Below are 72,089 nucleotides of genomic sequence, written 5' to 3' on the forward strand. Positions count from 1 at the left end.
TTAAAGACTTCATTGGGATTGTGAAGCCAGACCGATACTACTTTTATCGTAGTTGTGTAATATGATCTTGCATCTTCTATCGTACGAGTACAATCAGATTGATTGGCTTGAGATTGATATCTCCGATAGGCAAGATATAAAAAGTAATCACAAACATCTTCGTCTCATTGTTTGTGATTCCGCAACATCTTGTTTCGTTACCATACGATTAAGATTGTTGTGAGGTGATTGATAACTCTAGGCTGTTCTTAGGGAATATAAGACCGTATTATCAATTGGTTCCTGTTCACCTTGATTGTTATCAAAAGACGGAACAAAACCTTTAGGGTTTATCTGCGGAAGACAGATTGATCCTTTGATAGACTTGTCTGTGGGAGACAGATTTGTTTATTGTCAAAGCCTGCGATTTTGGGTCGTAGCAACTCTTAGTTGTGGGTGAGATCATCTAAGGGAATCAAGTGCGCGGTATCCTGCTGGGATCAGAGGCGTAGGGAGTACAACTGTACCTTGGATCAGTGGGAGATTGATTGGGGTTCAACTACAATCCAGTCCGAAGTTAGCTTGGAGTAGGCTAGTATCTGTAGCGGCTTAATACAGTGTGTGTTCAATCTGGACTAGGTCCCGAGGTTTTTCTTCATTTGTGGTTTCCTCGTTAACAAAATTTTCGGTGTCTGTGTTATTTCTATTTCCGCATTATATTGTTTTATCTTTATAATTGAAATAATGCAGGTTGTGCGTTAGATCATCAATTAGAGTAATCCAACCTTTGGTTGTTGATTGTCATTGGTACCATCCAAGTTATTCCTTGTGTTTAATTAAAGACTCGCTGATTTCTATTAGCTCGAGTAAATCAAAACAAGAGAGAGATATTAACTCCTTGAGATACTTTTACCTAGTTTGAGTCTGACTGTCTAGTTGATTATCTAGAAAGTATTTCAGAGTTAGTCCATACAGATTGCTAAGCGAAATATTGGGTGGTGTTGTTAGACCCCCGCTTTTTCAAGTTTATTATGGTCTTTTTGATGAAACCTTTCTTGGTTTCATCACCATTTGTTAGATTTGGTTCCACCAGAACTGTTGATGGTGTTCGTTTATTTTGGGCATTTTGATGAAACCAAATATGGATTCATCAATTTCCCTTTATTAGATTTGGTACCACCAGAACTGTTGTTAGTTTTTTCTGGTCTTTTTGATGAAACCATTTTTGGTTTCATTATATTTCCTCTGTTAAGTTGTTCCATCAAAACTTTGGTGGTTTTAGTTTATTCTGGTTTTTTCGATGAAACAATCTTTTAATTTCACAACAATAATTTTCTTTTACGAGTCTAAACATTGAGACATTTGTTTTGTAATTTCAGGAAAGATTGTGGACTTCATGTTTGCTATTACATGAAGAAGTACTTGAAGGGAAACACGAAATCTCATGAAAAGAATATATCAGAAAAGGTGGAAAACATGAGAGAAAAACCGTCCTATAAGATATTGACGGACAAACTACCAAAGAATTAGAAAAGAAGACACTACTGTCACTGCACACATAAAAAGTAGTGTATTATCAACTAGTTGTAATACTTGTAATAGCCTTTTACAACATTGTCTGTTTTCTTTAAAAATGCTTATAATAGTAAAAGATTTAAATGGTTTATGAATGGTTTCAATTATGATTACCACATTTGTGTGTTATTCGCACCCTGTAACTTAACCCAAACCATATTGATATACTGGATATGCAATGAAATGTTATGTTTTTAACATTTTTATGATGAAACCAAAAAGGGTTCCAGCATATTGCAGGTGAAACCAAAAGGAAGAGGGTCATATCACGGGTTACTCTCGTAAGATATAGGAAAATGAATCTTCTATTTCCTAGAGTTTTGGACCATGAAGTGTTACTGGTCCTGATTTTAAAGTCTTAATTACAACCTGTATTCTTAACTTAGACGATGCATATAACAATGATATGATCGCTTATACATGGTTCGTTCCTGGTCATAAGACACACATACACCAGAATTAAGGATGTTAATATGAAAAGTAAAAATTAGAATATATTTCAAGGCACGAAACATTTTCTTGTTCGAAGGCACAAGTGTAATACACCAAGTATTAAACTACAATAGAAGACAGACCAAACATAGTTTGATATATTGTATTGAACTACTATAACATGCTCTAACAAATAATTTCAAATAATCACTAGTTATTCTAACATTAATGATACAGTTAGAAAAGTTCTCCATTCACAATTCATATAGGGGCACTCAGAAATCCTATCTATATATGTTTAGGTAACAACAAGCAGTGTGTTTAAGTGATTTTTTATTTTTACATAGTAGTAAAAATGATGAAACCAGAAAAGGTTCCAACATATTTTGGCTCCAAATATAGCAGTAAAAATGATGAAACCAAAAAAGGTTCCAACATATTGCAGGTGAAACCAAAAGGAAATGCTAAATCTAAATGAAACACCAGCAGAAAATATTAATTGAACAAAATAGGAGAATCTTCATCACGACCACACTTCGTTTTCATAAGCTGCAATTGTGTTTGATGGAGATTCGATTAATACAATTAGATCAATATGAAGATGATCCATTTAAGATGATAACCCGAAGGATTAAACAATAACGTCTCTTCTTCTCTTGGAATTAAGCTGAATGAAGACGAGATCTGAAAACATATGTTCTTCAATTTCTTCAACACTAAAAATCAATCTTAAGATACAATTTGAAGGGTTGAAATCTACAATCTCTTCGCTTCTTCAACTAAACTGAAATGAAAACGAGATCTCAAAATTGTTTTCTAAGATGATTAGGTATGAAAATATTGATGAAATGGGGAGAATCAGATTTATTTGAACCCTAAAATCGAATTAAATACATGAATTTCGGTAGAGAAGATCTCCAATTCTCTGTAAATATGATCTTCATAGTTTCTGCATATGTTTCTCCCAAAATCTCCATTATAGATATCGTGTATATACAGTGAAGGGCGAGACCGGAATTCGGAGATTTAATAAAAACTGAATTTAACTTTTTTGAATTGAAATAGGGTTTTTATTCCATTTTATTAGATATGATTTTCATTTAGCCCAAATAATATGGATGTTGTTTTTGTAACCCAAAGAGTATCACCTTGGTTTTTTAGAGCTTAATATGAAAAACAAATACCAATCATACGTTGCTAAGTGTCTTCACCAAAACATCGTTTCACAAAATTCAGGAAAGGCCTATTTTGACCAATAAGAAACTAAGGTTTCCTCACCGTTCAACACGTGGGCTTTATTTGTGTACGTAAGTCTTTAAATTTATAAAAGAAGCAAATATATTAATTAAAAATAAAATAAATATACAGCCGTGGGGTTGAAATAGAGAAATATCCCACCCCTTCCCATCGAATATAAATTCCCCAGTTTCTTCTGCAGCGTAAATCTTCTTCTTCCTCAAAATATCTTTTGCTCTGGTTTCTTCTAAATATCGAATTTTCACAGGTTCTTACACACAGAAATTAAAGAAGAAGAAGAATGGATTCAGATGGAAATATGCAGATCATAATATCATCACCAGACCTACAAATCCCATCTCGATCCATTATCATGAACCCTAACCAAACAATCCAACATCTCAAACAAAAATTCCTCCCAAAAACGATCCCATCACAAACCCTAGATTCTCTGTACTTTACTTACCATGGAAAACCCCTTACAGACACCTCAACAATATCCTCAAATTGCAACCTAAACTCACCAATTTCTAACCTAACTCTTCGAATTAGGGTTTGTGGCGGTGGTGGTGATGGAGGAGCAACTGGTGCTGAATCAAGAGATTGTTATCTTAATATGTACGCAGTTAAGAAACCAGATAAAGTTGATCCAAATGAAACAAGATTATCTAAATGGACAACTTGTGCTTTATCATTTGAGCCATTGAAACCTCCTTGTGTGATTGATCAGAATGGGAATGTGTTCAATAAAGAATCACTGGTTGAGGCATTGTTAGGGAAGAAATTGCCTAAAGGGTTTGGGCATATTAAGGGTTTGAAAGATATGATTCCAATTCATCTTTCTCAGATTCCGAAGAAGAAGAATGATACCGATGATGTTGATAACATTAGTTTCGATACGAAGTTTCAGTGTCCAGTTGCTGGTGTGGAGTTAAATGGTAAGTATAAGTTTTTTGCTTTGAGGAGTTGTGGTCATGTTTTGAGTGCAAAAGCATTGAAAGAAGTTAAATCGTCGTCTACTTGTATTGTTTGTCATAAAGAGTATACGGAATTTGATAAAATTGTGATTAATGGGAGTGAGGAAGAAGTAGCTGAATTGAAAGAAAGGATGGAATTGGAGAAGGCGAAGTTAAGAGAAAAGGTAAAGGAGAAGAAGAAGATGAAGGTGAAGAGTAATGTGGGGTTAAAGGAGGAGGAGGAGATGAATAATGTGAGTTCGGAGTCTTCAAAATTGAGTGGGATGAAACATGGGATTGAGGAGAAGGATGTGGAGTTGGTTAAAAATGTAGGGAATGGAAAGATCGGTGGTAACAAGGCAGGGTCTTCTCTTGTTAAAGAGGAGAGTAATGGCGTGCCTAAGAAAAAGTTTAAAGCAACTGATATAGCTCCACCCAATGCTACAAAGGTTTACGCTTCGATTTTCACTTCGTCAAGGAAATCAGACTTCAAGGAAACTTATAGTTGCAGATCTCTTCCACTTGGTAGAAATTGATTCTGTTGGCAATCGGCACAATCATGTAACACCTCTCATTTCTAAGTTAATTTTATTTTCTTCTTGTCTAATGTTTTAGCTCTTCTATTGTGAATTTCTTTCCATTGTAATTTGCAAGCGGTTGCTTATAACTTTGTGCAATCATATCAGCTTTTTATTGGGTTCTGGGTATGATACTTTGTTTTACTATAAACATATTTGTCAGTAGACTTGTGCTTGGTTTAATCTATATTTTGTTCTGTCTTATGTTATTGATTTGTCTATATTGGATTTATCACAAAAACTGAGGGTAATTTGCACTGGACTGGAACAAAGTCTGGCTTATTTACTACTAATTCTGCTTATTCTCTTAATACTGGAAATCATAGCAGACCCGACTCTTGGTTTTAAAAAATTTGGGAAATCCAAGTCATACCCAGAGCTAATTTGTTGTCTGATGTTTTGTGAATGCTAATTCTGGAGTGCCTGAAACTAGTGGTCTCTTGTTTATAGAATGTCCATTAGTGAGAGCTGTTTGGTTTACTCTAGGAATTCCTTGCCTCCTTATAGCAACAATTTTCTTGAATGGGGCCAAAAATGGTTTACTCATCCTGGTCAATATGGAAGCAAATCTATTTTATCCCTGGGTAACTTAGCTTTTCATATTTGTGTGTTTGATTTGATTTGATTTTCTCACCTTGCCCAGTGCTAGTTCGGTAATCACTTGGAAGAAGTAAAGTAAAAGACTAGTTTTACTAATTGATCTTTTGCACCTGGCCTCTTATGATGCAGAAGTGCATTGTACCCAACAAAACAACATGAATGCAGATGTGCATTGTAGTCGCAATGATGCTACCCACATGAATGCACCCAACAAAACAACACAACACAATCATGTAACACCTCTTCGATTTCGAAGTAGACTTCATCCTTACTTTTATTGTGGTTTCTATGGTAATTTGCAAGCTATGGATTACAACTTTGTGCAATTGTGTCAGCTTTCTATTGGGTTCTGAATATGATACTTGTCTTATTATAAACTTACTTGAACTTGTGCTTGGGGTAATGTATTTCATTGTTCGTCTTATGTTATTGATATGTCTGTATTGGATTTACTAAACTGCATTATGATGGAATGGTGTAGTTAAATTTTTTCATCAGCAAGTAGTGAAGTTTATGTTCCGCATGCCTCAAAAGTCATAACTTATCAAGATTGGTTGTTGTAGAAGTTAGTGGTGAATTGGATACTGAAATTGGGGAGAGGCGTGACTTCTTTTACAGGGAAAATGAAATTGATTTTGGAAATTGGAAATTGAATATTTGATTTGGGAAACATATCCACTCTGTGTTGTTACACTTTCTGTTAAGTTGAAATTTTGATGTTCTCCTGGGGAAAGTAGAGGCAGAGCATTTTTTATTGATGCGGATTCTTGCCTAGAGAAAGCATGCATCAAGGTATGTATTGTTGTATTCTGGTTTTAAACTCTTCTATATTATTTGCATAAGTATAATCTATTCAATTGACTTGTCAAATTTTATGGTTTTGCTTATGGAAAACTAGGATACCAAATTCTTAAAATAATGGATAGTAGCAAAACTATTTGAACAAAATTCTCTTCGTGATCCTTACTTTTCTCTTCCATTATATTCTTGCTCTATAATGACATGTAATATAAGATCCCTGTTTGCCCTCCTATTTCAGACTTCATGATTGTTGCTGTGCGCCTGTAGTTCAGATTATTAGGTAACTTTTCTCGAAATTGTACCTTGTGGGACGAAACTGGGTTTTTTGAAAGATAAATAGTTGGTTTTGCTTTGTCCATTTGATAGGAATCTGATAGAGCTCACGTGATCTCGTCACTAAAATAATATATCCTTCAATTTGTATAATTGTACAGTTAGATCTTTCTTAACATTTTTTATTTCTCGAAAGGATAGAATCAAATTATCTGATGTTTTCGACTCTAGAGTTGCCTAGAGTATTTGGATGGTTACATGGTGGAGCTGATCTAAGAGCTGGATGCTGTGAAGTTCCTCACCTGTCCATGTTGAATTAAGACTTTTAACCCTTTACGGGCGATACTTGTCAAAAGTCTGTTGGAACACTGAGCTTGTTTTTTAGGAAATCAATAGCTTTGAGGTGTATTGATAGCAGGTGTCTTGTAGAGACTAAGTCATGACTGATCATGGGTTGGTTATTTGGTGAGGAGATCATTCTTACCAGTAATCAGATTTCAGATATTCTCTTTGGTGGTTTGGAATGCTAGATTTGGTTTATTTTTTACAATAAGCGACCTAATGTTGAAGAAAATACACCCACCCCCTCAGCGTCCTATTGAAGGTTCTTAAAGCTTCAAAATTATCATACTAAGCATGCTATCTTTCATAAGCAGACTCGGCTGTTACTTTGGATTAGTAACAGCCGGCATTAGAGATCAGTGCTAGACTAATCTCTATATTTCATATAGGCATTAGGATTAGTACACATAATTCTGCTAGATGAATCTCTCTATTTCGTAGTTGTTATTTTAAATAAGCATGCTACTTTTAATTGGCAGAGTCGTACTCAGTTGATGCCTTCGTTTGTCCTTCTCATTCGAAAGTTAGTATTGGAACTTTTCTTGATGAATCTACTAGCTAGTGTGCCACATTTACGGGACAGTTCAAAGCTCTGATGCAACCACTGACGATTTTCTTTGGATCAAGTAATTAGAATAATTGCTTTTACACTGGAGTTACAAAGATGGCTGCTAGAGACAAGCCCACGTGCGTGATAGTCGAGTGAACTGGCAGGGATTGAAGAAAAGGGGGCATGTGTGGTGTTCTGAATCATCTGATGATACATCTGCAAGTTAATGTTTTGAATTCAAATTAAGCCTATTTGAGGTGGGGTTCTTGCTTTTATGCAAGCGAAGTAAAACGTGGAGTCACCCTTTACAGAGACAAGCAACAACAGGAACAAGAAAGAACAGCAAGATGCTTTAACAGCAGTAGTAAAAGTAATGAGTCGATGGATTTGGTGTTTTAGTACAAAGATTTCTCTGGGCTGTGACTTGGAGAACCCATACAGGAGACTCAGTGATGCAGATATAGCTGTCTGGCAGACTCAGTGATATAAGGTCTACCCGAGTAACACTATTATATTTATTAAGCTGCATTGGCATTCTATACACCCATTTGAGAAATGCAACAATATCAATATTATTGAGTAGGGTTGGCCTCTTTTTCTCAACATAGTCACCAATATATTAAACACACAGAAGAGTACTTGCAGTCGGTGTAAGCTAATATATATATATATATATATATATATATATATACACTGAACAAACAGTCAAACTTCTATAGAGTATCAATATAATCGAGTACAGGATCTCCTCATTTTCTTTAGTCACCCATATTATAACATACAGATGCACACTTGCAGTCGGTATAGCTACTATATATAGCGAACGAACAACCAAATTTCAAATGAGTCATTCTTGTCTGTCTCTGCCAAGAAACCAAATAGAATACAACTCGATCCATTGAGTTTTGCTGTTCTAATGAGGTACGCAATATTTATCTTCCTAATTTACGCTTTCTTTTCTCTACTGATAAATGTTATTCTTCATGCCATAAGTTTTTTTGAATTTGGAGTTCTCAATGAATTCATGCATTACTGATTATGAGTGAGCTGGTTAAATCCATGGACATGCTTGATTGTCGTTTTACAACTATCCAAACAAAAGACTGAAATAAACTTGCCTCGGCCCTTCCGAGATGAAGTCAAACGGGGCACCTAGCCCTATTTGATGCTAAGAATATATGTAATATCCTTTGACTCTCTGTCCTTATGAATTATTTATTGTGAATTTAAGGCGGGTGTTACAATTTGCCCCTATATCCAATCGTTAAGTCAATGTACTTGGTTTCGTGCCATCAATAAACCCCTAGACTGATCGAAATGCACCCAAATGTACCCTATTTAAGCAAGTTGTGAAGTGTGCATAACTATTAAGTTCTCATTTTCGTTTTACTTTACGTACTGTTCCTAAAACTCTTTTTCTAATCATGGTTCCCACCAGAACCATTGCAGCTTCATCGACATTCTCTCCTGCTAATTATACACCAACAAAGATTAGTGTACGGTCAGACAATGTGATTCCTCTTTGCATGAAATCGAACACCAAACCGGCTTTTAGAGGGTTACGGGTAAAAGTGAAGGTCGAAGCACCTGTAAAGAATATCAATGACTACATATATCGACAAAACTTCACAATTAGATCGTTTGAGATTGGCCCTGATCGGATGGCAACTATAGCAACATTGCTGAATCATTTACAGGCAAGAATAGATAACGTGCACATGCATATATGTCTCGTGTCTTTATATTTAACTACTATGTTAATGACTCGTTATGCAAGTTAAGATGTTAAATGTCTTGGGCTCGATCATTCATTCGGATGCAGGATTCAATTGCTAACAATATTAGCGCTGCTGGGCTGCTAGGCGATGGATTTGGTGCAACACCGGAAATGACAAAAAGAAACCTTATATGGGTTGTTGCTAAAATGCAGGTTCTCGTGGATCGGTATCCTGCTTGGTAAGCTAGTTTTGGCTTGTTTTTCCTTGTTCATTAATGCCTGCTTCCGAATGCATGTTTTATTTTACTCGTTGCGATTTAAGTTAATGGTATTTGGTTGCAGGGGTGATGTAGTTCAAATAGATAACTGGTTTTCGGATGCATCCGTAAAGAATGGAACCGCTAACCATTGGCTCCTTCGAGATGCCAATACTGGAGAAACTCTCGCTCAAGCTAACAGGCAAGTCACGAAAATAATTTTATTTTTATTGCTGGTTATCCCATTGTTCTTGGCCTGTTTTAATATTAACCTCAATGCAGTGTGTGGATTATGATGAATAAAAAAACAAGAAAAGTGTCTAAATTTCCAGAAGAAGTTCGAGCTGAAATGGCACCAATTACAATGGATTATTGTGTCTCGGATGACATTAAAATATCAAAGCTTCATGACAACACAGCTGATTTTGTCCAAACTGGTTTAACTGTAAGTTCACTCAATTTTGGCAGATAAATAATGACTTATCTTGCTAATTTTTCTCTGCTATCACCTTTCGTGACTTCGCTTACCTCACCACCCATTTATATAGATGACTAATAATTACCGGTACAAAATATGCAGGCACGTTGGAGTGACTTAGATATTAACCACCATGTGAATTTTGCCAAATACATTGGATGGATTCTCGAGGTAGCTGCAAACCTATGTGTTAAGAAACTATATATCTTGTTCTTGTTTTCTTATTGCATGTTATATTGTTTAGTAGAGTTTGTTCTGTCAGTTATATCATATGGTCCATAATTTACTTATACGTCAAATGCATTTTGCAGAATGTTCCCATCTTGAAAACCCACGAGCTTTTTGATTTGGTTCTGGAGTTTAAGAGGGAATGTAGAGAAGGGGATGGGCTAAAGTCTTTTACAACATTTATTGAACACGGTGGTAATGCCGAATGTCAGCACATGCTTCAACTTGAAAATGGAAGTGAGGTTATGAGGGGAAGAACCAAATGGAGGCCAAGCATTTGATCAGAACACAGTAATGTTATTTGTGTCAATTATGAATATCAGTTTATGATTTTGTCTGTGATTTACGCTAAAACTGTACATGTGTGTCACAGTTGTCCTAGTCTTGTAGTCTCCAGTTGTGATGATAACTTACCTGTATCAAGTAAAGCTATTCAATCCTATCTTTGGTATATGTTCCAAGATATCATTTGGTATTCGAAGAAAGGAGATGGATTATAGTGAATCATATGTTACTAATATGCTACACCAATAATTATGATGGATGTGCAACAGATTTTTCAGACAACATAGCTTCCAATCCAAAAATCATTCGGATCCCACGGATTATATTCGCATCCGGTACATTAACATAACTGCAGGACACCCACACGCATAAAACCGAATGGACCAGATTGAATCGACTGCTTCGGCCCAAAAAACTCACTCCTAGTAGAAATTGGAAAGAGTATCTTGAGCGTGTGATAATCCGAGAAGCTCTGGCTCCGCCCTCCCTAAAAGCTCTAAAACACCTTTTTTCACAGATAAAAGTTAACATTTAATCCCATTTTTAGTGGGCTTTGGAAGCTCTAGTCCATCCCCCAAAGCCCATGACGCTCTAGTCCAAATATCACCCGGGTTTTACAGCCTCGTCCAAATCTTGACGAGTTAGTCCAAATTCTTCACGATCCGATGATTTCCGATTTTTAAATATTCCAGAACTGACCTTCCACCGGTTTAATATTTAAACAGAGCTTTTTGAATTGGGATTTTTTTTGGGATCAGAGATTGATAGAGAGAGCGAGACAGAGGTATGTTGTAGGCGATTAGTCAGATTTCAGTCGTTTCTCCAACAGAATTCATCTTCATGTTAGTTTGAAAATGTTTTGAAATCGGTTTTTCTGGGTCGGAGTTTTGAATTCACGAAAGATTGAGAGATAGATCGATCCAGATATAAATTTCGGAGGTGATTTAACATATTCATAGAGGTTAGGGTGGATTTGATCGTTTCTGCAACAAAATTCAACTTCAGGTTAGTTAGGAATCTTTTATTTTCAGTTTTCTTTTGGTTCATCGTTCAAATTTGTTTCTGATTTTTAGTTTTTTTTTTTGTAAGTTTATGAGTTTATGGTATGAATATGATATGTTACATCTTATTGTTTGTATGATCTTGATTTGATTTTTGTTATATCTTAGCTTTTGATTATCCTGAAACGATTTTTTTATTACTATTTTTCGATGATGATTTTTGTTTTATGATTTTTATGAAATCGAACTGATATTTGAATCGTATGCTTCTGGATTTACTCATCTTTTTGCTTTAATAAGACTTTGAATCTGATATCTTCAATTAATCTGATTTAGGTTTACTGTTATTTGAGATGTTTTGGCTTCGACTAATGTGTACTTTCCTGTACACTGTTCACATTTTAAGTTATTCAAAACTGAAAATGTGATTTGAAGCTTCTTATTATTATTCTGTTGTAATATGAAGGGGTATCAACCATGTACGAGAAGGTTGTTTATGCTATTTTGAATCATGGTGAGCATTCTGCGCCTTTTCGTATAAGTACTAAGAGCACTGTAGATGGGTTGAAGCGTTTTTCATGTAAGCAGTGGAGGTCTTTGTCTCTTGAGACTATACATTTGAGTTATATGGATAGTAATGATCAGTTAGTTGTTGTACAAGGTGATATACAACTGCAAGGTCTAGTTGCTCTTACTATTGTTCTTACCAATGAAGGATTTAGAGATTTGTTTTTCTATTTTTTTTTTCCTCATTCTGCTGTTACTTCTAAGTACCCTAAAAAGATTTATCACTAGGTTAAGAAATTGCGGCTAGACAAGAACTCCACCTAGTTTCACATTCTCATACAGTTCATTTGAAGTCATTTGAACTAGTTGTGATTAAGATGAATTAGGTTGTTTTGGGGTAAAAAATGTTTCTGCCGGTTTTGGCAAATTTGGGTGTGTTTGATGAGAAACGAATTTAGACCTAAACAAATGCACTGCACGGGAGTACTTTAGATTCGAGAGATCAATCTGTACAATCCTGGCCTAAACCAAGAAATGGTCTTCCAGTCTTGCTTCGGTCACAAAATAAAGGAGAAGGATTGGTCTTAGGGAGGGAAGCGAAGAAGGTGTGGAGACCAGAATAGTTAATTCTGAAGGTGTGGCTATTTTATGAATTGTATCAAAATATGGAACCGGCTTGCAGAATGTAAGTTATCAGTTCTTTTGTGTTTTTCTGGATACTTGTGTTGTTTTTAACCAAAACTGTTGTTGCGGTCGAAATAGGTAGAAACCTATTTATACAAGTCATAATTGAACGGACTCTGATCTCGTAGGAAGTGGGAGTAATTGAGTGATGGAGAAGTTGGGTAATGTGTAAGTGCCAGAAACCATGTCCCAATTATGGGGGAAAATGGGTTGGTTTACACCCACTATTCCTTTTCGCCACTAACTGCCCGCTTTCCTGACACTTTCTTATAATGGGCGTGTTGCACGCCGCACGCTGTAAACCGCCAGACCAATACCCTGATGAGCATCCCCCAGTTTGTGACATGTTTGATGTCTCGAGTATTTTCGTGGAAAATGTGCAGCAGATTGCTGAGTGGGCCTTGTATGCAAGACCTAATTATTCTGATTAATTGTACGCTAACTAGGTGGCGGATAGCCAAGTGTGGCAAGTCAAGTCAGGAGACTTTCCACAGGAGAATGGCGTGTGACGTTAGTCTTGGTTTGGTGACCTAAGACTTTCCATAGGCCGGTCAATTCTGTGGTGAATTCGGACGGCTGAGATTGTAATTCATGAGAGAAGGTGGCCGTTGATTATGGACACATTCTGTTGGCACCTCATAATAACATAGTGGTGTAATTGACACATGTCAGTGCCATAGTGGCACGATTAGAGCGTGCCAGTGGCACAATGACATGGTTTCCATATGCCAGTGGCATAGTGGCACAAATAGCGCTTGGCGTAGCCACATCCGTTATATCTTGGCATATTGGTGTTAGATCCAAATATGGTTTGGCAATATTGGCTCTAGTTGCCGTATCAAAATTAATGCCCTAGTTAGCATTATTTGGCATGGTTGGCGTAGCAACATTATCTAAATTAGGGTTTGGCATACCAAAATCCTAATTAGCGCGTGTGGCATGTGGCCGCGACACGATGTCATTTTTTGTGCAAATAGTGCTATGGTCGTATCAAGGAATTATGGCAGGGACATAATGTGGGAATGACCACAGGCGCAAGGATAGCCATGGGTGGTCATAGCATGGCGCTCTTTTTAGGGTTTTATGGGTCCCGCATGGCTCGTGGCATGTTGTGGGGCCAAAGTGGCGTAATTTGAGCCACGACCAAAAATTAGGGTTTCAACTAATGCTACTAAATCAAAATCGTGCTCTGGTTGGAATACCCTGACTGGAATATGTTATGGCGTTGGCTACGAACAAAAAGTGAATTAGCACATAAGTGCGCTATTTGTGGCACGTTGGCACGTTTGGCATGCTGCTGCGGCGGAGTGGCATGTTGGCATGCCAATTAGCATGTTGGCACGGAATGGCACATTTGGCATTCCGATTAGCGTGTTGGAACGAAATGACACGTTTGGCATGCCATTAGCATGCTGGCGCGGGTTGGAAAGCTAATTGGCATTGTGACCATCCAGTGTAATTTGCATATTTTAATACTGTGGAGGGTTTAAAGCAACCTGATTGGTCAATAGGAAAGAAGCCGGTCAAACATAGGGCGTAGACACATCTCTAGTGCACGTGACGGACTTAAAGCGACCTGATTGGTCGTTGGGAAAGAAGGAGGCCGGCAAGGCCTGACCACATTCTAAGTGCATGTGGCATATTTAAAGCGACCTGATTCTTCGATGGGAAAGAGGAGGTCCGGCAAGCAGCATGGGGGCATGGCCATATGCAGGTGGCGCCGGCTGTCCTATGGAACGACCACACCTCCCTTTGCTGCTGCTCCTATTTTCCGCGGCTCCTCTTTTATTCCTTTTTTTTTTTTTCTGATTTTGGGTAGGACTTTGCACATACTAATCCATGACGGATCAATTTCCTAGTTTGCCTAGGTTTAGTTTCGACTAGCATGGTCTGATATACTGCGCAGGGCGCAAGAAACCTAATTTATGCAAATTAATAAGGTTGGTATTTGAATCTTGTGAATTATCACAAAATTGATTGAATTCGGTGTGTTGACACAGAGTTCTTTAAATTTATTGCCAGAGAGAAGCATGCTTTCCGATTGAGTACTTTTATGCAGACCTTAACCTTGATATTTCGGGAAATTCATGCTACTCAGCTGCGAGTGAACACTAATTTTCATGTCATATCAATATTAAGGGTTCAGCCGGGGAACATAGCCCAGAAAGTATTCAATGAAACTTATATTAATTGATTAATACAGAAAGGGTGTCGAAATTTACAGAATATCTAGGATTGTTGCTACATGCACCATTCTGGATAAATTTCATGTGAATATATTGAATTGCTCAATAATTGTGTAAGTGAAGAGGTTAGGCACTCATCATTTTTACATGGCTCCGTTTCTTTGCAGAGTGACGACACATTAAATGCAAGGTTTTACAATTTTAGCCCTGAACGAAAAACCACCATCAACAAAGGTTTATATGAAAGTGTTCATATTGCTAACCTCGGTTAACTACCGTTGAGCCAACCCAAAGTACATGTTTAGGTACAGTTACTCAAACCTAAATGAAAAGTGCATTTCATTTGTGTATAACAAGCTAAGTATATATAACGGTTGAAAGATATTAGCTTGAATAGAATCAGGTTTTCATCTAACGGTGAATATTGAATGCTTGGTTACCAAGGTAACTTATATTCCAAACCCTGATCTGAAAACTATATAAAGGAGAACTCTAACAACTAGGAAACGTAATCCCCACACCTCTTGTGTGTTACTAGTTGCATAAGCTAGAGTCAATTCTCCTTTAACCTTAGGTTTTTCATGAAACCCTGTAGATTAATGACTTAAAGACTTCATTGGGATTGTGAAGCCAGACCCTGAAAAAGCAGGGGTCTAACAATACCAACCAATATTTCGCTTAGCATTCTGTATGGACTAACTCGAATATACTTTTAAGAGAATCAACAAGACTCAGTCAATTAAAAGTATATCAACGAGTTTATATCTCTCTCTTGATTTGATTTACTCAGGAAAGAACTGCCAGTTCTAATCAAATACAAGGAATAACTTGGATGATACCAAATACCAATATCCAAGGATCAATCAATGACAATCAACAACCAAAGATTGGATTATTCTTATTGATGATCTAAACGCACAACCTGTATTATTTCAATTATAAAGATAAAACAATATAATGCGGAAATAGAAATAACACAGACACCATAAATTTTGTTAACGAGGAAACCGCAAATGCAGAAAAACCCCGGGACCTAGTCCAGATTGAACACACATTGTATTAAGCCTCTATAGACACTATCCTACTTCAAGCTAACTTCGGAATGGACTGTAGTTGAACCCAAATCAGTCTCCCACTGATCCAAGATATACTTGTACTCCCTACGCCTCTGATCCCAGCAGGATACTGCGCACTTGATTCCCTTAGCTGATATCACCCACAACTAAGAGTTGCTACGGCCCAAAGTCTAAGACTTGATAATAAAAAAAAATTTCTTACACTGACAAGTCTATCAAAGGATCAATCTGTCTCCCACAAATAAACCCTAAAAGGTTTTGTTCCGTCTTTTGATAATAAGCAAGCTGAACAGGAACCAATTGATAATCCGGTCTTATGTTCCCGAAGAATAGCTTAGAGTTATCAATCACCTCACAACAATCTTAATCGTATGGTAGCGAAACAAGATGTTGCAGAATCACAAACAATGAGACGAAGATGTTTGTGATTTATTTTTATATCTTACCTATCGGAGATATCAATCTCAAGCCAATCAATCTGATTGTACTCGTACGATAGAAGATGCAAGATCAGATCACATAACTACGATAAAAGTAGTATCGGTCTGGCTTCACAATCTCAGTGAAGTCTTTAAGTCGTTACCCTGGTTTTAGAAGAAGAAAACCAAAGGTTAAAGAAGAACCGACTCTAGTATGCAAACTAGTATCACACGTGAGGTGTGGAGATTAGTTTTGCACAGATACTAGAGTTCCCCTTATATAGTCTTTCAAATCAGGGTTTGCAATTAAGTTACATTGGTAACAAGGCAATCAATATCCACCGTTAGATGAAAACCTGATTTAGATTCAACCTAATATTTCTCAACCGTTAGATCAAAAACTTAGCTTGTTACATACACTTGACAATGCACGCTTCTAGGTTTGCATTCAAGTTACCTTGGTAACAAAGCAATCAATATCCACTGTTAGATGAAAACCTGATTTAGATTCAACCTAATATTTCTCAACCGTTAGATCGAAAACTTAGCTTGTTACATACACTTGAAAATGCACGCTTCTAGGTTTGTTAACCGTACCCAAACGTATGCACTTGTTGGTTCAACAATGGTTAACCAAAAGGTTAGTCAAGGTATGCTATATATATATATATTTTTTTTTATGATACCTTGACTGTCACTATGCTATATTTTGAAATTGAACTTTTCCACATAAAAATAATTGAAAAATGGAGCTCATTTACCTTGAATTGTGATTCCTGTGCACGTATGATATCTTAGGGTTCTTAGTCTAGATGATGAGGCACCCCTGATTCTAGCACAATTCACATGTGATATAGAAAATTTGCATATGCACGATCAACCGAGCGTGTAGAGCGTCGGTGTTTCATAGGTTAAGTAGGCTGCCAATCATCTAGAATACTGAATGAGACTTGACTAGCTTGTTCTTTGGTTGGCTGGGATAGAAGTTGGAGAATACGTTAAGAAAATAACCATTGAATTTGACCGGGTGCATCGAAAAGGGCTGCCACTTGCTAAAATTGTCATGTAATCTATTTTTTTCTGTTTTTGTATAAAGTTTGTTGTGTCTTGTGCATGTATCTTTCATCAGTGAAAAAATCAGTTGAGAAAGAAAATCAGAAAAAAAAAGTCAGTAAAAAAAAAAATCAGAAAAAGTAAAGTAAAGAAAAGGTACTCATTATCTTTATTATGTTCTATTTCAGTAAAAAATTTAATGTTTCTCTCTTGCCTCAAAATGAGAGAGTAGTCAATGTAAATATGTAGTCAATGTTCCTTTTTGTTTTATGTTGTAAATAATGTTGTAATAAGCAAGGAGGGTGTAGCCATCGATGTACACAATGCGGGTAAGCTGAAATATCACCAACTCCTCAGGTGAACATTCACAATTCTCGTAAAGCCGGACAGCTAGATTGTCTTTGAATGCAGTTCTTAGCCTAAAAACTATCTCTTAGTAATTGGCAGTCATAACTTCCTAGAGTAAATCATTCTTTATGCATGTCTAAGGCAAATACACTTTACACTTTTATCACATGTCCTTAGTTGTTTCAGTGCTAGAATTGTGCCTTTGAAATCTAGATTGACATATCCAATTGCTGTGAGATAAAACCGAATACAGGTATCACTTTCATGCAATCTGAGCTTATATCTTGTCCTAGAACTTTGTGGGTATATTTTGACCAGCGACAGTGGTGTAGGTAGGACTTTTCTTTTAGTTTTGTATTTTACTCGAGGATGAGCAAAAGGCAGGTTTGGGGGTATTTGATAGGAACCTAATATTGTATATATTCTTATATTTTTGAAGGTGTTTACTGTATCTTGATGCACTAATTTCCTATATTTATGCCAAATTATATATTTTTTTTTCTTGTTCGGTGCGAATAAAAGTGTGGTGATAGTCTCTGATTTTTGTAATGGCAGGAGACTAAGTAGAGTCAACAAAGAAGGGTTGAACAATGAGAAGTTGATGCACCGTGATAAGCTAGATATTTCAGTGAAGTCTACAAGGGGATGCATGCGCAGCAACAAGAGAGATCGGGGTTGTGAGAGTTGATAACCTAATGGGCCGAAGATCAGAACTCAGATTCTTCTCATGTTTGGGAAACTACATGGAAAACAAACCAAGCCCAAAAGCCATTCTCATACCAAAGCAAGGTATTCATGCTTTACACCTGAATATCAAGTCTATCACCTTTCCCAAATCCCATCTCAAACACGAGAAACAAATTTCTTTCTCTGTGCTCGTCTTTCCCAAAAATTCAGTCGGCTTATCTTTATGTCTCCCAATTTTCTTAGCATGTCAAATCTTTCTATCACTCTGTCCATCCGTTATACCACCAACACCGCCGACTGCCTCTCCCTCAAGCTGTCAAACCCATACCTAAACCACCATCTCTCTGAAACCAGATTTGATGTCATATTTCAACCTTTTTTTCTCTGTACCTACTTCAAGATATCCTTAGATGTCAGTGGTACTAGGGGAACAATAGGTCGGCGAATTTGTCTCCAACGTTAGTAAGAATGACAATTTAAGGTCTGAATTTCAAGCTCTCTGCAGCATCAAGATAATAGGGTGGCTGTGTACAGTGCATGATGAAGTAGACTATATCAGTGGTGAGTTTCAAGACTATCAATTTCCTAGATTTATGCTTGTGTAATTACTGTCAATGGGATTGAATAGTTGGGGGATAACCTTGTATAAATAGGGTTGCAGTTGTATTTTGAAGCAAGCCCGGAGTAGCCGGTGCAATCTGCTATTAGGTTTAGGTTTTATTTCAATTTTACTCATGTTCTAAAAATCTCTGCTAGGGCAGAGATGAAACCCCTTTATTAATTAGAATTTCTTTGTTTGATTTTGATTGTTCTCCATGGGTTTTATTGATAAATATGATTAATCTCTCAATTCATATCAAATTACTTTCACCTTGTATGTTATGCATCCATGGTAGTAAAAATGATCCTTTGCTATGTATTCAAGCCTATGTGATCTGATTTAGTTTAATTTGTGGTTATCTATGCCTTAAACAGATAGATAATGCTCGGAATTGACATCTTTTGCTGAGGTTAAGTAATTCATATGTACAAGTGATTTATCACATCTTCAAGGTAGTTTGAGGTTGGAACTTCTATAGCTCCTTGATTGAAGGGAGACCTAGCATATCAAATTAGGGAATTTCTCGGATTTTAGGGGGTGGATTCAAATCCCTAGTTCATCTTTTATTGATTCTTAATCTTGTTGCTTTAGTATAATCATCCATCACTTTGTCGTATCAACACCCAGCAAACAACCTTTTTGTGTTACTCTTTTCTCTGAATCAACTTTAGTAAGACTTTGTAATTAACTCTACACCCACCTTCTCCCTGTGGATCGACCTGTATTTTTACTATACACAATAAGGAACTGTGCACTTGCAGTATAATTTTAGGTATCTTTCTTAGCCTACCAAGTTTTTGGCGCCGCTGCCGGGGACTGTAATGATCTAAAGTTCACTTTACTGATTTTAGCTCAATCGTGTACATATGTTAGATTTTTCTTCAGTTATTGTTATCATAATATAGCTGTTTAAATCCAACTGTTACATAATCTGCAACCTGTTGATAAGTATTATCTGTAGTTTTAATCTTTCAGTCATCTGCATCTTCATGTTCTTACATCTGATCATTTTAGAATCTGTAATTGTAGCTTGGCCCTGTATAATCTTAGTAGCTTTAGTTGTTCAGTTGTAATCCAATATTATCTTTTGAAAGTTGTTGCAGGATTGTAGTTTACTTAAAGTTGTTTGTCATTAGTTTAGCTTAGTTGTTTCCAACCATCCGTGTCTTAGTTAATCCATCTGCCTTGTTAAAGTTCTGCTCATTCTTCTGTAATTTCTGTGTTACCTGCATCATCATATATCTGCATCTTCGCATCATCTTCTCAGTCTACGTATATTCTGTTTTACTACATTCTCATGCCACCATCATAGTCTTGTAAGATAATCCTATCCCTGTTTTTGTTTAGCATTTTAGGTCTTCTGTTTTTGGTCAGTTGGTACTTCACTATCGCTTGCAGCATTGTTGTTGTATCGTAACTTAGTTAATCCATTTGTATATATAAATATTCTGCATCACTTAAAATAAAATAAAATAAAATAACAGAGTGTTATCTTTTTATTTTGTAGCTCAGTTGTGTTTGTTAGGTACCTTTGTTTCATAGTTTACAGAACTTTAGCACCTGTAAATTTCAGTTTATTGTATTGTTGTAACTTGTAAGTTTCAGTCCTTGTATATCAGTCAGTTCATCTGTAACTGTGTTACATCTATGTAGTATAGTCCATTTGCTTGTAGTCTGCACTCTGTGTTAGTTTTAGCTAATAATCTTAATCTGTATCTTTGTAGTCCTGGCTGTAGCTTGGTAGCATCATTGTCCTGTGTCAGTCTGTACCTGTATTGAGTCAATTCATTCTATAGTTAGCTTTTAACTGTTTTAGCTTATAGATCATTACAATCTGTAGCATATTTGTTAATTTTTCTTTTGTTTTCTTTCTCAGTTCACTAGTCATAATCATATGTAAATTTCCATACTTCTGGCTGTAATTTTAAATTTCAAATCAGTCGCATAAACTGCATCATTGTCTTACATTGTGTCCAGTTTGAGTTGTCTGCAACTGCTCTCATTGTGTAATTGTTGGTTGTCGTTCAGTAGCTCAACTATATTTTCTGTTAGGTTCCCTTGTTTTGAAGTTTAAAGCACTTTACCATCTGTGAATATACATCGGTAAGTGGAGGAATCTGTAGGATCAGAGTGTTAGCTGTTCATTGGCACTTTGTTAATACCTGCTATTTCATTCAGCGTCTGGCCTAGCTTGAACTCAATCCTGAAAGACCTGATCTGTCACATATGTCACATCTCAGCTGAACTCCCTGTTGTTCTGTCTAAATCTTGAATAGTGATAGGTTTTACATGGCTGCAGTTGTAGTTTGAGAAGTCTTTTGCTAGTGTTAGCATTATATGTTATGACGGTCATTTCAGCATAGCATCTTTGAGATGTTCCATTTTGTCCTGTTCAGATCTTTCAATTGGAAATATCTCACTTTTTCAGTAATTCATCACTGCAGTTCACAACAGTTGTCTTACGATTCTAGTTGTTAACTCTAAGTGATCGACAATTACTCTTCATGTTTCAGTATTTTACCTGCACATTTCTGAGATTACTCTTTCAGCTCACAGGTACCTTGGATACTGTCGCGAAAATCAAAGGCTAGGGGAAAGAGGAGCGAGATAACCTGTTGGTTGTTCCTAAACCCGGTCTTATACCGGCGGTATCGTGCCTCAATTTTAATATCCTTGTCTTGAATGATACACCATCTTGCATGCAAACTAAACTAGTTTCTAAGAATTGTCAAAACCCTGCCACTTATAACATATTTGTGAATGATACTGTGACATTTGGGTAATTTACTTTCTAGTTGAATTTGTTATTTCTCTGTGCACCTATCAATCTCTGCAAAAATACCGTGTCTTTGTGCATACATCTGCAAACCTGCTATCATTTTCATAAGACCTGTGTGTCTAACTTTTGCATGTGTTGTTTGATTGGGTGTATAACATGTTGAATGGTATGTCTGTTAGGCTGTAGTTATGACTTTTCGGGACCAGACCAATCGTCTAGTTAGAATTCAGCGAGAGGACATAGTTGAAATCCCCGTGTCTTTCAACGAAAGACCTGACCAACCTGAGACAATTGGTGATGAGGTAATCCAACCCCGCAGTCTCAAGGACTATATGTACCCCATGAGGACAAGCCAGCCCTCTTGTATTTTTTTTACCAGAAACTTCTGGTCATTTTGAGTTAAAGGCGAGCACATACACATGCTCCCTATGTTTCGAGAGGTTGATGCTGAAAACCCCTACCACCATGTGAGAGAGTTTGAAGAGATTTGTGGGAATATGCGTTTCACTCAAATGCAGGAAGAAACCCTGAAATTCAGATTATTTCCTTTCTCTTTGAAGGAAAAGGCTAAGTCTTGGCTATATACCCTGCAGCCACAGTCAATTAGGACATGGGATGATCGTACAAGAGAATTTTTCAAAAAGTTCTTCCCAAATCACAAGACTGCGACCATTCGTCAAAGTCTGAATAGCTTTGTGCAATTAGAGGGTGAGACCTTATATAAATACCTGGAGAGATTTAATGAATTATTGCTTCAGTGTCCTCACCATGGTTTTGAAAAATGGAGACTTGTGCAAATTTTGTATGAAGGTCTAGATGTTGCCACCCGAACAACAGTTGAGTCAATGTGCAATGGTTTATTTATTGACAAAAGTGCTGATGAGTCTTGGACTTTCCTAATCGAAGTTGCTGAAAAGACTCAGCAGTGGGAGTCCATTTGTGAACCTAAAAAGATTTCCCTTGTAGCTAATATTCATAGGATTGAGTCTGACTTTGAGGGAAATGAGAAAATTGCATCGTTGGCTAGGAGAGTAGAAGCGATAGAGCTGCAGAATAATGTGAAACCTACTGCAACTACTCTCTGTGACCATGTCGAAATGTCTATTTGTGTTGCATGCAATAGTTATGACCATCTAGTGGACAGTTGCCCAGAAATACTTGCATTTCAGGAATCTAGATTTGAACAGGCCCATGTTTTGTATCAAAAGCAAGAACATAACCCTTATTCACATACCTACAACCCAGGGTGGAGGAACCACCCTAAATTTTCATGGTCCAAAGTCCCGGTACAAGGGAGTGCATCAGGAACGCACAAGGATATTCATATCCTAGAAACCCTCAGGTACACACAGCATCCTTGTGAGAAAAAAATGTCTAGTATTGAAGAAAGTGTCGGTCTGTTGACCCAAAATCTTTTGCAAAATCAGAGGACCATGGACCAGCGATTTACAAGTCTAGAACTTAAGATAGGTCAGATCTGTGATGCGCTTAATGAAAGAGAAAAGGGTAAGTTCCCAATTCAGCCTCAACAAAACCCGAAAGGCGCATTTCAGGAAAGTACGTCTACTTGTAATGAGACTGGACGTGCTGTTACTACGCTTCGTAGTGGTAAAGTAGTTGATAACAATGTAAGCATGCCTGAAAAGAGTGAGTCTGTGTCTAAGTCACAATTGCATACAACATCGCATGATACACCAGTTGTTGAAAATGAATCTGAGCATGTCCCTAAAACTAAAAAATCTGCTGATGTTAATGTTTCTGTGCCATAAAACATGCCTCTGGCTCATTTTCCTCAAAGGTTAGAACAACAAAAGAAAAGAACGCAGTATAACGAGATATTGGAATTTTTCAGGCGAGTCAATATTAACATTCCATTTCTCGAGGCAATTAAGCAAATCCCTGCTTACTCTAAGTACTTGAAAGATCTGTGCACACAAAAGCGAAATATTAATGTGCATAAGCGTGCCTTTCTTGTTGAACAGGTGAGTTCTATCATTCAAAATAAGACTCCACCTAAGTTTACAGACCCAGGTTGTCTCACAATCACTTGCATGATAGGTGACCATACGGTCAATAAGGCGTTAATGGATTTAGGGCAAGTGTTAACCTACTGCCATATTCGGTGTATGTGCAGTTGGGTCTTAGAGAGTTAAAACCAACACCTATAACTCTGCAATTGGCGGACAAGTCCGTCAAAGTTCCACGTGGTGTGGTAGAAGATGTTTTGATTAAGGTTGATAAGTTCTATTTTCCAGTGGACTTTATTGTATTGGATACTCAGCCTGTGATGAACCCAGACTGTCACATTCCTGTCATTTTAGGACGTCCTTTCTTGGCGACGTCCAATGCAATTATTAATTGTCGTAATGGAGTGTTGAAATTGTCATTTGGTAACATGATTGTGGAATTGAATGATTTTAATGCTAGCCAACAATATTTAGATCTTGATGATGATAATGATGTGCATGAAATCAACATGATTGAAAGTTTGATTCAGGATTCGTTGTCTAGTAGCATGTCTGTTGACCCTTTGCATGCTTGTTTGAATAATTTTAACTTGGATCTGTTTGATGATGAATACATAAGTGAAGTTAATTCTTTGCTTGAATCTGCACCTCTCATGGACACCACCAAATGGAAATATAGAGTGGAGCCACTTCCACTCTCTGAATCCAAGTCTGTCCCGTCTCTTGTTGAGCCACCAAAGCTCGAACTGAAACCATTGCCTGATACTCTTAAATATGCATTTTTGGGATCTTCTAATACTTTTCTAGTAATCATTTCATCTGCCTTAGATACAGAACAGGAGAGTAAGCTTTTAGAAGTACTTAAGGAGCATAAAGAAGCATTAGGATGGACAATCTCAGATATTAAGGGTATTAGTCCCACAGTTTGTATGCATCGCATAAATCTTGAAGATAATGCTAAAACATCTAGGGAGATGCAGAGACGACAGAATCCTAACATGAAATAAGTTGTTAAGGGTGAGATTCTAAAACTTCTTGATGCGGGTATCATATACCCGATTTCAGATAGCAAATGGGTTAGTCCCATTCAAGTTGTTCCCAAAACGTCAGGCGTTACTGTTGTTCAGAATGAAAAGAATGAACTAGTCCCTACTCGCGTAACCACGGGGTGGCGAGTTTGCATTGATTATAGGAAGTTGAACACATTAACAAGGAAAGACCACTTCCCTCTTCCATTCATAGACCAAATGCTAGAATGATTGTCTAGGCACAATTACTATTGTTTCTTAGATGGCTTTTCTGGTTACAACCAGATTCATATTGCACCTGAAGATCAAGAAAAGACTACATTTACATGTCCTTTTGGAACGTTTGCTTATCGTCGTATGCCCTTTGGGTTGTGTAATGCACCCGCCACATTTCAACGTTGTATGATGAGCATTTTTTATGACATGATAGATAATTTCCTTGAGATCTTTATTGATGATTTCTCTGTGTTTGGGTCTTCTTTTGATGAATGTTTGAACCATCTCATTATTGTGCTGATTAGATGTAAATTAAAGAATTTGGTTTTGAATTGGGAAAAGTGTCATTTTATGGTGAACTCAGGCATAGTTCTAGGACACATCATCTCTGAAAAAGGCATAGAAGTGGATAAAGCTAAAGTTGATCTCATTCAGCACTTTCCGCAACCTCTCTCCGTGAGGGAGGTTAGATCATTTTTAGGCCATGATGGTTTATACCGTATATTCATTAAAGATTTCAGTAAGATCTCAAGGCCACTATGTAATCTACTTGGTAAAGATGTTGCTTTTGTATTTAATGATGCTTGTGTGCGTGCATGGGAAGAACTCAAAACTCTTCTAATTTCATCCCCTATAGTCCGACCACCTGACTGGAAATTGCCCTTTGAAATCATGTGTGACGCGTCTGATTTTGCTGTTGGTGCTGTTTTAGGACAACGCGTCGATAAACTTCCATATGTCATATACTATGCTAGTAAAACTCTTAATGATGCTCAACTTAACTATACAACTACTGATAAAGAGTTGCTTGATGTTGTTTTTGCATTAGACAAGTTCAGGTCATACCTGATAGGGTCTAAGGTCATCATATACACTGATCATGCTGCTTTGAAATTCCTTCTTTATAAAAAGGATGTTAAAGCTCGTCTCATCCGATGGATACTGTTATTGCAGGAATTCGATCTCGAAATTCGAGATAAGAAAGGTTCTAAAAATGTGGTTGCTGATCACTTGTCTAGATTAAATATTGAGTCTTTTAATGAGTCCGTGCATATTAGAGAGTCATTTCCTGATGAACAGTTGATGCTTGTGTTTGAATTTCCCTGGTTTGCTGACATTGTGAATTATCTTGCCACAGGAAGAATGTCAATGCATTGGTCTAGACAAGACCGTTCTAAGTTCTTGGCTGAAGTTAAATACTTCTTTTGGGATGGCCTGTACCTGTTTAAGTACTGCCCGGACCAAATAATTAGGAAATGTGTCCCCAACAGTGAACAAAAATATGTGATATCTTTTTGTCACGACCAAGCATGTGGTGGCCATTCCAGTTCCAAGAAGATTGCTGCAAAAGTCTTGCAGAGTGGGTTTTATTGGCCACCGTTATTCAAAGATTGTCATGCTTATTGTATTTCTTGTGAACGTTGTCAGAAATTAGGAAGTATTTCCAAGAGAAATATGATACCATTGCACCCTATTCTGATTGTTGAACTGTTTGATATTTGGGGAATTAACTTCATGGGATCATTTCCTAATTCTGAAGGAAAATTGTATATCCTTGTTGCAGTTTATTATGTTTCTAAGTGGGTAGAAGCAATTGCAACCAAAACAAATGACCACAAGGTGGTACTTTCGTTCTTAAAAGAAAACATATTTTCTCATTTTGGCGCCCCTAGAGCTATAATCAGTGACGGTGGTTCACACTTTTGCAATAGGTCTTTTGAGTCATTAGTTCGCAAGTATGGCATAACTCATAAATTCGTAACCCTGTACCATCCACAGACCAGCGGCCAAGTAGAGGTTTCTAATAGAGATATTAAGCACATTCTATAAAAGACTGTTAACCCATATAAAAAATATTGGTCTTTAAGATTAAATGATGCTTTATGGGCCTATAGAACAACATATAAAACCTCTATTGGCATGTCTCCGTACAGACTTGTGTTTGGCAAACCTTGTCATTTACCTGTTGAACTAGAACATCGAGCATATTGGGAAGTTAAGAAACTTAACTTTTCTCTTGATAAGGCAGGTACTCAACAGAAACTCCAACTCAACGAGTTGGAAGAACTGAGGAATGATGCTTATGACAGTGCAAAGATGTACAAAGATAGAATGAAAGTGTTCCATGACAATCGCTTTTTGCGCAAGTCATTCACGCCTGTCCAGAAAGTTTTATTGTACAACTCACGTTTGCATCTTTTTCCAGGTAAATTTCGTTCTAGATGGACATGCCCGTTCATGGTGCGAACAATATTCCCTCATGGAGCTGTAGAACTCGAAGATGTAGCAACTAAGAACGTCTTCAAGGTCAATGGGAAGAGACTGAAGCCGTTCCTTGAACCAATTTCACCTAAAATTGAAACAACATATCTTGCAGATCCCATCTATGTGGACTGAGATGGTTCACCCCTTGTACATACCAGGTTTAGAATTCCATTTTTTTGTCTTTTGCTTTCTTTCGGTTTCAGTTTGATAGTATAATTTTTGCTTCATAATTTCTGTTTTTTTTTTGTGATATCTACCTTGCTTCTCAACTATCTTGTTTGGCAACACTTTTTGGATCTGGTACTCTCTAAACCTCTTCTTTGTGCACTTGTAGTATAATTGTGGGTATCTTTCTTAGCCTACCAAGTTTTTTGGCGCCACTGCCGGGGAGATTGAAATTCAGACCTTAAATTGTCATTCTTACTGATGTTGGAGACAAATTCGCCGACCTATTGTTCCCCTAGTACCACTGACATCTAAGGCTATCTTGAAGTAGGTACAGAGAAAAAAGGTTGAAATATGACATCAAATCTGGTTTCAGAGAGATGGTGGTTTAGGTATAGGTTTGACAGCTTGAGGGAGAGGCAGTCGGCGGTGTTGGTGGTATAACGGATGGACAGAGTGATAGAAAGATTTGACATGCTAAGAAAATTGGGATACATAAATATAAGCCGACTGAATTTTTGGGAAAGACGAGCACAGAGAAAGAAATTTGTTTCTCGTGTTTGAGATGGGATTTGAGAAAGGTGATAGACTTGATATTCAGATGTAAAGCATGAATACCTTGCTTTGGTATGAGAATGACTTTTGGGCTTGGTTTGTTTTCCATGTAGTTTCCCAAACATGAGAAGAATCTGAGTTCTGATCTTTGGCCCATTAGGTTATCAACTCTCACAACCCCGTCTCTCTTGTTGATGCGCATGCATCCCCTTGTAGACTTCACTGAAATGTCTAGCTTATCATGGTGCAACAACTTCCCATTGTTCAATCCTTCTTTGCTGACTCTACTTAGTCTCCTGCCATTAGAAAAATCAGAGACTATCACCACGCTTTTACTCGCAACGAACAAGAAAAACAAAATACATAATTTGGCATAAATATAGGAAATTAGTGCATCAAGATACAGTAAACACCTTCAAAAAGATAAGAATATATACAATATTAGGTGCCTATCAGGCTCACATATTCCTATTTGCTGATTGCGGATTGAACTGAGAATTAGAGATATTAACTCTTTGATATACTTTTCTATAGATTGATTCTAACTGTCTAGTTGATTCTCTTGAAAGTATATTGGAGTTTGTCTATTCAGATTGCCGAACAAAATATAAGGTGTGGTTGTTAGACCTCTGCTTTTTCAGTAACCATCACATATCTTATTAACGGCAGCTTCAAGCACCACTCCGGAAAAATCAAGTTGGGTAGCCAAGTCAAGTTGGGATTCAAACTTTGCCATAATAAGAAAAGATAGAAATCTTTTATGTAAAAAATTTGGGGTAATTTTTGTGTATGGAATGTCACATTTTTATAGTGGTGGAGAAAGATCCGTTAGAGATTCAAAATCAACCGAACGGTAGAGACTCGATTGCTTATCGTGTTTCCCATAGTGGCGCTGCCACTTTTCCAAGCCGGCTGGCATGAAAAATGGGTGGGTTAGTCACCCCCATAGGAACCGACCTTAGCTGGCGTGGTTGGCGATTAAGAGACTCGTTTTTTCCCCTGGGCCTGTTTGTTTCATTGAAAACCTACTACTGATGACATGTCGTGTGCAAAGAGATCGTAACTGTACAATTAACAATGTTTTACTGGCTAATTAATGTTGACAAACAGTTATCGAAAGAGAATTATGCTAAAGAAATATATATTATGTTGATCATCAAAATAGATATTATTTGGAGGCTAAAGAAATTACTGAGCTATGTGAAAACTCTAGTATCTCGATCCAGCCTCAGACTTGTAATTGTCCATTCACCAAACTGATCTTTCAAGTTGATTAGAAACCTTTAAGATAAATTTTTAGGGTTTCCGTTAATCTGTATGTTTACCTCCTCCTTCTTCTTCTTATATCCTTCTCAATCGTTTTTCTGATTCAAGCACGACATAAATATGAATCTATTATAAGAACCTATATTCTCTATATAAAAACATAGTTTTTTCGAGCGACGTGGTTAACCGGAATTTCTGATTGATTCAGGCCCCACCATTAGAATTTTAACCAATAAAATTTTAAAAGAATCTTTTGGACTCACAAAACATTATTTGGCCAATCACATTTTACAAAATAATTTCCAAAACTTACTAAATCTTATTTAATCTAAGAAGCATATCAAAACAAATTCTCTATATAAAAACAAAGTTTTTTCGAGCGACGTGGTTAACCGGAGTTTCTGGTTGATTCTGGCCCCACCGTTTAGAATTTTAACCAATAAAATTTCAGAAGAATCTTTTGGACCCACAAAATATTATTTAGTCAATCACATTTTACAAAATAATTTCCAAAAATTACTAAATCTTATTTAATTTAAGAAGCATATCAAAACAAATATATACAACTACAATATTACCAAAAACAAAATGATTCATCATGATAAAATAAAATATGCAATGTTCATCGTGATTTCATAATAAAAATAGATCAATCATATGATTAAAAAAATCAATCATGTAAATGAAAAAAAATAAACCAATGTCCAATATCCATTTGCAGTTTTGTAATAAAGTCCCCCTAATTACATCTAAATCGTCCTAATTACATCTCCATACTTTGGCTAAAAGAAAAATGCTTGCAATTACACTTTCTGAATACCTAAAAAAAATCACAAGCATGAACCTGATTAAAAGAAAAAACCTAATTTTAGGGAGTCATGCGTGAATAGAGTGAAGGATTTGTTAATCATGTATAAAGCAAGAAAATCAATCGTTAATTTTGCAGAATAACCAAAATACAAAGTTATTAGTAGAAGATCAAGCTAAACAATACATGCAAAACGTTGGTGAACAATAGATGCAAAACATTCATAACAGGAAAACAAAAATTCAATTGATCAACGATGAATTAGCTTAAAAGATTATTTTTCTCAATATTATTCATTCCATAAAAAAGTAATGTTATTTTTCTATAATTGAAACTTGAAAATCTTAATGAATATTTAGGTAGCATTCCATTTACTTGACATGTTAAAGGTGTAAGCTATTTTAGGTGTATCTTACAGGTAATGGGCGCATTAGCTATATTAAAATTTAATAATTTAATTGGAAATCACATGAAATTGATTAACAAATCTTTTAACACAAAATTGGTTAAAAAGACCAAAATCAATAATTCCTGGGTAAAATGGACAGTTAGATTTTAATACTGTTTAAATGGACAAAAATGTAAAAATAGGCAGGATGTAACCAGTTTCATCGTGCCCATTTTCAAATATTTTTTCTTATTTTTAATTTACACAGGATGTATCCAGTTTCATCCTTGTTACTTTTTAAATTTAAGCCGATTTCATCCTTACTATTTTTTTTTGGCCATTTCACCCAAACTATTTTTTACTCGTCCATTTGAACCGTGATTTAAAAATATTTGGACAAATGACCCATTTTCCGATCTTTTAAGGGATATTCTTTTTTCTTTTTTACATTAATTTTTTTTTTTAACATTAAAACTCTGATTTCTACAGACTCTAAAGATGGCATTTATAATTTAATATAAGGTAATACCTTAAATTCTAGATATTTTTAGATTTCGAAAAAGATTATTTCTAAAGATAATCTTTTTAGAATTGTGCCATCTCTCTATATAAGACGTTCAATCAAATTTTTATTTTTCCGCCGTTTCCCTCTTTCGTTCGTGAATTTGTATTGTTTTTTATTTATCGTGACGATTTTTTTGTCTGATTCTGCTTTGGGTTTTTCTTTTTGCTTTGTAGATATCCTGTTGTCGATTGGGTTTCATTGAGGCATGACATTGCTTCTCTCTTTTGAAAACTGTCGGGGCTTCATTGAGGTACGTAGCATTTTTCTTTCTCTTTCTTTCTCACTTTTGAATAGTGCTGTTTTTCTTTTCATTTTTTTTGTTAGTCGGATTTTCAGTGCCACTAATTTGATTTTCATGATTTACGATAATTCTTGAATATAGATTTTGATTAGTTTCTTCGTTGACGAAGATTAGGATCATCAACTATGAACCAATTTAGTCCGTTAGAGAGTCTTATAGGGTAGAATGAGTATGGGTATTATGCCAAATTTAGAGAGTCCGTTCTAGCCTTTAGTACTGCAATTTTTCTGGTAACATGCTAAATTTAGTTGTATAAAATAGACAATTACATTTCGGTGTGAATATGTGGAAAAAATGGCTGATATTGTTTCCTGCTCATTACAACTGTGCATGTGGCATTGGATAGTCATCTCTTGGTTGCATATTTCCCCGAAATCTGTTTTAGTTTGGAACATTTAGCTTATATATGTATTTGAATCATCCTTCCGAGCTTACTTGAATTTGGACAGTAAGATTCTTAGATTCATGTTCATTTAATTTTACTCTTTAATGGCATTTATAATTTCTGTTGTAGGGCAGTTGATCATGATGGGATTTGATGACCTTTACGATTTCTGCTGTAAGGCAGCTGATCATGATGTAAAGACTGGAACGGCTTGATGGGGATTACTTGAGGTGTTTCTTATGCCTCAACGCCAGTTTCGATTCATTTGCATGATATTTCTACTGGTAAGAAAACTAAAGTCACCAAAAACAGCAGTCTCATAGGAAGGGTTTGCCTGTAACAATATTGAAATATCATCCAACCAAAGAAAGTTTTGGTTATGATGTTTAATTTGTGAAGCTATTAACGGATGCATTTGCTTCCTATGACTTTCTGTACTTGCTAATTGACTTTCATACTGTTTTTAAGTGTTCTGATTTATTTGTATTATATTATCTTTTTTTTTTCCTTTCTTAATGTAATGGTCTTCAATGGCTAAAAGTACTTCTATGCATTCCAGTTGGTCAATTTCTCTCTAGCTATTTTTCATTTATCATGAGTGGTTAATGCTTACTTATTTTGACTGACTTTCTATCAACTTTTAAGCCTACGTGGGTGCTTATGCAGTCTAAGATGAGGACATGGAGGTGCTAATCTCATGCCAGAACAATAGGTTCATGTAGTTAGTTTGCAACGACAACTAGCAATTATAGTTTATAGAAGATTAAAAGTTAAAAGTACCTGCGGGTGCTCCTTGTTTTGTCTAATCGACGTTGTGCTCATTTGTCTTTACTTTAAGAATAATATTTTTCTGTTTGCTTTTACATTTTCTTCTTGACAAAAATTACCTACTACCGTCCCTAATTTTGGATAACAGGTTGATGTGGATAGACCTGCTATGAGTATGTATGGCTAAAAAACTAAAGAATAAAAGAAAGGGTGCAGAGTTGTTATTTGTGATACTTTCGGTAAATGTTGGGGTGAATAATCCACTGATCCAGGTGGAGCAATCTTAGGTAGTAAGACATCGACAACAGATGAAGTGTGAAGCACCAAATCATTTTATCTGGTCTAGGCGCGAGAAAAGAGACACCAAAAAAATCCGTGAAGACAATACGTGTAAAGGTCGGAGGTGACGGAAGAGACAACCATCGAGTACAAGAGCAATAAATGCACTGACTAGGTAGTTGAGAAGATAAGGAGAATATGGTCAAAGTAAGACTCGGCTAAGAACATCAAGGACGACATCGTCTACACTCGCTAAGCAATCGATATCGGATGAATGGACATCAGGAGAAGACATCACTAGGTTCGGCCCTACATCTCGGATGAGACATCACCAGCCACCCGAGAAGGACATCAAGCAAGATATACCGCAACACACTGTAACTTGGATGTATCATCATTTGTAGCTATAAATAGAGAGCTATGTAGAGAGCTAAAGGACCAAGTAATCAGTGAGAGAGAAGAGAACACTAAGAGTTTAAGAGTGAGAATGGAGTGCTCGTTGGTGAGATATATACTTTGTAACCTTGAATTGAGTAATAAGATCATCCCTTTTACCACCGTGGACGTAGATAATCATATCGAACCACGTATATCTTGTGTTCTTGTGCATCTCTTGCTTGTTTACTTCATGTGTGTGTGTATTTATGTTTCTAGGATGTAAAAGTAGGATTTTCCGCATCTACATTCTGGAGCCGACTAAGGGGACCGTGTAACATCATTTGATACCTTGCATAAAAACCATTAAAGAGAGATTCAAAAGCTCCTATACATATTTTGATGTTAGTTGACGCTAAGTGAAAGGCTCTGGTGGTTATGAGTTGATAGTTGAGTCTTTTAAAGCAATTTTTTCTTTAAACTCGGGTATTCTACATTTGTTTCTATCTAGTCTTTGTTAAGTTTGCAGAGTCTTCATTTCGAGTCGAAATTTTTTGTCAATGGTCTGAACTGTTTTGCTCTTGTTAAACAAAACTTTTGTCGCCTGTCGAGCAAAAATATTCTTATCTTACGATCTTGAGTCAACGAAACTTGTGATTGGTTTTGTTTTGAAAATATTTTATTTACGTCAAAACCTTTGAAATAGTTAAGATCTCAGGTTTGAGGTATGGTCGATCGTCTTTCCTTCTATGACTAAGAAGAGTTGTTAGAAAACTTTGAAGCTCCCAAAAAGATCATCTTTGATGCTTGGTAGAAGCGAGAATGAAACTTCATATCACTGGTCATATATCGTCGTGGGTTAATTAAACACAACAGTAGCAGCGGAAAAATCAATTCAAGATCATTGAGTTAGGGTTTTCCAAAGCTATGGCTAGAAAGGGTATGGTGAGTACTTCGATAACGGTCTCATCCTGATCCCATAACAAGAGCCTTATAGCGCCGTTAGAAAGCCAAAAGGTCGAGAAACCTTGTTTTGGCAACTGGTGTAGTTGAGACACCAGCAAAGCGATTGACGGAAGTCATCATTACAAACCCTGGCCAAGAAAGGAATTTTCCGATCAAGCGTATGGATGATTAATGATTTCTGGCACAAAGAATGTTAGGACAAATAATGATTAATGCATGGGAAAAGTACCGAAAGCGACGTAAAAAAATAACATTTAAAATATCATCTTATTAGTGAAAATCACTTGGTTTGATGAGTTCAGCATGTTGAAGTGAAAAGGAATCGTACTTGTTTGAACTTTTTCCTTTTCAGAAATTCAGAACTGCTGTACTTCATCCTTAACCTTTTCGAAAATAGTCCAAAGTGAGGTGTTGTTTATTTTGCTGACGTAGGTAGGGGAGGGCGAGCCGAAGAGTATTAATCATACCCGAGCCGATGGAAAGTACTTCCGGGACGGGCAGGATTATGAGGAATCGAACTGTAGCAGGAACTAGCGCGCAGGAAGGAGTAACGGACTCTCGACAACAAAATAGTCGACAACACCAGCAGGAAGAATCCCAGGTACCAGGCGGAGGCATGGCAACTGTTAACGAAGAAGTCGACCTAGGCCGAGACGATGATCTTTCCTCGAGAGGATTAAGGATCAACCCGAGCCAAATGATAACAGAGGACATGATAGACAGAATGACTGCATCGGACACAGAGGAAGACAAGGAAGCGCAAATGATGTGAGAGGACCGTAGACGAGCAAGGCAATGCGCGAAATATCGATTTTCCTTGGAACTAGAAGGAGAGAGGCTCAGACGGGTGCATCTATAAATGGGCAATGCCACCAGAGACATCCCACCAGTAGCAACCGCTCCCCCTGTAGCTCCTTTTGTGGCACCAACGGATCCACCATCCAACATGGTAGGGAACCATGTAAATGGTCATTCCAGTCACGAGAGTACCGACCCTACATTGCTAGCAATTCTGGCCAACCAAAGAAGGAAAGAAGACATGATGAGGGAATTGCAGAGAAGAAATCTGGAACTAGAGCATGAAAACTATCAACTTCGAAACCAGAGGTCTGGGTCACGAGGGTCATCGAGCCGAGGAGCTTCCAGCAAACATACCCGATCAAGGAAAACCCGAACTCCACCCCTTGTCCGAGGGCGCATACCCGACCCTAACCATACGAGAAGCGGGTACGGTCCTCCGGAGAACTCTTCAACCGACGAGGAAGTGCATAACGGGAGACCCGAGGAGGCGACTGAGGCCAAACTCAAGCAACTTGAGGATATGGTCAATAAATTGGCTGGAGACGGCGAGGATGATAAGCTGGCAGAAGTGATTAGCGAAGCACAGAAAACTCCATTCACCAAGGAGCTTGAACAAGCTTCGTTCCCCCCAAAGTGTACACTCCCAACTTTTCTTTCTAGGTTCGATGGCACCGGCGATGCAGGAGAGCTCAGCAAGATGTATAGCATGTCTCTATTACAGTGGAAGAACTATGACGTGGTTATGTTCAAGTTTTTTCCGGCAAGTCTAGAAGGCGAGGCAAAGAACCGGTTCTATACTTTTCCCGATGAGTCCATTGGCAACTATGGCGTCCTAGTGGAAACATTTCTTGAAACCTATATGCATAACATCATTGCTCTCCCAAGGGTAAATAATTTATTCACACTGGCACGAAGGTTCAGGGAACCCTTAAGATCTCTAACGGATAGGTGGAGGAAGCTGTGTACCGATATCGGAAAGGTCCCTGTCGATCAAAAGATCTTCGGGTTTGAAAATTCATTAGGAAAATCCGACCCTATTTGGATATCAATGTACACTGAGAAACCACAAACGTTAAGGGAGATGAGGAAGATGCAAGAGAACTACATCGCATTGGAGGAGATACAAGAGGGGGCGCAGGATAGAGGAGTACAAGAACCCAGTGCGGAGGTGGAGCCTATACCTCAGGGAGATCCAAAACGATCAGAGAAAATGACGACGACACCACGGCAAGTCTCGGACAAGAAGGAATGGGTCGAGAATGGAAAGAAGCCCCGTCACGAACCAAGAACTTACACGCCTCTAAGAGCACCATTAGAAGAAATATACAAGGAAGTAGAAAAGAGAAGCGATATTAGATACCCCAAGACTAGGGTCATCCAATTTGACGAGACAAGAAATCATCCCGAGTTCTTCCATTACCATTAGTACCTAGGCCACTCGACTAACAATTGTCGAGAGGTAAAAGATATCGTCCAACATCTGATCCGATATGGGTACTTGCGACACTTTGTTAAGACAACGCCGACACCTACCCAACCTGACATTCTTGTGCACCAAGTGAGTATCGATCGCGGAACTCAGTTCATTTTTAATACCATATCACACTCGGCAACTCAAAGGTTTGACTTAGGGACCAACATTACTTCTAGAATCCACAAATGGGATCGAGCTGGAAAAGAGATCTTCATTGTGGAAAAAACCTTACCTATGGAACCCTGGATGATGCAGCTGATCACCTTCTCAGCAAAGGATGGAGATCCCCTAGTGATCACCTTGCTCATCGAGGAATGGAGAGTCAAAAGAATACTGATGGACAGTGGGAGCTCAGTCGAGGTCTTCTTCTACGACACGTTTAAAAGAATGGAGTTGTCTGATGACATTTTAATCCCTTCAACTTATCGAATTTACGGCTTCAATGGTACAATGACTGTACCAAAAAGAGAAGTCTCTCTCAGACTCTTGGATGGCGAGGGATACTTGGACACGCTTACCACCTTCTGTGTGGTTGATGTCGTATCGCCTTATGAGGCGGTCCTCGGCAGACCTTGGATTGCAGGTATCAAATGGGTGGCATCGGCATATCATCAAAGGTTAAGATTCCCATCTTATCGAGTGGTGGTGGAAGTGTTAGGCAACCCCCAATCCGCGAGACAGTGCATGCAGTTAGATATCCAGAAAAATGAAGAAAGACGATCAAGACAGCGCCGAGAAAAGAACAAATCCAAGGAGATTAAAGCAGGGGAAGAATTGGAGAAGATGCTCTCACAATCCATCAGAGCTTATGAAACAAGCGAGAAAGAGATCTTATAGCAAGCAAAGGAGACAACGTCGGTTGAAGGGCAAACCGAGCATTCAAAGGAGCCAAAGCCAAATTTCTCGGCCTTAGAATCTACCCGTCAGGTTAACTTAGGGACCGAGGAAGAACCAAAGATGGTAAGAATTGGAACCTGCTATCGGACGAACAGATAGAGCAGCTGATAACTCTATTGAGGGAACACATGGATGTATTCGCCTGGCAAATGCATGATATGGAGGGTGAAAAAGCGGGGGTCTAACAACACCACCCAATATTTCGCATAGCAATCTGTATGAACAAACTTGAATATACTTTTAAGAGAATCAACAAGACTCAATCAATTAAAAGTATATCAACGAGTTTATATCTCTCTTCTTGATTTGATTTACTCAAGAAAGAACTGCAAGTTCTAATCAAATACAAGGAACAACTTGGATGGTACCAAAGACCAATATCCAAGGATCAATCAATCGAAGGTCGGATTTCCAATTGATTGATTCAAACACACAACCTGTATTATTTCAATATTATAAACAAATATAATGCGGAAATAGAAATAACACAGACACCAGAAATTCTGTTAACGAGGAAACCGCAAATGCAGAAAAACCCCGGGACCTAGTCCAGATTGAACACACACTGTATTAAGACGCTACAGACAGTATCCTACTCCAATCTAACTTCATATTGGACTGTAGTTGAACCCCAATCAGTCTCCCACTGATCCAAGGTACAGTTGTACTCCCTACGCCTATGATCCCAGTAGGATACTGCGCACTTGATTCCCTTAGCTGATCTCACCCACAACTAAGAGTTTCTAAGACCCAAAGTCGAAGACTTGAAAATAAACAAATCTGTCTCACACAGACAAGTGTATCAAAGGATCAATCTGTCTCCCAAAGATAAACCCTAAATGATTTTGTTCCGTCTTTTGATAATAATCAAGGTGAATAGGAACCAATTGATAATCCGGTCTTATATTCCCGAAGAACAGCCTTGAGTTATCAATCACCTCACAAAAATCTTAATCGTATGGTAGCAAAACAAGATGTTGCGGAATCACAAACAATGAGACGAAGATATTTGTGATTACTTTTTATATCTTGCATATCGGAGATATTAATCTCAAGCCAATCAATCTGATTGTAATCGTACAATAGAAGATGCAAGATCAGATCACACAACTACGATAAAAGTAGTATCGGTCTGGCTTCACAATCCCAATGAATTCTTTAAGTCGTTAACCTGGTGATAGACACATTTTTTTGTCTAAGTTGTCCTCAATTTTCTGTATTGTTGGTACTCGATTTCGTACTTATTATGGTGTTTTGTGTGTTTGTAGGTATTTTTTGGAAATAAATATTGTTGGAAAATTCGGCTGGAAAAATCACTCGGAGCAACCCCAGAGGACATTTGCTAAGCGAACTCCAAGTTTGGATAAGGGGCACACTCATTCTCAGCACCTCGGCTATGTGTAGCCCAAATTCATCTTTAGCACCCATCTTCCTTGTTTGATTTTGGTTTTATTGGGAAAATGGAGCAGTGAACTGGCAGAGTTTAAAATCAAGAATTTGATGTAATTTCTTGAGATTCAATGGCTGAAACTGTTAGGGAATGTTCCTTTGGTCGAGACAGGATTGGTATGGGCTTTGGAATCGGCTAAATTTAGCTAGATAACTCGCGAGAAGAAAACATGCAGTCTTTGCATGAGAGAGTTATTTCACGGAATTCTGTTGGTTTTGGAAAGTTGGAGCGAGTCTACAACGTGTATCAATCAGTTTGGAGTGTGTAAACAACAGCTAGTTGCGTGAGAAGTTAAAACAGGGAAGAAAATCCTTATCTTGCATGCAAATATTATTTTATTGATTGTCGAGTAATGGAAGATTTTTGGGGAATAATGAGCGAGATTTCTTGGTTGTCATGTTCTCTATAAAAGAGTTGTTGGGATGTCAAAGAAGGGGGACGGAGAGTTTGGAGAAGAACAGTGCGTAAATCAGAGCTGCAGAGAAATCTTTTCTGCTGCTGCATAAGTTGAAGAACACGAAGAACATCGACCCCAACAGACAGTCGTTAAGCTACAGTGTTAGCGACATAGTACTTGTATCGTTCTTTATAACAGTTGTTTTGTAACAAATATAATTGTTACAAACCCGGTTTTTCATCATTTCTCCCTTATTCATCATTTGTAAACCCTTTGAGCAATAAAAATGATTTTTGAGCGTGTTTCCAACATGATGATGAGAGGCTAAATTTTTGCTTAACCAAGGCAATGGATGAAGCTATTTACACATGAATAATGGGTAACTATTTCATTTTCTCTAATTTTTAATTATAATTCATTCAATCACTGCTTTTGCTGAGTTTTTAAATGTTTACATAATTTTCTTAATTACTTGTGATTCAATCTGATAGATTATACTTTGTTTAATCAATTGATAGTCTATTCTTGGGGAATACAATTAATATTTGAGAATATGTTTTATTATTTGGGAATTAAGAAATAAGGGACTTAAAAGATAATTAGAGTTTAGGATTATTTGCCATAATTTATTCATGTGTGATAGTGGAATCAGTGTCTTGGTTATTCCTAATAATCTTGAATTAAGTTTTGTTTGTTTTTAAATTTCATTAAATCTAAAATCTTTTGCTTTCAGAAGTCTCAACGAACTTTTTACAACAACTCAATTGAAAATCACATCAATTTTCGGCGCCGCCGACGCGGACTTGTCTTTAGGACAGAGTTTTTAGATTTTTTTTTTTAGGTTTTTATTTGTTCTTCTTTACGTTTTTGGGTTTTTGTCTGTTCCTTACAGATTCTGGAATTTGGAGCGAAGGAAAAATTTGCCAAAGCTTTTGGTGAATACTTAAAGATTTGGAGTAAAAGCAAAGTGAAAGGAGCGAAAGAAAGGAGGAAAAGTTTTTAATAGTGACTCGGCGAGAGCAAAGGTGACTCAGCGACGGAATCGGTGATTAATTCGGAAAATTTCTCTTCATCTTTCTTTGATTTCTGGTCAACCAAGCATTAATTTCAGGTGATTTTGTTGATTCTTACATCATTCATCATGTTTTCTGGGATTAATTGGTTTTAATTCAGGTGTTTTACTTCGTAAAATGGGATCTAAAATGAACTCTGAGCCTGATAATATTTCTTCAGTAGAAGAAATGAAAATTCCTTCGATTGAATTACCTGATGAACTATTTGAGAAAAGTTTAGATCCATGGCGTTTTTCTTTAATTGGTAGATTAAATTTACAGAAGATCAAATTTGTTGATGCTGCAATAATTCTTAGAAATCAATGGAAATTAATTGGGGAATGTAAGTTAATTCCATTAGGTAGAGGTTTCTTTACCATCAAATTGGATAATGCTACAGACCGTAACTACATCAAATCTCAAGTATGGGAAGTTACATATCAAATCTTGAAGGTTAGAAATTGGGTGTATAATTTTCGACCTACCAGTCAAAGAACTTCTAAGGCTTTTGTTTGGGTGAGATTTCCAGGTTTAGGTCTTGAATTCTGGAGTGAATCAATTCTGTTCAAAATTTGTAAAGAAATAGGAACTCCAATTAAAATTGATGATGCAACAGCTAAATGTGATGTTGGATATTATGCAAATGTTTTGGTTGAGGTAGATTTTGCTTCTTCAGTTCCAAACAAAGTATGGATTGGGACTAAATATGGGGTTTTTTTCAAGAGGTTTCCATTCCAGATTGTCCAAAATACTGCAGTAGCTGCAAAATGGTAGGTCACTTTATCACATAATGTAGAGTAGAAAAAGCAAAAAGGAATGGAACTAATTCAGAAAACATAATTACTCCACAACAGCTTAAGAGTTCCTCAGAAATTCTTCAGCAGCCTAAATCAAGTTCAACAAACAATTTGAATGCTTTATCTTCAGCAAGGGTCACTAGGTCATTTCCCTTTGATATTTGTGATACATCAGCAGATGATAATGAAGACTCTGTCATCCATACATTTCATGTTACTCCAACAGTTCCAGTTCATCAAAGTATTCACACTGCTACTACTGGGAGATTCAGTCCTCTTGAATGTGTTCAAGAAAATATTCTTGAAGATATTGTGGTTAGTGAAGATAAGCCAGCAGATTTTGTAGAAACTCCTCAAATCAAATTTGTAGATGGAAAGACAGGGACAGTTTCTAATGAAACTGTTAAGGTTACTTCATGGTCAAAAGTGGTTGAATAGAAAGTGATTAGTCCTACTTCTACTTCTTCCACTTCTCAACATTCTCCAGGTGCAGCTAAAGGTGGTAATCCAATTGTTACAAATAAGAAACATAATCTCAGACAAAATCATGGTAAGGGAGGTACCAAAAATCCTCCACCACCAAGATGAAGATCATATATTGGAATATTCGGGGCCTAAGAAGACCTAGGGCTCAGAATAAACTAAGGTCTTTGGTGAATCAATTTAAGCCATCTCTAGTTTGGGTGGCAGAACCAAAATTTTTTTGTAGTGCTTCTTTTTGCAGTCAATTAAATCTCCCTGGAATGAAAAGTATGGTGATACATAACTCAACCTCATTTACAAAAGGTAATTTATGGTTATTCTGGAATGTTTCTTTATCTACTCCTCAAGTTATTTCAATGTCTAGCCAAATAGTAACTGTCAGTATTGGTGAAGTATTAGTTTCTGGTGTTCATGCTCATGTTAAAAAGAGTCAAAGAAAGTTTCTATGGTCAGAGATGGAAATAATTAGTCAGCTACAAAAACCATGGGTTGTTTTAGGTGATTTTAATGCTATAATTTCACCTGAAGAGAAATTTGATGGTAAAGCTCCTAACAGAATTTCAATGATGGATTTTATTCATTGCCTTAATGAATGTAACTTAATTCAAGCTCCTAGTACAGGTCAGCAATACACTTGATCCAATTGTCAACAAGGAACAAAAAGAATCCTATGTGTTCTAGATAGAGCTGTTTTCAATTCTTTATGGTTACAAAAGTATGGTGATTGGGGATATAAGGTTGGATTGAGGATAGTTTCAGATCATGCTCCTTTATTATGTGGTTGTGCAAGCATACCCAGACCAAAGATTGTTCCCTGGAAATTTCAGAAAATGTGGATTGATCATCCATCATTCTTAAGTGAAGTGAAGAAAGTATGGACTGAGAATATTATTGGTGATCCATCTTTTATTTTCATGCAGAAGATAAAAAAGCTAAAAAAGTTCTTAAGTGAGTGGAATTGGAGTGTTTTTGGTAATATTAATACAAAAATTAAGGAGGCAGAAGAGAAAGTTCAAAAAACAATGGAGTTATCTGATCAGATTCCCTTAAATGAAGATCTTTTAGCCAACTTAGTAGCAGCACAAAATGAACATGCAACTAGAGAAGTTCAAGCAAATACTCTTATGAGACTTAAATCAAGAGCAAAATGGATTAAAGATGGTTGTGCAAACACTGAATACTTCCATGCTAGAATGAAGATTAGACAAGCAAGAAATACAATTAGTGAACTAGAAGATGCAAATGGAAATATTATTAGTGATCAATCTCAAATTGCAGATACTTTAGTAAAGCATTTTCAACAAAAATTTGAAGCTCAAGATGTTGATGTTTCTGAAGAATTGCTTAATGCTATTCCCTCAATTATTACATATGAAGACCAAGAAATGTTGGACTCAATTCCCATCACTGAAGAAATCAAGAAAATTGTTTTTGAAATGAACTCAGATAGTGCCCCTGGTCCAGACGGATTTCCTGGATCTTTTTATAAAAGTTGCTGGGATATAATTCAATTGGATTTAAAAGATGCCATACAATTTTGTTGGAGAAGAAGATTTATCCCCAAAGGCCTGAATTCAAATTTCTTAACCCTCATTCCTAAATGTGCAGGTGCTAAGAAAGCAAATCAATATAGACCAATTGGATTGAGTAATGTATTATTCAAAATTTTCACAAAGATAATTTCTGTCAGAATAAATGGACTCATGGAGAAGTTAATTTCATCACAACAGGCTGCTTATGTTAAAGGAAGAAGCATTCAAGAACAAATACTTCTAGCTTCAGAGATGGTAAATGAAATGAGGAAAAAGAGAAGAGGTGGTAATGTGGCTTTTAAACTGGACATATCACAGGCTTATGATTCTGTAAGTTGGACTTTTCTTCTTTAAGTTATGCACAAATATGGATTTTCATCATCTTGGTGTGATTGGTTGTTAACCATGTTTAAATCTGCAAAATTATCAGTAATGGTCAATGGAGGACCATGTGGTTTTTTCTCAATGCATAGGGGTCTTAAGCAGGGTGATCCATTATCCCCTATTTTATTTATTTTGATGGAAGATGTATTGAGTAGAAATATCACAAAATTGGTTGATACAGGGCAAATAACTCCAATGGTAGTTAGAAATGGAATATATCCAACACACTTATTTTTTGCTGATGATGTTTTCTTATTATGTAATGGAGCTAAGAAGACTTTGGTCTGTCTATTTAAGCTGATTGAAAAATATCAACATAGCTCTGGCCAGATGATTAACAAAGCCAAAATCAAGTGTTTCATTGATGGTACTAATTCAACCAGAAAGCAACAAATTAGCAACATAGTTGGTATGGATATATCTAATTTTCCTGATAAGTATCTTGGTATCATTCTGGCTCCAGGAAGAGTAACTACAGAAATGGTCTGGCCAATAGTTCTTATGCTTCAGAGCAAACTTGCATCTTGGAAAGGAAGATTATTATCTTTTCATGATAGACTGATTCTTGTAAAAACAGTTTTGAGCAGCTACCCTCTTTACAATATGGCAGTTTATAAATGGCCATCTTCAGTTATTAAGATACGTGAAAAACTAATAAGGAACTTTCTATGGTCAGGTAATGGAGAGGTTAGAAAGTACAAAACTTTATCTTGGAAGAAGATCTGTGTGCCATATACTGAAGGTGGCTTGGGTATTAGAAGGCTAAAAGTTCTTAACAAAATTTTGATGATGAAAATGATGTGGAAATTGGTATACTCATCAGATGAATGGGCTCTGTTCTTTACAGCTAAGTTCATAGATAAATATGGTATATGGTTTTCAAAATGGAAATTATCATCAGTAAGAGAAGGTTTGCAATGGGCTTGGCTTAATTTACAAGAAGACATCTCTTGGAAGATTGGAAATGGAGCTAGCATCTCAGTATGGTTTGATAACTGGTATGGATCATCCCCACTAATTAATGAAATTGGTTATACTGATTTTGTTCATAACAATATGCAGTTGAAAGTTCAGGACTTAATCATTAATGACTAATGGAATATACATCCTCAGTTGCAGCACTTGTTACAGATTGATAACTTGCCTCATATTCACAGTGGAAATGATTCCATAATATGGAACCTACATAGTAGTGGAATGTTTAATAATGCAAAGGCAGTGGAGAAAATAAGACACAAGGAAGACAAGGTAGATTGGTCTTCTTATATATGGAGGAAATCTTTGCACCCAACTATTGCCAGCAACATTTGGAAGCTTATACAAGGAGTTTATGTGAATGATGACATGAAAAGAAAACAAGGATATGAAATGCCCTTTATATGTTGTATCTGCAAATCAGAGCAGGATTTTATGGAGCACACACTGTGGCTTTGTGAATTCAGTGTTCAGGTATGAAATTGGCTTGGCAATATGTTTCAATTTCCCAGACCATACTCTTTTTCAGAAGTTTTCTCTGCAGCTAAACAACACAGTCCTATCATTGATAAAGTATGGATAATCTCTGCTTGTACAGTCATTAAGGAGTTGTGGTTTCAAAGGAACAAAGTTTTCTTTGAAGGAGGTGATGTTAATATTCATGGTTTCAAGCACAGGGTTATGAAAATTGTTCAAGATCATGGTGTCAGAATAAAAGGGGTCAGGTGGAACAATGACTATGAAAACCAAATTCTTAGTCTCTTTAAAAATTGATTCTTAAGATTCCTTATTTCTTGTAATTTTTCTACTTTGGCTATTGTTTTATAGTAACTTTTGTATTCCTTTAGTTTGTCAATAATTGAAAAAAAGGGTGATTCAGCAAAAAAAAAAAGGAGCGAAAGAAAAGAAGAAGAAAAATTAATTAAAAAAAAAGACATTTTATTTTGTTTTTATTCTTTAGAGTTTTTTTTTTTAGACTTTCCTTTTCTTTTACACTGTATTTTTGGACTGTGGACTGTGGACTTTGGGACTTTTTTTTTAAACCCTACGGAAGGGTAGTTTAAATATAAACTGTTTGCAGATAAGGACGGCGATTACGATATCGCCTCGGCCTCTCGGGTTCGTATATGACATAGGAGTCGTGGCTCGAGTCGACTACAACGGTTCATCCCCCGTATGGTACGGGAGGTAAGTTTGTCGAAACACTCGTGAATCCCCTGTCAGCGAGTTACTGTATTCCTTCGTTTGCATATATGCTGAGGATTTGAAAACAACTGCTTTAATTTCCTAGTAAAGGGCAAGGACTGGCCATACAAGATAAGGGTTCGGATTTCATCATCGTTCCCTTCTTGCCCGCCTTAGGAAAACGAAACCAAACGCGAACCTAAGCCTAAAATTTGACTAGAAAGAGACCTATAGGGTAACGAGCTTAATAGGAAAGTCATTCGAAAAATATTGGTTACTCTTTTAAGCATGCTTCAAAGTTCATGATGGTTTCTGTGAGTTGAATACGCCGCTTTGTAACGCCGGTGAGGCCTTGGGTATCAAAGCTCCACTGAGCTTCCCTCGTCTCGATTCAACTTACTTTAACTCGGATTGATTCCAGAGGGGTTTTCTTAAATTGTAATGAATTCCGTTTCGAAGGATTAGAAGCTGGTCTAGAAACAACCTAAGTGGAGCCATCATGCTTTTTGTTTACTAGAAATCAGTAGGTTTGCTGTGGTGGAGTCAGCCTTGTTTGTGTTTGCATAGAACTTCCCTTCATTTTAGGATTTGTTTTTTTTTCTTTTGTTTTTCTAGTGTATGCCCGAGGTTATTAGAAAGCGGGCTTGGAAAAGAAACACTCTAGGTCGTTTGATTAGTAAAAAAACCTAGTAGTTCTTCTTGTGAAGGAGGGGATCTCGAAGACTCTTCTTTTGAGAGCCCTGTCTTTGGAAATTTCAGTTTTGAAAACTTGACAATTAGTGAAGAAAGTACTTCTAGTCTTTTGGTAGTGCCAGAAATGGCAACTTGAAAAGCTTTATTAAACCCAACTAGGACCTCTCGTCCGTCTTGTATCAAGTTAGCTGAAACCGAGGAAAATTATGAACTCAAACTTGCGACTTTACATATGCTCCCAATCTTTTTAGGAAAAGAGACTGAGAACCCCTATTTTCATGTTAGGGAATTTGAGGAAGTTTGTAGTACTCTGAAGATTAAAAACCTTAGTGATGATGCGTTGAAACTTAGGTTATTCCCCTTTTCCTTAAAAGATAAAGCCAAATCTTGGCTGTATAGTTTGGCTTCTGAGTCAATTGAAACCTATGACCAACTTACATCTGCCTTTATACAGAAGTTTTTCCCAAGGCACAAAACATCGTCTATTAGGACACAAATATGTACTTTTGCTCAACAAGAGGGAGAATCTTTATATAGGTATTTAGAAAAGTTCAATGACTTAATATCTCAATGTTCTCATCATGGTTTAGAGATGGTTAGGTTAGTTCAGATCCTCTACGAGGGTTTAGATTATTCAACAACAACCATGGTTGAGTCCTTATGCACAGGTGGGTTTGAGAATAAAACTGTTGATGAGGCGATGACATTTTTGAATGAAATCGCCGATAATACCTAACAATGGGAAAATAGTAGGGAACCCCAGAAAAAATTCTTCTAAGTAGAGGAAATGTCAATAGGGTAGAAAGATCTTATGAGTCATATGCTAAAATAGTTGCCAAAGCCAAAAGGTTAGAAGCTTAGAATTAAGTCATTCTAGTGGTAATAGTGGTAGAATTTAGCCTTTTTGGGAAGGCCATACTGTTGAGGAGCAATCCAATGCTCTTTATAACAACACTAGATTCGATAACTGTCAGAAGTTTGACCCATATTCAGAAACCTATAACCCTGGATGGAGAAACCATCCCAACCTTTCTTGGTCTAAGGGACAGAATCAAGGTCAGTCTAGTAACTCTCAGGTTCCCCCAGGTTTTGGCTATACTAAGAATCCTTCAGCTCCGACACAGTTTCAGAACCCTTCGGATAAGAAGATTATGAGTTTAGAAGAGTCTCTTGCTTTGTTAACTCGTAATACTATGCAGTTTCAGCAATCTGTCGCTCAAGGTTTAGAAGAAAAGAAGAGAATAGGTCAGGCTAACTCTCAGGCTATTTCCGAGTTGAAAACCCAGGTTAGTCAGATAAATGAGTCTTTAAGAGAAAGAGGTAAGTTTCTTAGTCAAACTCAACCCAACCCTAGAGGAATTAATGAAATAGGTGAAAGACCATCCGAACATGTAAATGCTATTAAAACCATTAGGAGTGGTAGAGTGATAGACAACAAGGTTTCCATGCCTGATAGTGAACATGTTGTAGTTCACCCTTCTGAACCAGAAACTGAGGAGACTGATAGAGTATCTAAAGAGACCAATGAGGGTCATATTGATCTCGGATTTGTTCCTAGAGCCCCGTTCTCACAGCTGCTAGTTCCAACTAAGAGGGATTCCACCTTTAATGATATATTGGAGGTTTTTAAGAAGGTAACTATCAACCTTCCATTATTAGATGCAATTAAGCAGATTCCCGCTTATTCCAAGTTCCTTAAGGATATGTGTATGCGAAAGCGAAAGCTTAGTGTCCAGAAGAAAGCCTTTCTAGCTAGTCACGTGAGTTCCATTATTCAGAATACCACTACTCCTAAGTATAAAGACCCAGAGTCCCCTACCATTTCTTGCACAATAGGTAAGTACCGTGTTGAGAAATCTTTGCTTGACTTAGGAGCCAGTGTGAACTTACTTCCATAACATGTGTATCTTAAGCTAGGACTTGGTGAGATGAAACCTACCCAGATAACACTTCAGTTAGCTGATAGGTCCGTTAAAATTCCTCGTGGTGTGATCGAGGATGTTCTTATAGAGGTAGACAAGTTTATATATCCAGTGGATTTTGTTATCCTAGATACCCAACCTGTCCCCGACCCAGAGAACCAAATACCATTGATTTTAAGTCGCCCATTTTTAGCTACATCCAATGCGATCATTAACTGTCGAAATGGTATTATGAATTTGTATTTTGGTAATACGACTATTGAGCTGAACATTTTTACTATTAGTAAGTTACCCTCTGAACTAGATGACTCGAACATAGAAGAGGTGAACATAATAGGAACATTAGTCGAGGAGTCATTACCAAAGACTTTGTTAGAAGATCCTTTAGAGAAATGCCTAGCTCACTTTGGGATTGATTTTGATGATGATAATGTGATTAATGAGGTGAATGCTTTATTAGACTCAATCCCTTTGTTAGACACTAGTAATGGGTGGAAACCTAAGTTCGAACCACTACCAGTTTCTAAGTCTACCCTAGTTCCTTCGTTAGAAGAGCCTCCTAAGTTGGACCTAAAACCATTGCCAGATACCCTGAAATATGTGTTTTTAGGCCAGTCTGAGACTTACCTTTGATTATAGCATCCGACTTGGATAGTGATCAGGAAAGTAGGCTATTAACCGTCCTTCAGAACAACAAGGAAGCTTTAAGGTAGACCATAGCAGACATTAAGGGTATAAGTCCCACTGTTTGTATGCATCAGATCTATTTAGAGAGTGACACCAAACCTTCTAGGGAGATGCAACGTCGACTGAACCCTAATATGAAAGAAGTAGTTCGAACCGAGGTTCTTAATCTATTACATGCAGACATTATCTACCCCATTTCAGACAGTAAGTGGGTCAACCCCGTTCAGGTTGTTCCCAAGAAATCCGGTATTACTTTAGTCAAGAATGATAACAATGAGTTAATCCCAACCCGGGTGACCACGGGTTGGCGTGTCTGTATTGACTATAGGAAATTGAACAAGGTCACTAGGAATGACCACTTTCCCCTTCCCTTCATCGACCAAATGCTAGAGAGATTAGCTGGACGTAGCCATTATTGCTTTTTAGATGGATACTACGGTTATAATCAGGTTGTCATAGCCCCAGAAGACCAAGAGAAAACCACTTTTACCTGTCCATTTGGTACCTTTGCGTATAGAAGCATGCCTTTCGGGCTATGTAATGCCCCTGCGACCTTTCAGTGTTGTATGCTGAGCATATTTTCTGACATGGTAGAAACGGTTCTTAGAGGTCTTTATGGATGATTTTTCAGTGTTTGGTTCGTCTTTCGATGAGTGCTTGCATCATTTGTCATTAGTTTTGACTAGGTGTAAGGAAAAGAATTTAGTGCTTAATTGGGAGAAATGTCACTTCATGGTTCGTTCAGGAATTGTTCTAGGGCATATCGTATCTTCGAAGGGTATAGAGGTAGATAGAGCCAAAGTTGACCTTATTAAAACTTTACAGGTCCCAAAAACCGTAAGAGATATTAGGTCATTCTTAGGGCATGCAGGTTTTTACCGTCGATTTATTAAGGATTTTAGCTTGATTTATAAACGTCTTTGCAATTTGCTTGCAAAAGACGTTAAGTTTGTCTTTGATGATGCTTGTTTAGAGGCTTTTGAGAAGCTTAAGAATTTACTCACTACCCCCCCCCCCATAGTCCAGGCACCCAACTGGAACCTACCCTTTGAGATCATGTGTGATGCTTCAGATTATGTTATTGGTGTTGTGCTAGGTCAGTGAGAAAACAAATTACTTCATATGATTTACTGTGCTAGAAAAACTATGAATGATGCCCAGTTGAACTATACCACTACCGAGAAGGAACTGTTAGCCATTGTGTTTGCCTTATACAAGTTTAGACCCCATCTCTTAGGTTCTAAGATCGTAATATATACTGATCATGCTGCTTTGAAATATCTTCTGTCTAAAAAGGATACGCAACCTAGATTGATTAGGTGGATGCTTTTGTTGCAAGAGTTTTCTCCAGACATTAGAGACAAAAAGGGTGTCGAAAATGTAGTAGCAGACCACTTGTCTAGGCTAGTTGTTGATTCCCCTGATGATTCCCTTCCTATAAGAGATAGCTTTCCTGATGAACAACTGTTCTTTGCTACCCAATTACCTTTGTATGCAAATATAGTGAACTATCTTGTTACTGGTCGAATGCCCCAACATTGGGGTAAACTGATCGTTCTAGGTTTTTAGCCGAGGTGAAGCACTTCTTTTGGGATGATCCTTATTTTTTTAAGTATTGTCCAGACCAGATTATTAGGAGATGTATACCTGAGAGTGACCAGTCCAATACTATTTCCTTTTGTCATGATCATGCTTGTGGGGGTCACTTTAGTTCTAAGAAGACTGCTGCTAAGATATTGCAGTATGGATCCTACTGGCCTTCGTTGTTTAAAGACTCCCATAGTCACTGTGTTACTTGTGAGCGTTGACAGAAATTAGGAACCATTTCCCTTAGGAACATGATGCCCTTGAACCCTATTTTAGTTGTTGAGGTCTTTGATGCGTGGGGTATTGACTTTATGGGTCTGTTTCCTAATTCTTTTGGTAACTTTTACATCCTTGTCGCTGTAGACTATGTATCTAAGTGGATTGAGGCGGTTGCGTGTACAACCAATGACCATAGGGTTGGGATTGAGTTCTTGAAAAATAATATACTTACACGTTTTGGTACACCGCGTGCTATAATTAGTGATGGAGGGTCGCACTTTTGTAATGGACCTTTTAGGCTTTTGATGAAGAAATATGGTATTACACATAAGATAGCTACCCCATATCATCCACAAACTAGTGGTCAAGTATAGGTTTCCAACAGGGAGATAAAATGTATATTAGAGAAAACAGTTAATCCTAATCGGAAAGACTGGTCGTCTAGGCTTACTGATGCCTTATGGGCTTACCGTACTGCGTTTAAGACCCCCATTGGAATGTCGCCTTATCGGCTTGTGTATGGAAAGGCATGTAACTTGCCTGTTGAGTTAGAACATAAAGCTTATTGGGATGTTAAGCAGCTAAATTTTTCACTTGACAAGGCAGGAGCCCACAGGAAACTCCAGCTCAATGAGTTGGAAGAGATTCATATAGATGCTTAAGATAGTGCGAAGGAGTATAAGAACAAAATGAAACTTTTGCATGATAGAAATATTTTAAGGAAGTCATTTTCTCCAGGTCAAAAAGTTCTTCTGTATGATACCCGCTTGCATATTTTCCCTGGGAAGTTACGTTCTCGGTGGACATGTCCTTTTATTGTTCGCACTGTCTTTCCTCATGGAGCTGCTGAGATTGAGACACCGGATGGTAGTAGTTCTTAAAAGGTTAACGGTCAGAGATTGAAACCTTTTTTAGATCCCTTTCCTACAGGTGATGTTGAGGAGGTCCCTCTGGAGGACCCTGTTTACCCTTGATTGACCATCGAGGCGATTGTATGTTATATATTAGTTTTTGATTTCTCTCTTCACCCAGGTACTATCTTTCCGACTTCTCTCTTTACTGATTCCTCATGTTACTTTACCTTTTGGTACTGCTCTTTCATTAGATACATTGAGGACAATGTTAGATTTAAGTTTGGGGGTGGGGAAGAAACTTTTTGTTAGCTTTTAGTTGTAATAAATAAACTCCAGAGCCTAGAAATTTATGCTTATTAAGGTTGGCACTAACCAATCTAAGTGGATGAGAACATCTTGGTTGTAGGATTTGAGGGAGGAACCAATCTGATTAGATGGAAACATCTAAAGAGTCTATTCATAAAAGCACAGAGCTCAGGTGTTAGAATTAAAAAAAAACATGGTAGTTTCGCCATATATCGTTGAATCCTAATCCTTCTATTTTTATTTTTTTTAAGTGACTTGGTGGGGCACATGATTCAAGTTGTTACATTTGCTAGGGTGAATTAGGGTGATTGAGATACATCAAAATAAAAATAAAAAATGAGACCAGACCATCAGACCAACCGGAATAAATTCAATAAAGTCGACCAATGGTGCCCTTGTATATGCCAGTTGTGTTGAACTAGAGTTAGGTTTATCGACCACTGGTCCTCTTGTATATGCCAGTTGTGTTGATACTAGTCAGACCGATATCTCAGTTCATTAGTATAGGTTCATCTTGGCAGAGGCCTTCAGACAGATATGGGAAACACCGCTCACTTTAAACCATCTATTTTTTTTTCTCTTTGTCCATCTTCTTGATATTTTCGTGTGATTGGTTGACTCCGGTTATGATGTCTAGAAACTATCCGAGTAGAGCTCTGTCACTTATATATGAATTTTAGTATGCTGAGTGCAAACTTGTGTACATCAATTGGAATTTCGCATCAGGGTACTTCCTCCTGTAGTCAATGAGAGTATGCCAACCAAGGAGATTCTTTAGTGCCTTCCAAGGTTCTGCGTAGATAGCTAGGGTCTGGAGTAAAGGTTTTGTGGGTACACCTCTGGTAAACCCTCCTGAGACTATATCTCGGTCACTAGGGCCACCTAGTGAGTTAAGCTTTTATTTTTATTAGTTTAGGACTAGCAAATAATAGGTTTGTGGGTATTTGATAGACACATTTTTGTGTCTAAGTTGTCCTCAATTTTCTGTAGTGTTGGTACTCGATTTCGTACTTATTATGGTGTTTTGTGTGTTTGTAGGTATTTTTTGGAAATAAATATTGTTGGAAAATTCGGCTGGAAAAATCACTCGGAGCAACCCCAGAGGACATTTGCAAAGCGGACTCCAAGTTTGGATAAGGGGTACCCTCATTCTCAGCACCCCGGCTATGTGTAGCCCAAATTCATCTTTAACACCCATCTTCCTTGTTTTAATTTTGGTTTTGGCGGGAAAATGGAGCAGTGAACTGGCAGAGTTTAAAATCAAGAAGTTGACGTGATTTCTTGAGATTCAATGCATGAAACTATTAGGGAATGTTCCTTTGGTCGAGACAGGATTGGTATGGGCTTTGGAATCGACTAAATTTGGCTAGATAACTCGCGAGAAGAAAACAGGGCAGTCCGTGCATGGGAGAGTTATTTCACGGGATTCTGTTGGTTTTGGAAAGTTGGAGCGAGTCTACAACGTGTATCAATCAGTTTGGAGTGTGTAAACGACAGCTAGTTGCATGGGAAGTTAAAACAGGGAAGAAAATCCCTATCTTGCATGCAAATATATTTTTTATTGATTGCCGAGTAATGGAAAATTTTTGGGGAATAATGAGCGAGATTTCTTGGTCCTGTTCTCTATAAAAGAGTTGCTAGGATGTCAAAGAAGGGGGACAGAGAGTTTTGAGAAGAACAATGCGTAAATCAGAGCTGCAGAGAAATCTTTTCTGCTGCTGCATAAGCTGAAGAACACGAAGAACATCGACCCCAACAGACAGTCGTTAAGCTACAGTGTTAGCGATAGAGTACTTGTATCGTTCTTTGTAACAGTTGGTTTGTAACAAATATAATTATTACAAACCCGGTTTTTCATCATTTCTCCCTTATTCATCATTTGTAAACCCTTTGAGCAATAAAAATGATTTTTGAGCGTGTTTCCAACATGATGATGAGCTAATTCTCCCACCACCAAGGAAATGAGGAAGCTATTTACGCACGAATAATTTGTAACTATTTTATTTTCTCTAATTTATAATTCACTCAATCACTGCTTTTGCAGAGTTTTAAATTGTTTGCGTCATTTTCTTAATTAGTTTTGATTCAATCTGATAGGTTATACTTTGTTTAGTCAATTGATAATCTATGCTTAGGGAATACAATTAATATTTGAGAATTTGCCTGATTATTTGTGAGTTAAGAAATAAGGGACTTAAAAGATAATTAGAGTTTGTGGTTATTTACCACATTCATTCATGTGTAATAGTGAAATCAGTGTCTTGGTTATTTTTAATATCTTGAAATCAATTTTGCAATAAGTTTTCTTTATTTTTTAAAGTTTTATAAGTCTAAACTCTATTGCTTTCACAAGTCTCAACGAACCTACTACTACAACTCAATTGAAAATCACGTCACCTGGTTTTGGAAGAAGAAAACCAAAGGTTAAAGGAGAACCGACTCTAGTATGCAAACTAGTATCACACGTGAGGTGTGGGGATTGGTTTTGGACAAATACTAAATTTCCCCTTATATAGTCTTTCAAATCAGGGTTTGCAATTAAGTTACCTTGGTAACAAAGCAATCAATATCCACCGTTAGATGAAAACCTGATTTAGATTCAAGCTAATATTTCTCAACCGTTAGATCGAAAACACAACTTGTTACACACACTTGACAATGCACGCTTCTAGGTTTGTTAACCGTACCTAAACGTATGCACTTGCTGGTTCAACAATGGTAAAACAAAAGGTTAGTCATATGAGCATTCCATATTAACCACGTTCTTCTTCACCATAACTAGTTCAAATGATTTCAAATGAACTAGTTAGAGAGTTGTTCAATTGCAAGGAAATATCATGTACTACACAAGACACAATTGAAGCAAAGATGATTTGATTCACTCGAATCGGTTCATGAACTTTTATAGCCACGGTTTGCAAACTGCATTCCTTAGTCTTTTGAAGTTGAAGTTCAGAAATCATCTTCAGATATATAACATTCTCAAGTTCGCATACTAGGTTCGTGGACTTAAGTTACCGGGCAGAGTTTACAAACTCTAGCAGAAATTCTCGGGTATGAGAACTTTGCCGGTTCGAGGACTGAGTTCTCGGAATTAGTTTCACACAAGTAGATTGTGAACTCCCGCAGAAATTTTCGGGTTTGAGAACTTCGGTAGTTCGCGGACTTGGCTCACGCCATTCTTCCGTTTCTCTTGATCAACAAAGTTCGCAAACTTTGGTTCAAGGAATATGACTTATACATAAATGTGTTTCCACAACAATGCTTATGTTCACCATTGGTTATGTAATCTAAACTCTCATTTAAATCATTGAAACATTCTTAGAGGACGTTATATAGTTGTTACACCATTTCTCGTCAAAGTAATTTTCAATATGATTGAAACATATCATGACTTTCGTCACATGGTAAAGATAAACTTGGTTAAAGCGAAAACCTTACCAACTCATATTTCGAGATATAGATAGGCGAGGTATACTCGTCTCGAAATACCAAGTGTGTATAATCAAAGTCTATATATATATAGCATACGACTTCTTGTCTCAAAGAGTAGGAGATAGAGTAAATAGACTTTTAAGTGATAGATAAGTTCAAGTCTTCACATACCTTTTTTTCGAGAAGTTCCACCGGTTCCTTGAGTAGTTCTTCTTCTTGTATGATGAATCGCCATGAAGTCCTTGATCTCAATTACACTTTCTATCCTAGTCCGAGACTTATATATATATACTATAAATCAAGACTTATAGTTTTGATCACTAACATTGACAAACATGCTTGAGATAGCAACGCATGCGAGTTCGACCAAGCAATGCTCTAACAATCTCTCCTTTTGTCAATTTTAGTGACAAAACTATCAATACATATGGAATATAAAAAAGATAAAGAAACTTTAGTAGCTCCTATTCCACATGTCTAATCTTCAACATTCCTCGAAATCTTCGTCACTTCCAAGTACTCCAATGATTCCAAAGGTTGTAAGTTTAGCATAACCATTGTTGAAGATCCGTAGCTATAACAATGAGAAAAAATAGTTCTCGATCATTGTTAAACAGTATCATAGTGTTATTACACAGCGTCAAAGTTCAATTGTATCACAACTTCAACAATAATACTATGGTGATATGTATCACTCCCCCTTAGTCAATACTCCATATCACATGGAAACCACCCCCCCTTACACAATGATCCGAAAACCATATGTATTTGTAGTGTGAACTACATATTAATTCTCCCCCCTTTTGTCAATAAAATTGGAAAAGGTCAAGAGCGGGATCATAATGAAATTTCCGAGAGAGACATTTCATGACAAAAGGAAAAAAATACATACCAACTAATTTAAATGCAATCATAAATCCGAAGCTAAATGAATTCATCAAGAAGTTTAAAGATACAAGATAACCCCTCTAAAATTCCACAGCCGCGCACCCCTCAAGATATGACCATTAAGCACAAGTTCAAAAGAACTCTCCCCCATTTGATGTCATTCCCGAAGGAACAACAAGAGCGACCTTAATTTCGAAAGAAAAGAAGGATTTTTTTTATTGGACACATAAAACCATGAGAATGATTTCCTATATCCAAAAACTCAATCAAATTAATCACAAGTAAACTCATGATTAATTTAATCAGATTACGCAATCAAATTAAACATAAAAAGTGATCAATTCAAATGATTATACTCAACATAAGAGAACTTATGGAGATACGAAAATACTCAACTAGATTAATTACAAGAGAACCCATAATTAATCTAATTGGAATACACAACCAAACTAATCACAAAAGTAATCAATTTAATTGTCATTTGCTTTGCTCGACATAAGAAAACTTACGGAGCAATAACTAAATAACCAAACAAGATGATTAATTTAGTTCAATATGCTCAACATAACATATCTCACGGAACAATAACTAAGCGAGAAATAATCAACTTGTTTGTATAGTGCTCAACATAAGATACATTATGGAGCCTCACAGTAATACATAAAATATGGATCAGGGATGATCAATACTGCGGAATACAAAAGGATTCATTCAATTTTCCACCACTATTTGCATACGATATTAATAGACATAATCCTTGAAAACAAAAGATTTTAACCTATCTTCCATCAAATATTTGACAATATAGGATTAACTTTTGTATTTGTCAAAAGTCCATTCATTCTTTTATCAATACATGAATACCGATCACGAACGACTTTAGTTTTGACAAAGTATGGGACAAACATAGTTCACGGTCGTAAACCCCAATATCCCATAACAAATTGCAATACAACAAATCATAAAGATTAATACTGCAAAAACATCATCTTCCCAATAATTTTTAGAATTTAAACCAATAAACCTAAAAATAACAAGAAGATGAAAAATAATAGCTATGGGTAGTCACAATCATTGCTATTCCAAGCACTAGTTATTCTTCCAACTAAACCAAAAAGAAGACATACTAGGCAACAAAAATGAACTTCAATGACACATTTAACTTACTTTGAAAATTCTTCTCATATTCCCTATATTCATCAAGCTCATCTTCGATTAGATCAATCCTAGATTCAAGATTATCTATCTTTTCTTCAAGTCTTTTGGAGGAAGCTTCGAGTTCACTTTTCAAGGCACGTACTTGATCCAAGATAAGATTCATGGTTAAAGAGAGCTTATCAAATTGTGAGACTGAAGGATTCTCATCAGAAGATGAGATACGCTTGTCATAACACATCTGATTATCAGAAGAATCAAACGAATCTTCTTAGAAGGAAACAAAATAGTCCATACATCACTTTCTTTGCTTGAAAGACTAGAGGAGGACATGATAGAGAAGGTAAATGAAATGATCATGCAAAAGAGGAGAAACTTCATTTTAAAGGAATGAAGATGAAGAATTTCAAAAAAAGACCTTTCACCAAACCCTAATAGAATTCGGTTATCTTCAGAAAAAGTCTTTTAAATAGCCAGAACCGTACATGAAAAAAAACCGGTACAAGAGGAGAATAAACAAAAACCGAATACTCCTAGGGATTTAACAGACACATTCCTACACAACCCTCTCGAAAATCATGATTCTTTCCTAAGAGGGATAGACGAAAAAATCATGAACAACAAGATTACAGATCATAATCACTCCAATCCAATATAGGACTGGGACATATCCCGTGAGGGGGGGAATTATTTGTTAATCCAAGTTTTGGCTTATTCTTTAGGAAAGAAGAGTTATGCACATAATTCTTTTTCCTTTTAATCACAGTTTTGAAGAACTTGATTGTTGATTTGCGCAAATCCTGCACCGTTCTACAAATCACTTTTTGAGGAAAAAAAGATTTCATAGGATATTTCTTCTTATTCTTCTGCACCAGCGTTTAGAAGAGCAGGCCTGGTTTTGATCATTCATGCTAAGATGATTATGATTTTTACACAAGGAAACTGAGATTTTTGGTAGCATCTTGTGTTTTTATGTATCACCCTTGTTGTCAAGATGACTGGAGAATGATACATAGTCAGGTGACATTTGCTGACACAGCTTATGAGACAAAGTCGGAGTTATTCGACATGTCGTATAAGAATCACGATTGTGATTTTCAGCAAAGAGATTAAGAGAACAATCACATATTTCATCCTCAGGATAATAATCAAGAGTATTCATCCATGCTTTAGTTATCTTATTCACCTCGGAATCTGGACCTTTGGAAGTATGAACACTTTTACAGCACACGAGACCAGTTTCGCTAGTACAATTTTTCTGAACTCTCTTATCCTCCTTTTTGATTGATCAAACTTCTTTTTGAGACTTTCTTTTACTTCGTCTAAGAATTTTCTTAAGTTGTTGTATAAACCGAGACAATGTAGAAACAAAGCAATTCTCATTTTTCTTATCAATCAATTTAGGACGGTGAGATTTTCCATCAGGAGTAGTAACATGCCTACTAGACAAGTGATGTTTATCTCTTGATTTAAGTTCGCGATCGAAAATTTTAAGCTTCCCGACAAGGGTATTTCGCGAAAGAGTATCAAGGTTATTTCCCTCAACGATGGCATGCTTTTTAGATTCGTATTTAGATGGCAGCGATCTGAGGATCTTCATCACAATTTCCCTTTCAGGAATAGTCCTACCCAATGCACAGGATGCATTAACAATTTCAGACATTTTGTGATAAATCTCATCAAATGAATCTTCTTCTGCCATATGAAGGTTTTCCCATTCAGAGTTAAGGTTTTGAAGCCTAGCTTCCTTTTCTCTAGTTTTACCTTCAAATACAGTTTCTAAAGTATCCCAATAATCTTTAGGCGTGGAGCAAGAAACCACATGGTGTCGAAGATCTGGGGTAATGGCATGCATGATGTCATTCAAACCGTCGGAGTTTTGCTTTGAAGCAAGTGACTCAGCAGCAGTATATGTACAGATGTTTTTAGGCATGGTAGCATTTTCAACTATAACGACGGGAACCTCATAGCCATTAACAACATAAACTCATGATTGGAAATCACACGATTGAAGAAAAGTACGCATAGAAATTTTCCACCGTAGGTAGTTTGATCCATCGAAGACTGGTGGTACGTTTAATGAGACAACACAACTGTCCACATAGTCAGATCGCTACAAACACAGACTTGTAAGGTCTTAAACGTGTTTGCCTGCTCTGATACCAATTGAAAAAGCGGGGGTCTAACAACAACACCCATTATTTCTCTTAGCAATCTGTATGGAAAAACTCGAATATACCTTTAAGAGAATCAACAAGACTCAATCAATTAAAAGTATATCAACGAGTTTATATCTCTCTTCTTGATTTGATTTACTCAAGCAATAACTGCGAGTTCTAATCAAATACAAGGAATAACTTGGATGGTACCAAAGACCAATATCCAAGGATCAATCAATATCAATCAACAACCTGTATTATTTCAATTATATAAACAAATACAATGCGGAAATAGAAATAATACAGACACCAGAAATTTTGTTAACGAGGAAACCGCAAATGCAGAAAAACCCCGGGACCTAGTCCAAATTGAACACACACTGTATTAAGCCGCTACAAACACTAGCCTACTCCAAGATAACTTCGGACTGGACTGTAGTTGAACCCCAATCAGTCTCCCACTGATCCAAGGTACAGTTGTACTCCCTACACCTCTGATCCCAGCAGGATACTGCGCACTTGATTCCCTTAGATGATCTCACCCACAACTAAGAGTTGCTACGACCCAAAGTCGAAGACTTGACAATGAACAAATCTGTCTCACACAGATAAGTCTATCAAAGGATCAATCTGTCTCCCACAGATAAACCCTAAATGGTTTTGTTCCGTATTTTGATAATAATAAAGGTGAACAGGAACCAATTGATAACCCAGTATTATATTCCCGAAGAACAACCTAGAGTTTTCAATCACCTCACAACAATCTTAATCGTATGATAGCGGAACAAGATGTTGCGGAATCACAAACAATGAGACGAAGATGTTTGTGATTACTTTTTATATCTTGTCTATCAATATGATTGTACTCGTACGATAGAAGATTCAAGATTAGATCACAAAACTACGATAAAAGTAGTATCGGTCTGGCTTCACAATCCCAATGAAGTCTTTAAGTCGTTAACCTGATTTTAGAAGAAAAAACCAAAGGTTAAAGGAGAACCGACTCTAGTATGAAAACTAGTATCAAACGTGAGGTGTGTGGATTATTTTTGCACAGATACTAGAGTTCCCCTTATATAGTCTTTCAAATCAGGGTTTGCAATTAAGTTACCTTGATAACAAAGCAATTAATATCCACCGTTAGATGAAAACCTGATTTAGATTCAATCTAATATTTATCAACCGTTAGATCGAAAACATAGCTTGTTATACACACTTGACAATGCACGCTTCTAGGTTTGTTAACCGTACCTAAACGTATGCACTTGTTGGTTCGACAATAGTTAACCAAAAGGTTAGACATATGAGCATTCCATATTAACCACGTTCTTCTTCACCATAACTATCTCAAATGATTTCCAATGAACTAGTTAGAGAGTTGTTCAATTGCAAGGATATCTCATGTACTACACAAGACACAATTGAAGCAAAGATGATTTGATTCACTCGAATCGGTTCATGAACTTTTATAGCCACGGTTTGCAAACTGCATTCCTTAGTCTTTTGAAGTTTATGTTCACAAATCATCTTTAGATATATAACCTTCTCAAGTTCGCAGACTAGGTTCGCGGACTTAAGTTACTGGGCAGAGTTTACAAACTCCAGCAGAAATTCTAGGGTATGAGAACTTCGCCGGTTCGCGGACTTAGTTTCATGCAAGTAGTTTGTCAACTCCAGCAGAAATTCTCGGGTTTGAGAACTTCGGCAGTTCGCGGATTGAGTTCGCGTACTTGGCTCACGCTTTTCTCCCGGTTCTCTTGATCAACAAAGTTCGCAAACTTTGGTTCAAGGAATATGACTTATACATAAATATGTTTCCGCAACAATGCTTATGTCCACCATTGGTTATGTAATCTAAACTCTTATTTCAATCATTGAAACATTCTTAGAGGACGTTATATAGTTGTTACACCATTTCTCGTCAAAGTAATTTTCAAGATGATTGAAACATATCATGACTTTCATCACATGGTAAAGATAAACTTGGTTAAAGCGAAAAGCTTACCAACTCATATTTCGAGATATAGATAGGCGAGGTATACTCGGCTCGAAATACCAAATGTGTATAATTAAAGTCTATATATATAGCATACGACTTCTTGTCTCAAAGAGTAGGAGATAGAGTAGATAGACTTTTGAGTGAAATATAAGTTCAAGTCTTCACATACCTTTTTGTTGAGAAGTTCCACCGGTTCCTTCAGTAATTCTTCTTCTTGTATGATGAATCTCCATGAAGTCCTTGATCTCAACTACACTTTCTACCCTTGTCCGAGACTTAGCTATAATAGACTAGAAATCAATACTTATAGTTTTGATCACTAACATTGGCAAACATGCTTGAGATATGCTCACATCATTTAAGGATAGATCCCAAATTCAAGCCGATCCGACAAAAGATGCGAAGAATTGCACCCGAGCTACAAGCCGCAGAAGAGGCCGAGTTAAAGAAGTTACAAGTGGTTGGGATCATTCGAAAGGCTCAATACCCTCAATAGATATCAAACATGGTGATAGTCCCTAAAAGGAATGGATGGGTTAGGATCTGCATTGATTTCAGCGACTTGAATAAAGCTTGCCCAAAGGAGAACTTTCCACTCCCCAGTATCGATCATCTAGTGGAATCCATAGTTTGGTACAAGGCGATAACACCTATGGATGGGTACTCAGGATACAATCAAATCCCCCTGGCTCCCGAGGATCAAGAACATACGTCTTTCTTTACACCCAGAGGGCTATATTGCTACACTAAAATGCCATTTGGGTTGAAGAACGCCGGCGCCACTTATCAAAGGATGGTGGGGGACATGTTCGAGGACAAGATACACAACACCATCGAGGTTTATGGGACGACATGTTAGTCAAAAGAAAAGTGGCGGCCAACCATATTGACGACCTTAATGAAATTTTTCAAACCATGCGAAAATATAAGATGCGAGTAAACCCGGCCAAATGCACTTTTTAGGTTACCTCGAGTAAGTTTCTGGGATACATAATTACCGATAAAGGAATAGAAGCTGACCTGGATAAGATTAAATTGTGCTGGAAATTCCGTCCCCAGTGACAATAAAAGATGTACAGCGGTTAAACGGAAACTTGGCAGCACTAGGGCGATTCATTTCACGGTCTTCGGATAAATGTAAAGACTTCTTCGGGATGCTAAGAAAAGAGGAAAAGTTCAAATGGAGCGAGGAGTGTGAGGAGGCATTCCAAAAGATTAAGCAACATCTCGCGAGCCTACCAGTGTTACAAAGACCCGAGCCCGATGAAGTGCTTACCCTATATCTCGGGGCAACGAGTTATGCCATAAGTGCGGTATTAGTCAAAAATATGGGGGCAAAAGAGAAGCATGTGTACTTCATAAGAAAAACTAAGAACCCAGCGGAGAAGAACTACAACAGAATTGAGAAATTTATACTAGCCTTAGTATTTGCAACACAAAAGCTTCGAACGTATTTCCAAACTCACAGAATTCGAGTGCTTACGAAGTCTTCCATAGAATCAGTGCTTGACAATGCAACAAGGTCGGGAAGGATCTCTAAATGGAGTGCTCAAATCAAACATTTTGACATCTTCTATGAGATGAGAACGACAGTAAAGGCACAGGCAGTGACCGACTTTCTGGCAGATTTCCCTTTAGACGATGAGGACGAAATTGAAGACATTCCCGTCATGGAAGAAGACCGAGAAGATCCATCCGACCTCCTTGAAACCTGCAGTCCGACGCGATGGCAAGTCTTCTTAGACTGGTCGTCTAATAAAGATGGGTCGGGCTTAGGACTAGTCTAAACCACACCAAAGGGGAAGAAGATGGTCCACTCCTTTAGGCTTTAATTTAAGGCAATAAACAATGTCACTGAGTACGAGGCTGTAATACATGCTCTGCGGATGATAGTAAAAATGGGGATCCACGACGTGAGACTGACTAGCGACTCTCAGTTAGTTAGTAGGTATATCACCGGGCAGCACGCTATACACGACCTAGTATTGCAGAAGTATTGGGAGCTCGCCCAATTTTATATCGGACAAATACCAAACATCAAGTTGCGACACATTTGCAGAAAAGATAATCGACATTCGGACGCGTTGGCATACATCGCCTCCATGCTAACAGACCCGATCATTGAAGGCATCAAAATCATGAGAACCTTGATGCCATCTGTACCTGAGCCAGTAGACATAAAAGCATATGTAGAGGTAACCACAGCTGATAAATATGAATCTGGCGATTGGCGAAAGCCCATTTACCAATACTTGGAAACGGGAGAGTTACCCAAGGGACGTCCTGAGATCAACAAAATTAAAAGCAAAGCAGCGGCTTACAAACTACGAGATGGTGTTTTATATAGAAAGTCCTACCTAGGGCCACTATTAAGGTGCCTAAGCAAAGAAGAGGAGAACTCAATACTGAATGAGCTACATTATGGGGCCGCGGGAAATCACAGTTCGGGTCGAAGCTTGGCAACCCGAGCCAAAACCATGGGATATTTTTGGCCCTACATGAACGAAGATGAAAAATATATGGCATTAATTTGAGATGAATGCCAAAAGTTTGGTAAAAATATACATGCACCTGCAGTAACTCTAAACTCAGTGATTAGCCCTTGGCCTTTCGCCAAGTGGGGGATCGATATTGTAGGATCCTTACATGTCGGGTCGGGGCAGAGAAGATATTTGATCGTGGATACTGACTACTTCACAAAATGGGTGGAAGCTGCACCACTACGGGACATTCGGGATAAGGATGTTTTTCGTTTTATTTGGGAACACATCATTTGTCGTTTTGTCATACCAGCAACAATCATCTCGGATAATGGAAAACAGTTACAAGGCAAGAACACTGACCTGCTATTTAACACCTACAATATCCGGAAAAGAAAGGCGACACCCCTTTACCCCCAAAGTAATGGGCAGTCCTATATCACAAACAAAACCATAGCCGAAAACCTGAAAAAGAAGCTGGATGGAGAATATGGCGAGTGGTGTGAGGATCTCTACGACGTTCTATGGGCTTACAGGACTACCCGAAGGGAAGCAACCGACTTATTACCCTTCATGCTAACATACGGGATAGAAGCTATCCTTCCAACTAAGGCAATGATACCTACAACAAGAACCGAGGCATGGGACGAAATATCTCGGCGGATCTTATTTTACACAAGCTCGATGACTTAGAAGAAACTAGGAAAATGGCCCTACAAAAAATAGAAAATTACCAAAGAAGATTACAACGTGAATAGAACAAACGAGTTCGACCGAGAGAATTTCAAACCGGGAAATTGGTGTTGAAAGAGCTACCCATCTATGAGCGTGACAAGAAGGGAGGGAAACTGGCGGCACGATGGGGTGGACCATATACCATTGTGGAAAAAGTTGGCGAGGGGGCATATAAGATATTGAAGCCAGATGGAACACCCGAACCGCGACCATGGAACGCTAGGCGTCTGAAGTTATATCACCCATGAGAGGTGTGTAAACAGGTATGATATTCTGTCATTTATTTCCTTAAAAATCCACGTGGGGTAGGGAATGTGACAATTGCGTCTAATGGTCATTCGTACTCGGGGCGACGACAATGTGCAAGTGCCGAGGTGACTTACACTCGAATGGACATTCGTACTCGGGGTGATGGCGGTGTGCAAGTGCCGAGGTGTCTTACACTCGGGGCTAATCGAACTCGGGGCGGTTCCAGTGTGCAAGTGCCGAGGTAGTCTAAGGGCCCTGGTGGTTGGAAACCAGTGGACGATTATCGGGGAATGAGTACCCGACAGTCGAGCATACAACATTGCTCCCATCGCAAGTGGCCGAAATCACTTGCACAAGCTAGTTAATTGATAACTTCTTGGGGATGTCGAGCCAATAAAACCTAGGAATGACTCAATACCTTACCACTAGATCAAAGATGACAGTGATGAGATACCTCAATCGGGACATGGCATTGGGCCCGATGACCCTCCCTGTTGAGTGTGTTCGACATAAATGGCATTTATACTAACACATTGAAACATTTTATCGCAGGAAATAATAAATTCACCATAAATAAAAGCCAATGTACGACCATAGTAACACAAGTAAAAAATGTCGAGCAACCAGAAAATAATCGATTGGCGACGCAGCACCCCTTCAAAGAAAATTGTCAGAAAAGATGAAGATGTTCAAGCGGATTACAACCCAACATAAGGAACAATAGTGGCGCAGCACTAAAAAATACCTACCTATGCCTTTGGCGAAACTGATCCCGAACCTGCCCTCATAGCAGCAGCATCAACCCGTTTCTTTTCCATAACCTCCTTCACACATTATTTCACCTTGGCGACAAGCTCGGTATTGAACCTTTCCTTCTCAGCAGCAAGATCCCGAGTCAGTTGAGTCGATGCTGCCTCAGCAGTAGCTACCTTCCCAAGTAGTTGGGCTTTCCCCTCCCTTAGCAGAACAGTCTCTTCCTCCAAATACTTCACCTTTCTTTGTTCAACTGCAGATGATAAAAGACGATTAGTAATAGAGGCAACAACATCATAACATCAAAATACAAACACAACATAACGCAGGCAACAACACCTTCAAGCAAGGGAAAAATTACTTTAAAGGTTTCTTCGGACTTAAGAAAACTACACTCAAGGGCCGAGATCTTAGCAGTTAACTCATTGTAATGCTGTTCGTTGAACTCGTTGGTGGGGAAATATTTTTTGTGGTCGCTCCATCTAGCCTTCTGCTGATCATGTGCCAACTGAAGGACCGATAACTGAGGCTGAACCCACTCCAAATTTTGGGATACCTGATCAAACTGTCGTAATTTCTCCCTTAATTCTTGGTTAGAACCTTCCGTCGTATATTTCTCTTTCAATATCCGCTGGCTATCAATGTGCAAATCCCTAATCTGAAGTCTCAACCTATCACACTGACTCTCCAAATTATCGGCCAACAACGTCTTCTCGGCAGTAATTCCTTGGAACCGAGACAGCTTCGCCCGAATATTATCCATCTCGTCAGACACATACTCAAATCTCTGATATCAAAGTAGGTCATCTCGAATTTTCTCGAGCTCGGACTCTTGTCGATCTATCTTATCGTCCTTATTCAAAAAAATTTGACGGAGATTGTCAACATGGCTCAGTTCAATATCCTATTTTCTCTTTAATAAACGGTATTCAAAAGCTGCGTCGGCATCTATACTAGAAATCTCGGCTAACAAGATAATACTAAACTCAGGATATTGGCACTACAGAATCAATCATGGAAGTATAGGTTTCGAGCAAATACCTTGGGTCTCAGCCAGTCGCTTCTCTAATTCTCGGGTTCGCTCCTGTTCTCGCTTGAGTTGGAGACGAAGACTTTCCTTTTCTTCTAGATCCCTCCGCCGAAGAGCATCATCTAACAACTCCTTATTGGCATCCTGAGAACACTATGAACATTAACAACCATCTCACATCATAGATGTACAGATATGAAAAACAACTCACCATCTGATCAAAAGTGCCCTTCAGACCGGCAGGGTACAAAGACACATAACTGATCATTTCTTCATCGGACAAGGAACCAAAGTCGGGAGAAATAAGAACCCCCAGAGAGTTACACATCGGACCCGAGATAGTGAAGAAGGTAGTCCCATCCGAGCTCGGGGCAGAAGTCACAGGAGGCACGGTTTCCAACAACTCGCCCCCAGGAGTAACATTTTCTCCACCCTCAGAAACAACATTATCTCCACCACTAACATACTTTTCTATCTGCTTTGGCTCCTCCTCCTCACCCACACCACCGGCCCCGTACTCCTCATCAAAAAGATCATCATCACCATCAGACAACAGAAGCACAACACCATCAGCGAGGGTGACACCTTCACCAGCAGGCTGCTGGGGCATAACCTTCCTTGGGGCAGACTCATCACCCTTCGGTTATTTACCTTTTCCACTTGGCTTACCACCTACAATGGTAGAAGAAACATCATAATCTTTCTGAGGAGACTTCCTCAGAAAATGAGACAAAGGAAGCCGATCATCGAGATCCTCACCATCAGTTGCCGAAACACTCTCCACATTTCCCCTATCATCTTTGGATTTCTGCACATGAGTCTTCGTTAGATTCATTTAAGGAAACAAATAGGTGCAAGAACATGTATTGTAGGTAGAGCAGTATATTTGTTACCTTCCCACCTCTCCCTCGACTCCTATGCTAGGACCTCTATCCCTCTTCTTAGAAACCGAAGCCTTAAATTGGATACTTTGAGACTGAGGCTGCAAAATAGGAATAGATCAAAATATGACTTATCGAGATACCCGGGCCGACAAAGTCAAACATACGAAGCAACTTACCCGATCGACGTTAACCACCCAAAACGGATAGGGCTCGGCTGGAGGAGGAAATCAACCACTTAGAAGAGGACCATAAATAGCAAGAGGGACCCGATCCCATGCAACATCACTAGTGTGACAGGCATGCTTATTATAAGTTCCTCTCTCTAGATCCTCATCCAACAACAACTTCTTGACACCATCGGGGAGAGTATTATGGAGATGAGGACTAGCAGCAAAACCAGCAAGATCACCATTAGTGGAAGTTCCACTTCGATAGTTGGCAACAAATCTGGCAGGGGTGTAGTCGCCCGCCTCAGATGGATCATAGGTCGACCAAGCAGTGAGAGTGCATTCTCCTCGCCCTCGCCTCTCCCACTCGTTTATCAGATGAAAGGTGTTGTCATTCCATTGAGATAATGCACGAGAAAGACGAATCTTTGAAAGAGCTTCATATATGAAGGGACGGCTAGGATCGTACATCGGGAAGCGCAGACTGAGCTCCAACTGACCCTTGGTGATGACAGTCGCCTCAGCTGAGTGAGGAAAGTTCATGACATCATATTTTTTTTTCAAAACACCTTTTTGGCCCGATAAGAGTTTGATGTCATAACCGTGGAGATCAAAATCATCTTTTAACTGCTTGATGAACTGTTCATCAGTCAAATCCTTGGCAACTCTCTTATCATTCCTACATGAAAACGAAGGAGAACCGTCAGAAAGGATATAGTTAAGGGCGCGATAATCATGGTGCGTAGGGTTGTCAACAATAAACAAAGAATCAACGGAAACACCATCATCATCAGAAAAGGTATAACTGACACACCTCTTCTCTGTCATGGAGGGAGTTGAAGAAGTCATGGAAGAACTGTTGGGAAGAAACCTCGAACCAAAAAAATAGCAGGCGACAAAAATCACAACAGCAACAAGGAGAAAACAATGGAAGTATCAAAGGATGATTGAAGCTCTCAAAGAATCAGAAGACAAAGGGATATCAGAGCAGCAGTTGAAAGAAGAAACTAAGGAAAGAGAGTGCAAGTTTTAGAAAAGGTAAAAGTAAAAGACCAAGGGTTTATGATTTGAATTTATAGTGCCAACGATTGTAACCGGCGAAGAAGGTCAACAGGTCATAAAGACGAGTGTAGAGGGGAACAGCATGGCGTGAAATACGGCATGGCAGCTGAGTGGAGCCGAAGCGGTTTCTTTCCCTCGTGTCGATCACACGAGTGAAAGAAAGAGCATAAATGTAGGTGTGAATAATCCAAAGATCCAGGTGGAGCAATCCTAGGTAGTAAGGCATCGACAACAGATGAAGTGTGAAGCACCAAATCATTTTATCTGGCCTAGGCGCGAGAAAGAGACACCAAGAGAACCCGTGAAGACAATACGTGTAAAGGTCGGAGGTGACAGAAGAGACAACCATCGAGTACAAGAGCAATAAATGCACTGACTAGGTAGTTGAGAAGATAAGAAAAATCTGGTCAAAGTAAGACTCGACTAAGAACATCAAGGGCGACATCGTCTACACTCGCTAAGAAATCGATATTGGATGAATGGACATCGGGAGAAGACATCACTAGCCACCCAATAAGGACATCAAGGAAGATATACCGCAACACACACTGTAACTTGGATGTATCATCATTTGTAGCTATAAATAGAGAGCTATGTAGAGAGCTAAAGGACCAAGTAATCAGTGAGAGAGAAGAGAACACTAAGAGTTTAAGAGTGAGAATAGAGTGCTCGTTGGTGAGATATATACTTTGTAACTTTGAACTGAGTAATAAGATCATCCCTTTACCACCGTGGACGTAGGTAATCATACCGAACCACGTATATCTTGTGTTATTGTGCATCTCTTGCTTGTTTACTTTATGTGCGTATGTTTATGTTTCTTGGATGTAGAAGAAGGATTTTTCGCATCTACAGTAAGCTAATATGTAACCAGTGTATATGGTCTCATTAGACCAGTGTAGCCTTCACAAAAGAATAGTTGAAATTGTTAAAAAAAAATCTCGGGATTATTAGATATGGATTTAATATTATTTTCAAAAAAGAATCTTATTATTTATGGATTGGTTTCTCTCTGTATAAAGCATCCCACCAGCAGCCAAGTCCCATCGTTTCGTTGGCACTTCTCTCTTCTGGTTATCATTTTTTTTTAAAATGATTTTGTTGTCTGATCAATCTTTTTTTTTTTTTTACCTCAGTTGTTTTTTTTTGCAGGATAATGCGTGTAATTTATGATTATCATTTTTGTGATTGTTACCGTATTTAATAATATCTATATTTATTGCTGCGTTCAATTCTGTGATGCTTCCCTACCATGATTCATTCACTACTGCAACCGCTGCCGGCAGAATTGTCTTGTCCATGAAGTTTTGTTCTTCATTAAATTGCACTCATACAAAAATGAAGAGTCTTGTGCAGTCGATTAACCATTACCTTGCTCTTTGAGTTGAGAGATGGATATCTTTTATATATAACCAGATTTTTTGTAGCTTGAAAGGTCCCAATCTCTGAACTTAAACTTCTACATTATTGTATTCCTTCTGCCAAACTCATCTGCATATGTTAATACATCAAACTATGGTTAAAAAATTAAAATCATTCCAGAATTTAGAGTTCAGAACATTAACTTATTGAAGGATCGTGAGCATCCTCACTATCGTTGTTATCTTTAAGGTTATTGTCACAATGTCATTAGCACCCTCTTTCTCACACTAATAAACTTGAGTTAACAAATAATCTAAGAATGTGTGTACTGGTTACAGCCCTGATATTTTATACAAGGGATTTTTTTTTTACTCCAAGGTTTTTGATAATATTTGCAAAGTCTGCTTATACTTGAATGCAAGAGTTTATCATGGTTATTTTTTTTTTCTTTTCAGCATTTTGGTCTTCCCGACATCGGTCATGTAGTGATATATTTATTTTTTGACCGATCATGTGGTGATTTTCATCTCACTAATTATTTACCAAAGTTTTTTTATTTCGCTTATAAATTTATATTGTTCTCTCTGCTACCAATCCATGTTAGGGTTAGGTTTGTTCGAATAATATGTAATTAAACAATGGATTAAAAGATACTTTCCAGGAAAATATCAATAGATGCCCAATGTGGAAAGCGTAAATCACGCAACCCTTAAATATGATGATTGGGAATAGTTGAATGAATTATTATGTAACAGCTTGGTGATGTCTTATATCTCCATTCTCAACTAGCTATACACCCTTGCTGTAGTCCATGGCCTATAGAGCTCTATCTTGATCGCACATGTACAAGAGTGTTCTTCTTTTTAGTAGTTTTCCATGTCCTAGGTAGTAAACGCAAACAGGATCTAGTTCCTGCTGCTTCTTCTTCTTAACCAGTTTCACCTACTTTCGGATTTTGAAGTACAAACTGAAAAACTGCAAATTGCGAGTAGGAAGGTCTTCGAATTTCTATACAACTAGAGGGTTAATCCTAATCCAACCTGTTTATTATTAGGTACCACCTTTTTCATATAAATATAGATCTATGGTGCTGAGCAACCAAACCTTATAGAAATTAAGAGTAATCTTTGGGAAAAAGAAGAGGAAGGAAACAGAAACAATCGGTTAAAAAAATTAATTGATCGAAGAGAAAGTCAGGAGGCGGGAAAAAAAAATATTTGAAGCAGCATGCCTTATCCCTTTTTGAACTCCTTCATTGCATTCATGATTAACAGAGCAGTTTTCAAAAAAAGATCTTGTCAACGTAAAATTTATCAAGGAGAAGAGGAGATGGCGAAGCAGAGCGGGATCGAGAGTGGAGCTATAGAATCGGATATGCGAACATCTTCCCGAGGAATTAATTATTGAAAGTATTCTGACGAGATTACCTGTCCGGACTCTAGCAGTTTGCTCTTGCGTCCGGAAGTACTGGTACAATTCAATCCATAATGATTTAAGATTTTCTGCAATTCACTATATTCAAAACAAAAATAAACCATTTCTTGTCTTTCATCTACTTAGTGTATCGAGTGAAGGCAGAAAGAGAAGAGCTTACTTTTTCAGCGTTTTAGAACGAGAAAAGGCATGCACGGATATCAGAATTCTGTTAAATCTGGATTTCTCAAATATATATGAAGTAGTCGGTTTTTGCAATGGCTTAGCTTGTTTCAAAGTAGCCAATGCGCCTGATTATACTCAGGGTTTCATAACTGTCATTAACCAGAACAGGGCTGAGATTTTTGTCCTCAATTATTTACGTCCTGCGGGGGGATACATCTTCTTGGGTCATGGTTTTGGTTTTGATTCATTATCACAAGTATACAGGGTCGTAATTGTTTTTACTTCAAAAGGAAACGACGAGTTTCTTTGCATGGTCGTTACACTCGGAACTATGTCATGGAGAAAGATACTTACTAGTACTTTTGATATCTCACCACCACCGGGTTATTCTTCTTTTCCTAGTCCAATGGTCACTAAATTTTCAACAACGTTTTATAGACAAGCCACCTTTTGCAAGGGTAATCTTTTCTGGAGGACGAAGAATACATTTAGTAGTAGTAATTGTTGGGTGC

General features: G+C 37.6%; 3 protein-coding genes across 3 annotated transcripts; all 3 read left to right on the forward strand.

Moving 5' to 3' along the window:
- The first annotated feature begins 3,413 nt into the window (after window positions 1–3,413).
- On the forward strand, window positions 3,414–5,819 carry LOC113355953 (protein RTF2 homolog). Its single transcript, XM_026598940.1, has 2 exons — window positions 3,414–4,739; window positions 5,486–5,819. Exon 1 carries the CDS (start codon window positions 3,524–3,526, stop codon window positions 4,712–4,714), a length of 1,191 nt encoding a protein of 396 aa, XP_026454725.1. The 5' UTR covers window positions 3,414–3,523; the 3' UTR covers window positions 4,715–4,739; window positions 5,486–5,819.
- Window positions 5,820–8,189: 2,370 nt separating this feature from the next.
- Window positions 8,190–10,392, forward strand: LOC113361171 (palmitoyl-acyl carrier protein thioesterase, chloroplastic-like). Its single transcript, XM_026604507.1, has 7 exons — window positions 8,190–8,243; window positions 8,761–9,019; window positions 9,145–9,278; window positions 9,382–9,498; window positions 9,579–9,741; window positions 9,877–9,945; window positions 10,086–10,392. Exons 1-7 carry the CDS (start codon window positions 8,239–8,241, stop codon window positions 10,281–10,283), a joined length of 945 nt encoding a protein of 314 aa, XP_026460292.1. The 5' UTR covers window positions 8,190–8,238; the 3' UTR covers window positions 10,284–10,392.
- A 31,240-nt stretch (window positions 10,393–41,632) lies between these two features.
- Window positions 41,633–44,852, forward strand: LOC113359335. The gene is made up of 5 exons (XM_026602988.1): window positions 41,633–41,897; window positions 41,958–43,138; window positions 43,490–44,190; window positions 44,350–44,641; window positions 44,766–44,852. The coding sequence occupies exons 1-5, from the start codon at window positions 41,633–41,635 to the stop codon at window positions 44,850–44,852; spliced, it is 2,526 nt and encodes an 841-aa protein (XP_026458773.1).
- The last annotated feature ends 27,237 nt before the right edge of the window (window positions 44,853–72,089 follow it).

This window comes from Papaver somniferum, chromosome 3, assembly GCF_003573695.1.
Source record: "Papaver somniferum cultivar HN1 chromosome 3, ASM357369v1, whole genome shotgun sequence".
Taxonomy (NCBI): domain Eukaryota; kingdom Viridiplantae; phylum Streptophyta; class Magnoliopsida; order Ranunculales; family Papaveraceae; genus Papaver; species Papaver somniferum.

Bases quoted from the DNA above. Each gene is read 5' to 3' on its own strand.
- LOC113359335 (XM_026602988.1), top strand. From the start codon at position 41,633: ATGTCTAGCCAAATAGTAACTGTCAGTATTGGTGAAGTATTAGTTTCT. The intron at 43,139-43,489 runs GTAAGTTGGACT...TGTCTATTTAAG, and splicing joins TATCACAGGCTTATGATTCT to CTGATTGAAAAATATCAACA. The intron at 44,191-44,349 runs GTATGGATCATC...TCATATTCACAG, and splicing joins TCAGTATGGTTTGATAACTG to TGGAAATGATTCCATAATAT.
- LOC113361171 (XM_026604507.1), top strand. The intron at 9,499-9,578 runs GCAAGTCACGAA...ACCTCAATGCAG, and splicing joins ACTCTCGCTCAAGCTAACAG to TGTGTGGATTATGATGAATA. The intron at 9,946-10,085 runs GTAGCTGCAAAC...TGCATTTTGCAG, and splicing joins ACATTGGATGGATTCTCGAG to AATGTTCCCATCTTGAAAAC.
- LOC113355953 (XM_026598940.1), top strand. From the start codon at position 3,524: ATGGATTCAGATGGAAATATGCAGATCATAATATCATCACCAGACCTA.